Below are 60,948 nucleotides of genomic sequence, written 5' to 3'. Positions count from 1 at the left end.
GGTTCTTAAACAGTAACACACCTCCCTCCTGTCTGCAGCAACTGCTCCAGCACCAACTCCTTTCCCACCTTCTCTGAGCTATGCTCAGCACTGCCTTATAATGGGTGTGTGCACCTGGGCACACACACAACCTGCAGAACTTCTGGAAAGCCCAGACACAAGACTGACGACTTCATCCCTCCCAATGATCTTTGAAGTCTTTCCAGCCCCAATCCAGACTTACAAAATCCAGAAAAAACTTAAAGGAGTTCTCTGAGCTAAAACTTTTAACCCCCGCTGTGCCCGGGCTGTAAAACTATACAAAATAAACCTTCACTTACCTGCCTACGATCCCCCGTTGTTCCGATATCGCCGTCCCGTTCTCCGGTCCCGGTCTCTTCCACTTCCTGGGGGTCGGTGACTCACAGTGCGCTCAGCCTATCAGCGGCCGCAGCAATGTCCCGTCGCGGCCGCTGATAGGCTGAGCGCACTGTGAGTCACCGACCCCCAGGAAGTGGAAGAGACCGGGACCGGAGAACGGGACGGCGATATCGGAACAACGGGGGATCGTAGGCAGGTAAGTGAAAGTTTATTTTGTATAGTTTTACAGCCCGGGCACAGCGGGGGTTAAAAGTTTTAGCTTAGAGAACTCCTTTAAAGTAAAGTTTTCTCTGCTCATAAATCTTCTGCTGGAACTTCTCAAACTGCCTCTTTGAGAGTCCTGTGTCCATTTTACACTTATTTTTACAGAGACAGGGGCTCTCACTCTCACTATACTGTTTAGAAAGTTCAGATCGTGTTAGGAGATTTTCTCTTCCGGTTTAACACAGAGTGTGATGTCTGGGAATACAGCCAATATAGCTAAAATTGCTGATTGGAGGAAAGGCACACACCCCCTCTCATCATAGGCAGAGACTCTCAGAGGTGTTTTGTAATAGGGCCAGCTGCCTGCTAATCTATTTATAGCAACATCCTCGGACAGAAATTTCAGGCTGCTTTTATCTGATCTGTCCGAGAATTTGTCAGGAGTTATCAGGCTGATAACACTGGAACAGGTCAGGAGAGAGCTACAGGACTTAGCTCTTTGAAGAGACATAACAAAATACTGAAGATATATGTGCCCTGCTCAAATTTCATGAATTGGGTTTACATCCACTTTAAGGTAAGCATATATGAACCAGACATACCGGTAATCTACACAGTAAATAAAATGTAGATTCTTCGCACCCCACGCCATCGTCAACACAGGTGAGGAGTGGCTCCAGAGACTCAAACCAGGGTATAGTATATTTCAAGACATTGTATGAGTCATAAGAGTGCCAATGAAGGCTGCAGAGCTGAAGGTGTGCCTCTGTGTAAGCCTGGATAAATCAATGACAGGCTGTTCACATGTAAACTGAACATATAGGCCCGGATTCACAGACATCGGCGCATATTTATGCCGCCGTAGCGTATCTTCTTTACGCTACGCCGACGCAGCGCAGAGAGGCAAGCACAGAATTCACAAAGCACTTCCTCCCAAATCTTCGCTGGGTTTCTTAGGCTTAAGTCGGCGTAGGTGGAAGTGGGTGTAAGCCATGCAAATGAGGCGTGACCCCATGCAAATGATGGGCCGAGCTCCAGACAGATACGAATAACGAACGGCGCATGCGCCGTCTCATGGACGCATCCCATTGCGCATGCTCAGAATCACGTCGGAACTACTCCCTAAGATACGTCCGATCACTGCCTACGACGTGAACGTAACCTATGCCCAGCCATATTCAAGTACAACGTAAACTACGTAAAATACGACGGCTTGTGTTCCCTGGTCCATACCTTTGCATGGGTTGCGCCTCATCTATGGGGAATAACTTTACGCCGGACGTACGACTTACGCAAACCACGTATATAATGCGCCGGGCGCACGTACGTTCGTGAATCACCGTATCTCACTCATTTCCATATTTGACTAGAAAATCAATGGGAGCGCCAGATGCGACCAGCGTAAATATGCGCCCACGATACGCCGGCATAGGCAAGTTACGTCGGTGAGATGAAGCCTATTTTTATGTGTATCTCAGCTTGTTGGTCAGGCGCACAGATACGACACGCACATTTATACTTACGTCGGCGTATCTAGAGATACGTCGGCGTAAGTGCTTTGTGAATCCGGGCCATTGTGTGTGTGTGTGCACGTACATCACGAATACAGCAGCCCATTAATTTGAATGGGGTACTGCTGTACTTGCGAAAAAGTGGCTAAAAACGTGCCTGAACCTTTTATTTTAAACAACTTTAATACCACTCTATAGCTTAGAGACAGCTACAGTGCAGTCGGCTAGTTCTGGGAAGGCACCCATAGACACCCTCCCAGAACCCCCCGCCCCCTGCGCAACCCCCCTCAGGAGCACTCTGTGACCTCTGTCTTTTGGGCACAGCTGATCACAGATCGTGGTAAAGGGCCTATCACAGCAACCTTTTAACATGTGATCAGCTATGTCCAATCACATGTAAACAGACTTGCCGGTTATCAGCAGTCATTTCCTCACGCTGTGTCTGTGTGAGGAAAGGAGAGCCAATAACCAGCAAGGCTCTCAGTACAGTCTTTACACTGATAAAGTGCCCTAATTATCAGTGCTTTATTAGTGCTCATCAATGGCGCTCATCAGTGGCGCTTATCAGTGCCACTTATTGGTGCTCATCAGTGCCGCTTATTAGGCCCCTTTAACACGCTCAAATCCGCCTGTCTGTTTTTCAGGCGGACCTGAGCGAGCCATCCATTGACTCCTATGGGAAGACGGATGTTAGCGCAGATGTGTCCGCTGACACTAGTCTGCCATCTGATCCACTGAAGACAGACGTATGGCAAAACATTCGCCTTCCGTCTTTACGGATCGGATAAGATCTGACGAAAACCGACATGCTGTCCATTTTCGTTCGGTCTCTCCATAGGAATCAGTGACCAGAGACGGACCTGTCATCCGCCAGCTCAGCGGAGATCAGCAGAGCGATCTTCTGGAGAACTGGCGGATTCCGCTGAAACGGATCCGCCTCGTGTGAAAGAGGCCTTAGTGCTCATCGGTGCGGCTTATAAGTAGTGCAGCCTCATGACCGCCCATCAGTGAAAAAAAATTACTTAAAGTGGAGGTTCCATCAAAAAAAAAAAATGTTGCTTTAAACTGTAGATTACACCTAAAAAAAAAAATGCGGAACCACGAAATCTGCCTTCCTATCCACCTAGGATCTTGACGTCAGCTACCTCGGCTCCTAACAGCGCTAATGCTCCTGGGAAATGTGGAGTCATTCAGCCGTGCACCTCCCCTGTACGAGAATCTCGTTATTGCTAGGCAGGAAGTCATCTCGGCGCCATTTCCAAACCTGGCAGAGCAGGAAATGTCTATCCTATACGGTCCCTACCGGCTTGTTGTTGATCTGTTGCCATCACAACGGCATACACTTCCGCAGCCGACGCTCTTTGCGATGGCAACCCAAGTCATTGACGGCGCGGCGCTGCAGCAGTATTGCGCATGCGCGAGATCGGGCGCGTCATCGCTGCATCCCAACTAATCCAGGAAGCAACTGCTTGTGGGTTTCACATTGCCCACAAGCAAAATGGGAATTCGCAGGAAGGCTGAGGAGAAAGAAATATAAGGTATTTATTTAATATAACTCGGCGGAACGGCGGGACTTTTAGACGTAGTAAGCAGTAATGTAAAGATTGAAAGAAAGATAAATGAAAGGTCATATTTATAAAAATTCAAAAACCGAATGGAAACCCCGCTTTAATGGAAAAGTCTTGTAACAGAAACTACGAAAAACTTTTTTTCACAATGTTCAGTCTTTTTTTAATTTGTTTCGGGAAAAAAAATTATAAAAATGTCATATGGGTACAGCGTTACATGACCGCGCAATTGTCATTCAAAGTGTGACAGCGCTAAAAGCTGAAAATTGTCCTGGGCAGGAAGGGGTGAAAGTGGCCAGTATTGAGGATGTTAAACAAGCCGCACAGTGCATGATGGACACATTGCTGATGTGAACATAAATTGTACCCAACGTAGAAATACGCTGATCTGCGCAGTTTGTCAGCCATGGAAGCTGTGACTGTGTAATTCTACAGATCCTGGTCTCACACAGGATGCTGATCTCTGATCCAACCTACAGACATTTCTATAGAACAGAATTCCTTCCTGTGTAGAATGACCCTTCCCAGCACACGATGCACTTCCCATTATGCCCGCTAGTTGGCGCTGCTCGGCATCCTTTAAACCTGTCTTTCTGCGGAAGTGACGTAACTCCTAGACTTCCCGGCGCTCAGCTGATTTTCCCCTCCTAGTCGCTGAGTTTGAATGTGGTCGGGTGAGTCGGTGCTTTCTGCACACAGGGGCATGGCCGCGTTCTCGCTGGATCCGCTGGGTGAGTAGCGCCGCTGAATGGTGGGCACTGGGCAGGCAGAGTCGGGGTATGGCGGTAGCGCGCCATGTGATGGCCCTTCCCTGTCACCGACACGTGCCGCTCCGAGGATGAGGGACACAATGCGGGCCGAGAAGAGTGAGTGTGCGGGGCTCCGCCAATCACAGGCCTGGCCCGAGAGGAAAGAACAGCACTCCGCCAATCACAGGCCGGGATCGCAACACATAGTTCAGGCTCATTAAAGAGCCCCTGTCATGTCACCAAGACCATTCACTTCAACTACACACTTCCCTGAAGATTCTCTCACCTTCCCTGTATACACACACTGGGGGGCGCCACCCTGGAAGACTCAGGAGACACCCATTACTATTCTCTTTCAGCTGTATAAATAGGAGCTGGGCCAGCACACACTGTAAGAAACTCCCAGAACAGGGCTGTGCTTGGGGACTCCATATTCCTTTCACATGGTTGTTGGGTGCAGTAAAACTAGGCAGTTGAGGGCATTCTTAACTAGTTCCTGTCAGCCGTACACCTATATGCAGCCACCGGAGGGAGGGGCTTTACTGGCGAGCGGCTGTGTACATCAGGAACAGCGTTTCTGTGCGGGGCGCTCGCTGCAAGCTTTCGTAACACTAAGATGTCATGGGCAGCCCCTGCTGCATTCTTGTGATTGGCCGTCACATGGTCAGAAGCGCCCAATCACAGTGATGATAAACTTCCTGTTTAGATCCTCCTGCAGGGGCAGTAGCAGCAAGTTTTTAACACACTGCTGGCGCCGGGCCCATCTACTTTTGTCTTACACAGCGCTGTACTGCGAACATGTCTAAGGATCAGGTTGTGGCGAATTTCAATGTGAAATCCTTCTGCAAACAGGCAAAATATGGCCTCCTGATCATCTGCGAGTCGGCAATGTCACCTATGTGGAAGGGGTCCTAACACGAATGAAGATTGAATGACCGCACTTGGATATGTGTAAGATCTATAGCAGGGGTAGGCAACCCTAAAGAGCTGGAGATCCACCTGAACAACGTGGGAGAAGTCAAAGGTCGCCGGGCACAGTGTCGCCTCCTCACACCTGGTCTAAACCTCTAATTGCCGTACTACTGTGTTGCAATCATGGGTTTAAATGGGGTAATGAGGAAGCAACATATCGCCTCATCGCTACCTCTCCACGAAGGATGAGCTCCGGCATGTTCACATTGAACACGTGCGGAGCCCGCCAGGAAGTCGGCACCCGCGCTGCGCTAATCACAGCCAGGCAGACATTTTCCGATGCTCGGCTGCAGAGATCGGGAAATGTCTGCCTGGCTGTGATTAGCGCAGCGCAGGTGCCGACTTCCTGGCGTGCTCCGCACGTGTTCAATGCAAACACGCCGGAGCTCATCCTTACTGTCCACACATACTCGGATCGCTTTTCAGAGGAGCAGCAGTGCTTGTGACTAAGCCCTTGGTTGCATTCGTCATTGGCATCCTTGGGGCTCGTTCACACGTATAGTTTGGGGTTGGTAAAACAGCAGGATATAATAGAAGTCAATTGTTAAGCGCAGAGCCCGCAGGAAAGCTGTAGGCGCACTGAATCCACGGGGTGGGTAAACCGCAGGGCATCAGTGTGTAAGCAGCCCTATACTAATATGCCCAGTGTATTGCTTCACATTGGCCTGAAGATCTTTCCTGCTGCTGGCACCACTCTGGAGACCGGTAGCCAGGATAAGAAATGGAGTGCAGTTGGTATCACTCTGCATGGGACAGGAGCCTGGAGGAGGCATCGGCTTGTGTGGCTCTTGCTCCCTACTACAGATCCAACTTTACAAGTAGTAATCCTCTGCATTGTACTCAGTTTGATGCTCTGGAATGGCGTGTCAGCAAGCCCAGACCTAGATCTACCAGTCACCTGGCCGCGATCTACAGGTTGCTGACACCCCCCCGATCTAAAGGTTTATTTCAAAGTGCAAAAAACATCCGTACAAACGCAGGGTGGCAAGCTAGTGTTGGCGCATTTCACGCCATCAGACACTTAAAGCAAAGTTCCACCCAAAAATAGAACTTCCACTTTTCGGAACACTTCCCCCTCCGGTGTCGCATTTGACACCTTTCAGGGGGGAGGGGGGTGGGGGGTGCAAATACCTGTCTTGGACAGTATCTGCACCCCCCTCCCCCTGAAAGGTGCCAAATGCGACACCGGAGGGGGGGGGGGGGGAGTGTTCCGAAAAGTGGAAGTTCTATTTTTGGGTGGAACTTTGCTTTAAGTGTCCGATGACTCCTGCGACAGTCACGCCCCTACCCGCACCCCCCGCTGTCTTCTGGGAAACGCACTGTTCCCGGGAGAGAGCAGGGACCAGTGACGGCACGCCGCGCTACTCGCACATGCACAATAGGGAACAGGGCAGCAAAGCCGCAACGCTTCACTTCCCGATTCCCTCATAGAAGATGGCAGCCGAGGGACGAGCAATTGCTGGGCTTCGGCTGCCGACGTTGCGGGCGCTTGACAGGTAAGTGCCCATATTTTAAAAGTCAGCAGCTGCAGTATTTGTAGCTGCTGGCTTTTTTAAAAAAAAAATAATAATTGACGGAACCTCCACTTTAATCGTAACAGTTGTGAAAAAGAGCCTGTTGGCATGAAATAAGTCAACACTAGCTCCCCAACCCTGTTTTTGTTTGGATGTTTTTTGCACTTTGAAATCCTTTTATTTTTTTCAAATAACTTTTTTTTTTTTTTTTATAATTTTTTAAGGTTTTATCATTTTACAGCAACAAAAAGGAATAAATCTTTAGATCTTATGCATATCGGTGTGTGGTCCTCCATTCTTCCTTCTGGTTCTCTCGCGGTATGAGCCGGATCAGCACTGGACCCTTTGGAACAGAATCATTGTGGCAGACCTAACTGAATCGGTGTAAAATTTTTGAGTGGCCTAAGACCTCCTTCACATTGGCAATGACATATGTGTGTTTATAGAACATTTCTGAATGCATATACACGAAACCTGAACAGAAACCTGCACAGATGTCTCTGAAATCGCGGCCAAAATCCGGGCTGACAGGCAGGAGTGAAATCGTGCGAGTTCAGCTGAACTAACATGGCTTCATTGCCAGAGCTCAGTGTGAACCTGGGCTTAAAATAACAGAAAATCCCAAATTTTGTGTTGGACCTAAAAAAGTAATGGGAAGGAAATCTTCCAATGGGGACATTAGTTTTGGTGACTTGGGGTTCCCCAAGGAATTCCCTTATTTGCAGAGATTTCCTCTCACTTCCTGTTTGGGACAGGAAGTGAAGGAAATTCTCTGCAATGGGGCACAGATGGGGGGGTGGGGGTATCAGATGGTTTTATAACCCTCCCATGTTCTATCCAAAATGGGGGAAGGGGGGGTGCTTATAGTTCTACTTGAGGTTCTCGTGTAGCTTACTTTTGGCTGTTAAGTACTTAATTGGCTGTTAGCTGTTTTTAAATCATTTTTGGTTGTCTACTAATTATTTTTTTTTCTCCAGGTGAACCAATGGCATTAGGATCACCAACATCTCCAAAATCTGGAGTCGGTGCCCAGTTTTTACCTGGTTTCCTAATGGGAGATATACCAACACCAGTAACGCCACAGCCACGGCCATCCATGGGAGTAATGGAGCTACGTTCCCCTATGATTGGAGGTAGTAGAAAATGCTTTTCAAATTTACTAATGCTATTTGACCTCTGTAATGGGCAATGGTGCATGCTTCCATTGAGAAAAGAAGGTCTCTTGGCCATGGGCTTCCACATTCTTCACTAGCTTGGTCCTCCTTACTGGTACAAATTGTTGCTTGTGTCAAGTTGAGGACAGGGTCTGGCCAAGGAGAATTATGAACATTGTGGCCACTCGTCTTCATTTAACCATATTATTCATTGTGGCAAGGCACCATGCTTCACTCCATTATTCCACCAAATGGGGTGAAGGAGTGGTTTGCTTATGAACTCTAGACCGTCCTTTCTCGACCAGGATTCAGTGGTGCCCTAGTAGTTGTTGTTGGGTTCCCATAAGCTACTTTTTAATTTCAGATACATAACCATCAACATCAGTTGTCTTTTAAGCTGGCTGTAAGGAGAAAATTCTTTAGACCCCTTTCACACTGGGTCGTTTTTCAGGCGCTTTAGCGTTAAAGTGCCTGAAAGAAGCTGCAATCCCAATGTGAAAGCCAGAGTGCTTTCACACTGAGGCGCTGTGCTGGCAGGGCGTCATAAAGTCCTGCAAGCGGCTTCTTTGCAGCGCTTTAGGAGTGTTGAATTCACCGCTCCTAAAGCCCCCTTCCCATTCATTGAGGGAGCTTCTTAAGCGCCTGAAAAACGCCCCAGTGTGAAAGGGGTCTTAAACTGGCCACTTGTAAAGGGTGCTTTTTTTTAATGTATTTTTTCCCATTCACCACCAGTGTAATGAAGGCCCTTTTCGCACACCCCACCAGCCTAAAAAGAGCACTACACTAACCACCAATTTAAGTGGGTACTACACTGACCACCAGTGTAAGGCAACACGTTTCCAATATACAGTTGAAGGAGCAGTATAATTTTCACTGCCTTTTTGCGTTGGTTGTCCTTTTTTTTTTTTTTTTTTTTTGTTACATTTTAATTATTGAAAAACATTTTGAGAAGCGCTGTGTCAAAAAAAGTATATCTCAACTGACTGCTCATGCTAATATACCATGAGCTGTATATGTACTATATTCTCAGTGAGGTTCCCTCCGACTTAAATCTTATTTCAAGGTTTCCTCCATGTTAAAACGCTGTGCTAGGCGAAAACAGAAATATGTTGGGCAGATTTAAAAATGCAAAATCACGTTAACGAGGTAAAAACTCACTACATGCTTTTCTGCAGCTTCTCAATTGAAATATATTGAACCAAAAAAAGCACAGTTTTGCGTTTTTAAAAGAAGAAAAAAAAAAAAGTCCCAGATGTTTTCCAAAAAATGCATGTTCTATAGCAGGGATTTGCAATTGGCAGACCTCCAGCCAGATTCTGCAGAACTACAATTCCCATGAGGCAAAGCAGGACTCTGACAGCCACAAGCATGACACCCAGAAGCAAAGGCATGATGGAACTTGTAGTTTTGCAACAGATGGAGGTCCGCTAATTGCATATCCCTGTTCTATAGGAACCCATGTTAAAAAAAAAAAAAATAATTCAGCAAAAAGCATGAAAAAAATGCCTTGGTGTGACTGGAGCGTTAGGGGGCTGGGAGGCAAGCTGATCATGGAAGCGTTTTACCTTAATGCAGAGAATGCTTTTTTTTTTTTTAACTTCAAAACCAAGTTTATTGAGATGTTACAAATAAAAGGCACATACATGTTAGGCATTTGATTAACATTAAGCGATGCCTGATACAGATCTGCAGATATACAATTTACAGTGTAGGTTCATATACCGTTTCACATCAGTCCCTTTACACAAGGGTTCAACCTTATCACACATAGGAGAAGATACCCCATACGTTCCATAAACCCAGTACATGCACCAAATCAACCATGCCACCCTAATTCCACTTTCCCTCTTCCTCTGCCAGATATTCACACCGTACATGTTTCCCCATCTTCTAGCCACCTGTCCCAAACACTGGAGAACTTCTGTGGGCTCCCCCTATGAATGTAAATCATCTTCCTATAGGGAAGAGTGGTGTTCACATCCCTTTTCCATTCCTCCAACGTTGGGGCCCTATCCCTCATCCATGCCTTGGCAGAGAATGCTTTTAGGTAAAAAACAGAACTTCACAACCACTTTGAGTAAAATAATGTCAGATACATCATTAGAAATTGCATATGGTGTAAAAGATGAGAGCATAAGCTGTAGTTGTATTATCTGATAATGCTGTTCTGCCTGGAGCTGTCCTAAAGTGGTTAGACCCCTTTCACACTGTGTCATTTTGCAGGCACTATAACGCTAAACATAGCGCCTGCAAAGCGACCTGAAAAAGCCGCTGCCGTCTCTCCAGTGTGAAAACCTAGAGGGCTTTCACACTGGAACGGTGCTCTGGCAGGATAGTAAAAGTCCGCTAGCCGCATCTTTTGGAGCGTTGTGTACAATGCTCCGGTCTATTGAAATCAATAGGCACCGTGGCTATTCCGCCGGCACAGAGCCTCTGCTGAGGCGCTTTGCGGTGGTTTTAACCATTTCTCAGCTGCTAGCGGGGGTAAAAGCGCCCCGCTAGCAGACGAATAGCGCCGCGAAATTGACGGTAAAGCGTTGCTAAAAGTAGTGGCGCTTTACTGCTGACCCCGCCCCAGTGTGAAAGGGGCCTTACTGTGGGGTTGATTTTACTAAAATTGGAGAGTGCAAAATCTGGTGCAGCTGTGCAATGATAGTCAATCGGCTTCTAATCTTAGCTTGTTCAATTAAGCTTTGACAATAAATCCTGGAAGCTGATTGGTAAATCAGTTTTGGTAAATCATCCCCTGTATGTCTGTGGAGACCCATGTTTCCTGTGTGGATTACTACCCCTCTACTCACATGTGATATGTTGTGCCCTCGGCCACTAGGCATTGCAATGTGGTATTCTGACAGAGGATGTTCAAATTCTTTGCAAACAGGGAGTGCATATATTGAGGGAAGAGCTCTGGATAGCATTTCCGTATGAGATCATAGAACAAAACAACTGGTGTATTTTATATATTGTGGCAAGTGACAGCAACGTCCTCCGGCCAGTTGTACTGGGAGCAGTGTTTGCTGAAGCTGGTTCAGATGCAGCCAGTCCTCCAGCTGTTCACTGATACCATTCTTGTAGCTTAGTATGTATCCTATGCATCCTAAAATAAACATTGGCTGTGAAAGGTCACTTGTACTGATGCAGCTCTTGTTGACTTATTTAGCGATCTTGGGTGCCACTCTTTCCCTTTTTATAAACCATCTGCCTTGGACCTCTGACAATTCACTGTTTTCCTTCAGAACACGAGTTGTGTGTGATAAAGTATTTAGTACAGTGCAGACATACTGCACACATTTAGAAGGGAAATGTACTGTATGCTTTGTGGGGAAAAATGTGTAATCAGTTTAGTACTTTAGGTGTTTGTGGCAGAAAACCAACTTTTCGACAGCTGTCTTGCCCGACATCCTTCTGTATTCTATACACTTAAAGAAGACATATAGCCAAAGCTTGTTTGGCTGTACTTCTCCCAGGGATCACAGGAGGGCAATTCGTTTTGCACTTCTGTGATTTTTTTATTTATTTTTTTCTTAGCAAAGAGCGGATTGAAGTCACCGATTATCAGTCCAGGTACCGTTTCCTCCGACAATGGAAGTCTGAATCTGCCAGGTTCCTGGACTGACACCCGGCTCACCCTCTTAGCGAGTTGCTGAGTGCCTAAGACGGCCGCTCCTCCATGGCCCCTTTTCTCCACTGAGCAACTGTTGTGTCCCAGAAGATCGCTGGCATGGAGCACCTAGGAGGCCGGGAATTTTTTGTTTAAAAAGTCAGCAGCTACAAAAAAGTGTATCTTCTGACTTAATAAAAAGACACTCACCTGTCCCACAATCCAGCGACGTGGCCACCCGAACAGTCTATTCTCTCCCCTGCCTGTCTACGGCGCTGGCAATAATACTATGGGCATCCGACTGTGACAGCTTGCAGCTTCCCAGCTGGGTGCGCATGTCTCACTGCGCTGTCCTGCATAGCCGGGCAATCTTCTGGGACCTGTGATGTGTCCCTGAAGATTGCAGGGAGGAAGGGCCGCCTAGGTGGCCCAAGCGGAAGTGGGAGCGCGTCAGTAATCTTGATGAATCGCGGAATCTAATCGAATTGAATCGTTGACCAGATAATCGAATCGTGAGGCCAGTGAAGATGGGCACCCCCTAATATGTTTTTAACCTTTTTTAGGTGGCTCCCCTCATCAGCCTGTACTACCATCTCATAAAGATAAGAGCGGTGCTCCTCCAGTTAAAAGCCTTTATGACGACGTCTCAAGTCCAGGTCTTGGGTCTACACCTCTTAATTCCAGAAAACTGGTAAGTTCACCATCGTCTAGATTTTGCTTAAATGTAGCTGTAAGCTCCCTTCTTGGTCAACAGATCACGCTTTATTAGTAGTAGTATTGCAGCCATAGTGAACATGAGGACTGATAATCAGAGGCTGGCCCACCAACTGCTCTGGCTGAACTGTGACCTTTCCTTTCAGCTGTTATCACATGACCAATGCCTCTATACTAGATCATGTGCTGTTTGTGGAAGGGAGCCCAGAACTGTGGTTTCTTCATTAGCAAGTATTAAAGTAATATCAACCCCCTGGCAGATTTTAGCTTAACATATATTAAGCACACAAATATTTCCCAGTAAGCTATTTGTTAAAATACCTGCCCCAGTACTTGCAGTTCATAACTTTTTGATGCTTCTGCTCTCCCAGTGTCGCTTCTCTGGATGTCATTCTTTACAAAGAGTTAACAGGAGACCAGACAGTCTCAAGGCAGTCTGCTAGCTTGGTGTAGGCTATAGGACTGTTTTTTTTTTTCTATTGATGCACACAGTGGAGGGAGACACAAGTCCTAGTCCCTACATGCAAAGGTGGCTCCATAGGTTGCTGCAAGAGAAAGGAGCCATCTAAGAACGGAAACTTGGGGCAGTGGTCATGGCACCAGCTTCAAATAGAACATAGGCACGTATTACAGGTCCTTTTACACCATACTGCACATGAAAATGCATATGCAAAAATGTACGTTTTTGTATGCATTTTTAAAAGCATTGCCTTGTAAAATGCATTATGCTTGGTTCACGTATGTCCAGGCAGTTTCCTTGCGTGTGTTTTTATTTTAATTTTTTAATATATAAAGGAGTTTGGTGTGTTTTTTTGTTCGCCAGTTCAGGTGCAATTTTTTTACGGTGTATGACACTTAAATTTGCACCAGGAATGGACTGAAAAAAGTACGGGACTCGGTTAAAAAAAAAAAAACCCTGTGGTCAGCCTGGACATGTGTGCTCTGGCTCAATAGAAAGACCGTTGGGTTCATTTGTCAAGTCAAGTGGTTTTAAGTCCCTAAAAGAGAAGTAAAGGATTTTCTTTGACGAATCCTACTTGCCTTGATGGATGCAGCATCGGTCCAATGCTGCATCTGTCCCCTGGTGCCTCCACATTGAGAACCAAGCGATCGAACACTGACGATTGCTCGGTTTTCAGGAGCTCCGTGAGAAGAGCTATAGACTTTCTGTCGCAGCTCTCTGCTCGCTCATTGGATCTCTGGGCTGTGGAGGGGGTGAAGCTGCCATCTCAGGCTCTCGGCAGCTTGCTGAGACATGTGTCAGTCCACTTCAGACCGGTATTTACGGTTCTGTTCTTCATAACAATAGGTTGAGGAACCCTTCCCTCATTTAGTCTGTAAGGAACTCTTGTCTGCTCCTTTTTAAGTGTATTTTGTTTTTCTTCATTCTCCAGCAGCCCAGCTTTTCTTCGCTACATACTCCCCTTTCTGGTGCCATGCCGTCAACTCCAGGTGCACGTAAGTTTGAATAGTAATCATTTTAATGCAGAACTTAATAGTTTTCAGATCAATCCCAACCACATGTTTGTGTTCCCATTCACATAGCATACGTCAAAAAAATTTTTTTTAAAACTTTACCTGTCTAGTTTGGAGCAGGTTCTATACAGGACTATAAGCTATTTGGGGCACTTTCAAAGTGTCCATCGGTTAAATTTAAACAAGATTGCTTTTTTTTTTAACCTATGGATAAATAACCGATGGGGCCCACACATGATTGGTTTTGACCGATGAAAACAGTCCATCAGACCATTCTCATCGGTTTAACCGATCGTGTGTACGCGGCATAATAGGAAGGACAAACTGAATCAGTGTATTTACGTACAATGTAACACCCAAGCTGTGAGATCTCTAACCCAGTGTTTCTCAAGGCGTCCTAAAAGGTCAGGCTTTCCATTGTTTTTGCACAGGATTTTTTGATCAGTTTCACTGCCTTAGTAATTTCCACACCTGTTTCATCTGAGGGAAGTATTGAAAACATGACCTGTTGGGGCTTCTTGTGGACTGGAGTTGAGAAACGCTCTTCTAACCCTCTGAGATCTGCCATCACAGTACAGACAGGGTTAATTACAGTAAACATAACTCTATAGTACCCTACTTAACATTGCATAGAAGGGTAAAGCTAGGTATGATTTTTTTTTTAAGCACGTAAAAATGTAGGTGGTCAAAATAACAAAGATCTATATCACTCCATCTTCCTTTTAAAGGGGAAGTTCCACTTTATGCCCTTCTCCCAATTCCTTCCTTCCCTCCTCCGACACCTTTTTGGGTGTCATGGGATTATCAGTTAGAAAAACCTGAAAGATTGCTTTTCCTGAAGTTGGGTTTTAAAGGCAAGGGGTGAAGACCACAAATATTGATTTGATATAGGTTTTTATCCATTTATGCACTTCATAGGTTAAATAATGAATAGAAACATTAGATTCCTGTATGTAAAGGGGTTAGCGTTATTTTTGTGTGACCGATTCATAAAAATGTGGCCTGATGCTCATCTAACTTCTTATGAGTATTTACAAATCATGTGCACAATTGTTGTAAATAAAGTGACTGTATTTAGGACCAAGTGAAGCAAACCCTTATGATGCAAGAGTTCAGTGGGGAAAAACAGGATTCTGCAATTGCAGAGCTTGTGCTTATTCATTACACAACTATTTGATCAGAATTGTTCTGCAATCACATTTAAACAAAACCTGGGCATGCATAGTTGTCGGTGTTCTGAGAAAGCTTTGGTTTTACTGGATTTGCAAACTAGTTACGTTTTGGGTGGCAGTCAGTTAATGGCTGGCTCTCAAAAAATTACCTAAAAGTATCCTCTTATTGCAAAGCTTTGTCAAGCTGATTAAAGCTAGCCTCTTAGTAGCTTGCGTCAATATAGCCCTGACTTAATCAGAAGTATGATTTATGAATCAGGTTTGCGCTTTAATGAAAATATCAAGGGCTCATTCACACAAGCACTGTGGCCTGTACAGCATGAATGAGCGCATTGTTTATGCAGCTGCATGAAGGTAGTCCATATTTCTGAGGAATCCATGACTGTACAGACACCACTGCTTGTCCTAATATGACAGGCTTGCAGTGGCATGCGAGTGGCCCCAAATGCACACACTGAGATAATGTTGTGATTATGGTCTTTGAAAGCGAGTTAGAAAATGTTGCCTGTGTGTAAAATGTTTCATTGCTTGTAAACAGATTCAAGCGTCTTTAGCCCAGCAACCATCAATCAGGGTAGAAAAGCGACCCTGTCACCTGCTCAGCTAGATCCATTTTATACACAAGGCGATGCATTGACATCCGAAGACCAGCTGGATGATACATGGGTGACTGTCTATGGGTGAGATGATTTTTTTTTTTTTTTTCCCCTGTCTCCATAAATGTTTTTTCCCTCCCTCAGGGAATATCGGATAATGTCTGTCTTTGTGTGTCATATCTTTTAAATATGCTTTATCGATTTGCAACAGTGATGTGTCGCTGGTTGACTGTTATGAGTGACGAGGGATGAATACAGGAGGGATTTTTAAACCGAATATTTTGTATACGTTAATGTTCTGCAATGCACTGTAGATTTTCCAGATACAAAATTATATTCTGCACAACACTGGTCTCTGGGTCTTTACCAGTTGTGGGCACTGTGCATTCTACACATGTCCAAAAATAGTACACAGGGCATGTGTACATGCTTTCCTTCTGCCTCACTGCATCTCTGTTCAATCAAGAAAAGTGTGGCTGCTTTTTTTTTTCTATTTTGCTTCTTTAAAATTTCCTGTAACTGGTTGAAAGCCAACATCAATTTGACCCCACTAATTAGAAAATCAAATGAATCTTCTTAAAACTAAAATTCTCAAATGAAAATCCTATACGTGTATGGCCAAGTGACAGCAGGCACAGGGAGCTTTTAGCAAGCCACCTGCCTATTACAAGGGGGCATGTCATGCATAATTATATATTATGTCTGAAAATCTGCGATATGTACCAGATTCACCCTCTAATAGTGTATATAGATCTATTTTGTTTGTTCTCAGAGAGGATTAGATATTTTGTTCCCTAACCATATAGCTGGTTATTTAAATTTACCACTGCGTATAGATATCAAGAATAAATTGTCCTTTAGTAAATTTTATATATCAACTAAATTGGACGTAGCACTTTTTTTGAGGTTTTTATTTGATTTAATCGAAACAATCGCCCAACTCTTTGATTATGAAAAGTGTTCGTTGCAGCCCTAATATTTTTAACCTTTTGCCAAGAGTACACTTGTCACTAGAGAGAAATGAGGGCTGCCATTGCTCGCTACCTTTTTGGAAAATGCTATTTTTGTCTGGCTTTAGTTCTTTCAAGTAAGACCTGAAACAAAACCTGCTGCAAATGTATGTTTAGGAAGAGCCAGAACTCCCCATCTGTTACTTTTTGTAAGTCATTGATTAACTTTGCACAGTGTATTTTATGTCCTCACATAGCTTCAGTTTTTACCAGTAGTCATTTTTGATGACTTTCACTTTTTTTTTTTTTTTTTTTTTTTTTTTAATGCTATTCTGCACATCTCAAATACACATTAGCCACTGGAATGAGCGAACACTCAATTTGCAGATCACTCTTCCTCCCTTTTCAGCAACTGGTGAAAAGAAATCGGTCGCTCTCAGTGCATTGTTTGCAGGGAGTAGGCCTTCTTAGACTTACATTGTGTAAAGAAGCAGAAAAGCTCAACCCTTATGTAGCACTGCCAAGAAGGAAACCGATCTTGCATATGTAATAAAAACATTGTTGCCCTGATACACATATAATTACAAAATGGTCATTCTTTAGGTCTGAGTTATACTCGTATGGCTTAGTGCATAGGGGTGACAAATACCGTAAAAGGATTTGTGATATCAGTGCACATTTTGTGACTGAGCCATCACTAATGCCTACTGTAGGTTTAGTGGGCTGATATGGAGATCGGTCCTGTTGATGTTGGCATTTATTTTAAATATTTGAAACCTTTTTTAATTTGAAAATGTTTGCACTTTTTAGGTTTCCACAGGCCTCGGCATCGTATATTCTGTTACAGTTTGCACAGTATGGGAATATAATAAAACATGTGGTAAGTGTGTGTGTTAGGTCCTTGGACCACCTTCCTTAATGCTAGTTAATGTATGTGGATGGTAATTTTCCCCTTCTTTTACAGATGTCCAATACTGGCAATTGGATGCATGTGCAATATCAGTCCAAATTACAAGCCAGGAAGGCTTTAAGTAAGGATGGCAAGGTATTTGGTGACTGCATCATGATTGGTGTGAAGCCTTGCATAGATAAGGTAAGCTTGTTTGCTTGCAAGGTTGTGTGTGTTTAAATTTAAAAAAAAATTTGTTCAACGTTCTATCAGACTTTTATAATGAGTGTAAATAGATTTCCACGCTTGGTACATAAAATAGCCAGCAGCTGAGCAATATAACCCATATATTGGGTGCAAAGAAATATGTTTCAAAGTGCAATTCATGCGAATCGCACAACACGTGATCGGCATACATCCAAATATGGTATAATAAAGTGCAATAATTGGTACAGTTTAAAATTAAATCGTAATGTATGTGCAATATAATATCACAAGTGCAAACAAAACAGGAAAGTTCATATCCAGCTGTTTTTCATCAGAAGTCATTACATTAAGGGTGGGTGTATTGGAAAAGATCCCATGCTTGGCAGCAGGCTACCCATTAGAGCTGCACGATTCTGGTCAAAATGAGAATCACGATTCTTTTGCTTAGACTAAAGATCACGATTCTCAAAAACGGAATGCCAGACCCCCCCCCCCCCCCCCCCAAATAAACCTGTGATTTATCTGAAAATATGAATATATAAAAAAGAGACCAGTGATATGTCTATAATGTTAACCACTTAAGCCCCGGACCAATATGCAGCCTAAAGACCCAAGGTGTTTTTACAGTTCGGGACTGCGTCGCTTTAACAGACAATTGCGCGGTCGTGCGACGTGGCTCCCAAACAAAATTGGCGTCCTTTTTTCCCCACAAATAGAGCTTTCTTTTGGTGGTATTTGATCACATCTGCGGTTTTTAGTTTTTGCGCTATAAACAAAAATAGAGCGACAATTTTGAAAAAAAAGCAATATTTTTTACTTTTTGCTGTAATAAATATCCCCCAAAAACATATATAAAAACATTTTTTTTCCTCAGTTTAGGCCGATACGTATTCTTCTACCTATTTTTAGTAAAAAAAATCGCAATAAGCGTTTATCGATTGGTTTGCGCAAAATTTATAGTGTTTACAAAATAGGGGATAGTTTTATTGCATTTTTATTTTTTATTTTTTTTTTACTACTAATGGCGGCGATCAGCAATTTTTTTCGTGACTGCGACATTATGGCGGACACTTCGGACAATTTTGACACATTTTTGGGACCATTGTCATTTTCACAGCAAAAAATGCATTTAAATTGCATTCTTTATTGTGAAAATGACAGTTGCAGTTTGGGAGTTAACCACAGGTGGCGCTGTAGGAGTTAGGGTGCACCTAGTATGTGTTTACAACTGTTTGGGGGTGTGGCTGTAGGAATGACGTCATCGATCGTGTCTTCCCTATAAAGGGAATGACGCGATCGATGCGCCGCCATAGTGAAGGACGGGGAAGCCGTGTTTACACACGGCTCTCCTCGTTCTTCAGCTCCGGGGAGCGATCGCGACGGAGCGGCTATAAACAAATAGCCGCGCCGTGGTCCCGGATCGCTCCCCGAGCGGACCCGACCGCCGCATGTAGCGGGGGGGGTCCCGATCGGACCCCCCACCCGCTAATAGGCGAGGACGTACCCATACGCCCATGTGCCTGTACGTGCCATATTGTGGACGTATATGTACATGGGCTGGTCCTTAAGTGGTTAAAGACCATATAACTCCTATGAAAAAAGCAGAATCAAACTTTGATTCTGCTTTTTTCATAGGAGTTATATGGTCTTTAACATTATAGACATATCACTTTTTTTTTTTTTTTTTTTTTTTTTATACATCAGAAGCAGTACCGCCGGCAACCACTGGGTAGCGCATGGATACACACTACAGTTGTACAGAACTGTGAGAAGTCCAGGCATCCATCCAGCGGTGCAGGCTGCTGACGTCGGTTCCGATTTTGGCGCCATTTGCGTTCCACACTGGTTACGTGGAACCAGCGGTGACACAGAAGAATCGCGGGTCATCCCACGAGGAGACCGTGGGCAGGGAGAATCGCGATTCTCTCCGCGATTACTCGTGCAGCTCTACTACCCATCCAACAAAGCGCTTTGTGCTCCCTGAATAGGGGGGGTCGCTGGATTTCTGGTAAGCCTTCATTTTATTTGTGGTGATGGGTATTGCGCTGCCAAGCATGTGATCATTATTTTCTAATACAGCCCCTCTTCATGGGAGGACGTCTGATGAAAATCGGCTGCATATTAACTTTTTGTTTGCACTTGTGCAATTATATTGCACTTATGTTATGATTTATTTCCTTTTAAACTGTAACAATTATTGCACAGATGCTGCATTTTTAATCTGACGTTTTTAGAATGTGTACAAGTCATGAAGTTAAATTCCAAGTTTGCTATGGCCAGTTCTTGTTTGTGTACCCGACTTGTACATGAGAATGCATGACAGTAAAGCCTGAGCCATCGTTCCTTGTGCTTTCACATAGAAATGTGAAAAGAACACTGACGCTCCATACAGTACATGCAAAGGCAATGTCACCTTGTTGGAGGAAGTTGCAGCAAGGCATTTACTAACAAGACGAAAAGTAGAAAAGCTGTAGCGGATTAGGGAAAAGGCATGTCCTATTTTGAGACAAAGCCTAGGTTTACATAAATGCAATTTTTGGCATCTCAAATCGGAGGCTATTGCCGGCAATGGTGCCGTCTGAATTGGTGCAACGCCAATTTTGCGGAGCCAAACAGATTCCCAAAAGTAGTTTCTTTACTACTTTTGGCAATTTTTCAATAGACATCTGTGCAGGAACCCACACAGATGTCTCTGAAATGGCCCCTGAATTCGGACTGACGTGGGTATAAAATCGTGAGTTCAGCTCGACTCGCACAATTTCAATTTCGCTGTCAGTGTGAACTAAGGCTTAAGGTATGAACTACCCTTAGTATGCAACCTTGTATGATACGCCTAAGAAATCAATTTGCCACAACCAAGAACTATATTTATTAAAAATGTATTTCCAGCAGTAATTCATCTTCGGTGGCTAACTTAACTAGTGCAGTTTAATGTATTCTGGCTGTATAAATTGGGAAAGCTTTATAATGGCAATCGCTGGGATTCTCCAATATGTAAAACTAAATATGAGAGGAAAAAGATGCAGATAATTTGCAAGAGAATGTGTGTGGTGCGTTTTATTTATTTATTTATTTATATATAATTTTTTGTTCTTCATTCTGTAATAGTTATTTAGAGTAAAATGCACTTTGCCATTGACCACGTGTGATATGTATATTTTTCTCATTTTTAGAGCATAATGGAAAGCGGTGAAAAGACCTCATTGTCTTCAGTCAACTCTTTCTTCACACCACCAATTAAGACGTTGGGTACCCCTACCCAAGCAGTGTCTACTCCAAGATCAACAATGAGACCTCTTGCTGCTGCTTATAAAGCTTCAACTAGTGAATACCAGGTAAGTCTGTTTGGGATGGTGGTGGATATTTGGTGATAACTCTATAGTAACCTAAGCATGCAGCTGTTTTAAACGGTAATGATGAATCTATGTATATTCTGATTAGTGTGTAGCATACTTCTACGTAACTATGTTGGTTTGGCTTTTTTTAAATTAGGTTTAAGACCTACATTAGGGACTTCTGAAAATGCCATTTGTCTGGCTGTTGAACATCTGGAGTCAGTGGCTCAAAATATTGGGTCAAGAGGGGTCTGCATTACAGCCAGACAATTGGCATTTGCTTTGAGAATTTGCCAAATATCGGCCTCCACTGACATTCTCGGGTAGGGCTTTCTTGTGAGGAACCAATAGAGGGTAAAATATGACAATGGACTTGAAACAAGCATATGAATACAGCGTGTACAATAGGAATAATAGCTACGGATTCTTTTTTAACAAAAAGCAATGGAAAATCTCGTAGTATTCATGTTCCTTTTTTACTTTTGTTCTGGAACTTTCATAACATTTCTTATCTTTATATACAATATACCTTATATTTGTGACCCAAAATTGTGTATGTACTTTAACTGCTTTTGTTAAACGCAAGTCTTTCACCTTCAGGCTATATTCCTGCCTATAGGATGACTAAACACTGGCAACAAAAAAAACTGTAGGCCAGCCCTGGATAACCCCGCCTACTACCATCATGCCTCATTTTTTTTCTACTAGTGTCCTAGGATGATGAGTATCTTCTCTTCAGCTCTGCTATATTTAGTACTAGCCTATTTTTGCTAGCACAATGTTTTTTTGTCCTACTTTTTTTTTCCAGTTCGTTCTTCTTTTTTTTTTTTTTTTTTTAAATAAAGCCTTACCTTTTTATTATTGCTTTAGATTCTCCTACATTGCAGATATCCAGTGCGGCCTGACTGGACATTGTGGGGGTAGCCTGGAAATGGACTTTGGGCACTGGATACCACCTAAAGTGCTTTCCAGACTACATTCTGGTAAAGGTTAGCTGGGGAGCCTTTTGCAGGTCCAGAACTGCTAGTATTGCATAAGCGCTTGCCCTGTCTCTGAAGACTCACTCAAAGCAGGAAGTCTAAAGTAAAACAAGGAACTGCTTGTTTTTCTTTTTGAAACCAGTAGGGTTTCTTAAACCTTGAGTAGACGATTGATAGTTGGGCTAGTCTGGCAGCCTGGTAGTATTTGTAGAGATGGGGTAGGCCCAGACCCCCCTTCCTTCTATGCAGGTATAAAGCCCGTTGAGGAATTCTATAGCCCACCTTTCCCCAAGTGAACTTTAGCAGTTTGCTTTTGAAGGATTTACCATGGTCCCCCCTGATGGGGATGGGTAGAGAGCAGAAGAGATATAACCGTCTTGGGAGCAGCGTCATTTTTAATCGAGTTCACCCTTCCCAACCATGACATGTTATTTTTAGACCAGGTGTTAAGGTCTGCTTCTAGCTTATGGGACATGGGCGGATAGTTATATGCATATAAGGTTTCAGTCTTGGATGTTAAATTTAATTCCCAAATATCTAATGGAATTCTCACTCCACTCAAATTTGAAGGACTTTCGTAAAAGAGCCACTGGTGCTTGGGATTTGGTGTAGTTCACTTGTAGGTCTGATATCCTAGCAAATGCGTCTAAGATTTGGCATAAATTAAGAAGAGGTTATAGGGGAGGTGATAAAAAGCAGTATGTCCTCTGCAAAGAAGCTGCATTTGTGGGTTTGGGGGCCACATGAAACACCCTTAATTTTCGGGTTTTGGTGAATCGATATGGCAGGCGTTTCAATTGCTATTGCAAAAATTAGTGGACAATAGGCAACCTTGTCTCGTCCCCTTCTTCTTTATAGATATTGTATTGGAGTAGTAACCTTGAAACCGTATACGGTCTGTAGGGTTAGAGTATAGCGCTTACATCAGGCCCATGAAACCAGGGCTGTGGAGTCGGAGTCGAGGAGTCAGAGTCGGGGGAAATTTTGGGTACCTGGAGTCGGAGTCTGCAAACAATGCACCGACTCCTACTAAATTTAGATTGGAATAAAAAAAAAAAAGCAAGTCTAAATGTCCCAATTCACAAAAAGTTATAATTAATGACTTCTCCACTGTGATGCCGAGTACACACCATCACTTTATGTGATGAAAAAAAACGACACTTTCTGTGAAGTAAAAAATGACGTTTTTGAAACTTCAATTTTCAAAGACGAAGTTGCCTACACACCATCGTTTTCTCACAATGTTCTTGCAAAGCGAGGTTACGTTCCACCACGTTTTACCATTGAAGCTCGCTTCATAAGTAGCTTCTGGGCATGCGTGGATGAAAAAACGTCTTAGAAAACGACGTTTTTTGCTACACACGGTCAATTTCTGTGAAGTAAAAAGTGCACTTTTGAAAAACGACACATAAAATTGAAGCATGCTTCAATTTTTTTTGGTCGTTTTTTACAAGACATAAAACGACGTTTTCCCCCACACACAGTCAATTAAAGTGACGTTTTTAAAAACGTCATTTTTTTTCATCACATAAAGTGATGGTGTGTACGCGGCATAAGAATAAAGACCAATGCATGCAGTGCCTCACGTAACCGCAAAACGAACACGTTAAGTGACCGTGAAGAAGCATGCTTTTCATGTGCTTCACTATATGGCACGCAACGCACAATTAGGAGCTGCAATACTTATACTTTCCATAGTGTTGTGTTCTGCTTTTACAGAGAACGCATGTTAGAGAACCAGTAAGTGTCCAAATAAAAAAATTCCAACAGGAGTTTTATAAAGCACTAAAAGAAGTTGAAAAGTATGATCGCTCATCAAAACTTACTGTTGAAGAAGCCATCCTTGTTTATCCAGAGATCGTTAGTGATGTGGCCAGAATAGTTACTGCAACGCCACCCACCCAAGTCAGTGTCGAAAGATTATTTTCAGCCCTAAAAATAATAAAGTCTGACTTAAGAGCCTCTATGAAAGAGGATCTGGCAGAGGCAATTCTCTTCCTTAGAACTCTACATTGAATTGATTTGCATTTGCTAAGCCTATAACTACATTTCAAGATTAATATAAACCATTTCTAGGTTTTACAGATTTTGTTTTTGGTTCATTATAGATAAGCTTTGTTTTTGTTCTAAAACAACCAAATAATGTGGTTTGTATTTTTGAACTGGTAAAGATCCTGTTCCTGATGTTTATGCCTGCTGCTACTATCCAGCCACTTGATTGATTAATAAAAAAATAATAATAAAGCTTTGCTTTCATTGTGATTGTCTTTTGCTTAAACTGTGCAATACAGTAGACTGTTGGCTTCCCAGCCAGTAGTCCTGTGGTAGGTTGCGTTTCTTTCCCTCAAGGAATGTATAAAATACATTTGCATATTAATACAGAGGAGTCGGAGTCGGAAGTACATAAAACTGAGGAGTCGGAACATTTATCTACCGACTCCACAGCCCTGCATGAAACGCTGGCCAAAGTCCCAACATTCCAGAATGGCGAATAATGTAGGGCCTGGAGACCGAGTTGAATGCTTTTTGCAGGTCCAATGATAGGAGCATTCCTGATTGTTTAGCGCACCCTTCCCAATTTGGAGAATGGATACATCTATTGGCTGCCTAATCTGATCTGGGCCTTGTCTGCCCGGGATGAAGCCCACTTGATCCTTATGTATATATGTGCTAATAAAGGTAACCAAGCGGTTAGCCAAGATTTTAGTTAGGATCTTTAAGTCGCTGTTAATAAGTGAGATGGGGCGATAATTGCCTACCTCTTCCGGATTCTTGTCTGGCTTGGGTATTACTGCAATGAATGCAGTATTGAGTTGGGGATCAAGTGGGTCTCCCTTCGTCTTTGTGTTAATGAATTTCATCAAATGCAGGACTAGGGTGTTGGAGAAAGTTTTGTTGTAGGGACTGTCTGGGCCAGTCTTAAAAGTCATTCACTCCTAGCACCTCCCCATCAGTAACTGGGGCTTCCAGGCTGTCCTTGTGCTCCGAGGTGAGCGACGGTATGTGGAGGCCATCAAGGAATATTATTTTGTTTTTAGTTTTTGTGTATCAAAATTCTGTTGCCATTTTTGTTTTTCTAGTAATCCTAAATCTGCATGTGTTTTTTTTTTTTTTTTTAAGTTTCTGCATGCCCTTTATTGGCGTTCTTATCTCTCTAAGCTGTTTTTATAAGTTTGTATAAAACATAGGGCTGTCTAATTACTGTAGCTATTTTAAGATATTGTGTATTTATTTTTTGCAGGTGTTATCTGACAAGCAGACGCCTAAAAAAGATGAAGGTCTAGTATCTAAAGCTATGGAATACGTGTTTGGATGGTAGCTGGTTCGCAGCCAATAAAATACACTGAATTCACTGCCATGGCTCTTGGTTAGTTCTATAACCACATTTGGCAGTTCAAAAATACACCAGACTTGCCTTTTCTTTGTATAGATAGGGGGGAAATGAATTTCTGACCATTTTTGCCACCTTGCCATCAACCCATTTTGCATTATCGAGACTAACATCAAGGATACGTTTATATATCAATTCTGATGGACAATTTCAAATTTTTACATAAATCTAGTCTTCTCTGCCTGTCCTTTGAATAATGCAATGCAATGCAAACAAATGCACTACTAATTTAAAGTAGAACTCCAGCTAAATACTTGGTTTTGGATAAAGTTGGGAAGGGTTAGGACCCCTCTCAATTGGGAGGCATACAGCAACAAAAACTTTCTCTTGCGCTCTGTGTCCCCAACTGGAGAAATTGTCTATTTCTGTCCTGGTGATGGAAGTTCTAACCTTCATCCATTCTTTTTCAAAATAAGGTTTTCTTGGTGTTCGATTTAATTGTGTCCATGTCTTTCCGTTGTACTGTTTTATACCATAAATGATTTTAAGAGTGCTTACTCCTCCCCCTCCCCCTCCATTTTTTGAATGTATACTGCTTTAATATATGGAACTGTTTTACCCTTTTCTAATAAATCTGTGAACGGCAAGTTTTTTTTATCACGCAATACTCTCTCTGTGTTCTTTTAAATATATTGTATGCTGAAGCAATACTGTTAATGGCCACTCTATTTTGGATGAAAATATGATATAATTAAAAATATTCTGCCTGCCACAAAGCAAAAACACCTGTTTGAGAACATCTCTTGGTTTGAAACCCTGAACTGGATGAAGTGTTCACATGACATTGCCATTTAACCAGTTTAGCCCTGGAAGGATTTACCCCCCTCCTTTAACCACTTGAGACCCGCGCTATTGACAAAAGACGTCAACAGCGCGGCTCTCAAGTGCCAAGTGGACGTCTTTGGACGTCATTTAAAGTGCATTACCCGCGCGCGCCTCTGGGGGGCGTGCAGCGGGTAAACACTGTCCCGGCGCATCGCTGAAGAGCCGATGCGTGTACCTGGCGACCGCAATGTCCGCCGGGTACACGCAATCGTCGGTAACACAGCAGGGACGTGGAGCTCTGTGTGTAAATACAGAGCTCCACGTGCTGTCAGAGGAGAGGAGACCGATCTGTGTCCCTTGTACATAGGGACACAGCATCGGTCACCTCCCCCAGTCACCCCCCTCCCCCCACACAGAACACACCCAGGATACACATTTAACCCCTTCCTCACCCCCTAGTGTTAACCCCTTCACTGCCAGTCACATTTATACAGTAATTAGTGCATTTTTATAGCACTGATCACTGTATAAATGTGAATGGTCCCAAATTTTTGTCAAAAGTGTCCGATACGTCTGCCGCAATATCGCAGTCCCAATAAAAATCGCAGATCGCCGCCATTACTAGTAAAAAAAAAAAAAATCATAATTCTGTTACCCATTTTGTAGGTGCTATAACTTTTGCGCAAACCAGTCGCTTATTGCGATCTTTTTTCTTTTTTTTTACAAAAATACGTCAAAATACGTATCGGCCTTAACTGAGAAAAAAAAATAGTGTTTTTTTTTTTGTTTTTTTTTAAATTGGGATATTTATTATAGCAACAAGTAGAAAAAAAAAATAGAAAAAATACATTATTTTCAGCAAAATGGCATGTTTTTGAGTTTGCGAAAAGGCAAGTGGGAGACTCCCAACATGTATGGAGGAAGGTGCTCTGGTCTGATGAGACAAAAATGTTACTTTTTGCCCATCAAAGAAAATGCTATGTCTGGCGTAAACCCAACACATCACCCAAAGAACATCGTCCCCACAGTGAAATGTGGTGGCAGCATCTTGCTGTGGGGATGTTTTTCAGCAGTCAGGACTGGAAAACTGGTCAGAGTTGAGGCAAAGACGGATGGTGCTAAATACAGAGATATTCTTGAGCAATACCTGTACCTCTCTGTGTGATTTGAGGCTAGGAAGGAGGACTCCAAATACACTGATAAAGCAATACTTGAGTGGTTTAGGGGAAACATGTAAATGTGTTGGTGGAATGGCCTAGTCAAATCCCAGACCTCAATCCAATAGAAAAACTGTGGTCAGACTTAAAGATTGCTGTTAAGCGCAAACCATTGAACTTGAAGGAGCTGGAGCAGTTTTGCAAGGAGGAATGGGCAAAAATCTCAGTGGTAAAATGTGACCAGCTCATAGAGACCTACGATAGCCGCAAAAAGTGGCTCTACAAAGTATTGACTTTAGGGGGGTGAATAGTTCTGCATATTGACCTTTTCTGTTTTTTTGTCCTAATTGTTTGCTTCACAATAAAAAAAAAAATGAAATGTTCAAAGTTGTGGGCATGTTCTGTAAATTAAATTATGCAAATCCTCAAACAGTGTTAATTCTAGGTTGTGAGGCAACAAGACATGAAAAATGCCAAGGGGGGTGAATACTGGCACTGTATGCATTAACATGTCCATTCCTATAGTTTGCTAGTCTGGCAAATCTCTGATAAACGATAATACAATAAAAAGGTTGGTTATTAAAATAAACACACTGCTTAATAAAACAAGGGTCTTATTTCCCAAGAAAATAGGGATGCTAACATAAAATATTAAAATAAAATGTTACAAAGCATATAAAACAAAAGAGCTTATAAGATGCGTTACGTGAGGTCCTCCTCTGTATTAAGTAGCTTTCAGCTGGGCTCAAAATGGATTTTCCATTCAGTAAGCACTTTTAAACTGAGTTCAGACCCCACCCATCTAGCCTCCTATCCATTAGAAAAGGAAGGAGATGCAGTCTTTCTAAATATCTGTCTATCCTCCAGAAAGGCTGCTGTAGTGTCCACTAGGGGCAGTGTTTTTCCATGAATCGCCACTATCCGATCCGGTTCAAATCTTCATGGACAGCTGGTCTTTGATCTTCTGTAACTCAACCCACCAATCATCTTGGCAGCAGTGGCTTTCTTCGAAGCTTTGTTTAAATCAAGTACTTCCATCTTTATTACACCAGGAGGTCTGGAGCCAAGCTTTTGTTCCCTGATGGGTAACCTGTTAAATGGCATTCCAGGCAGCCCCCAAGAGTGATGAGGCTTTGTGTATCCAGATTTCATATTCAAACACATTTTGTATTTTGAAATAAAACATGCTGCCTTCCAACATTCAGGTTCAAAAAAGACCACACATCCATCCAATTCAACCGAAAAAATAATCCCATATACGCAAACCTACACCCACAGTTGATCCAGAGGAAGGCGAAAAAACCCCAGCTGCGCATGCTCCGATTTGCTACAGCAGGGGAAAAATTCATTCCTGATTCCCCAAGAGTCAATCGGATTTTTCCTGGATCAATGTTGGCTATAAATGTTAGTACCCAGTTATATTATGTATTTTTTTTTTATGAAAAGAATATACATAATATTGGACAATTGTCAGATTTTCCGTCAAACAAATGTTGGATAGCATGCTTTAAAATTTTGCCACAACAAATGTGGTTTGTCAGATTATTCGATCATGGTTACACAAGTCCATCGGACAAAACCCCAAAGTACAAACACGCATGCGCAGAAGCAATGCTAACCATAACACATTAGCAAGAGTTGCCCAAAGGGTGGCGCTAAAGAACCACCAAGTTTCGTGTTTGGCCGACAATTCTTTGCCGTTTTGTATGCAATACAAGTTCTTGGCCACCCTTTGGACAGAAGTATGTACCATCCGATCGTATGTACCAGGCTTTAGAGTCATTAACCACTACTCTCTAATACTTTCTTTTAGATGGTTTTCTATCTATTTAAAAAAAAAAATGATCTTTCCAATCCTGTAGACTTTACCTTGCACATGAGCCGTGTGTGGGGAACTGTGTCAAACGCTTTTGAAAAATCCAGCTATACCTCGTCCACAGCCACCCCTCTGTCCAAGGTTTTACTTGCCACCTTCTGAAAAGAAATCAGGTTTGTTTGACAACTTCTGTCTTTCATGAATCCATGCTGTATGTTGCTTAAGAATTTTTTTTTTTTTTTTTTTTTTTCAGCAAGAACTGTTTTTTTTTTTTTTTTTTGTTATTAAACTCTCCAGTATATTCCTCACTATAGAGTTTAAACTAAACAGATCTATAGTTACTTGGTAAAGACTTTGTCCCTGTGCTAATCCAGTGATATTCCATTCCAGTCATTAACAAGTCCCTATGTGAATGCAGCGCAGCACCAGATTTTGCACGCTCCAGTTTTAGTAAATAACCCCTTGTGTGCTCTGGAATCAGATAAGTACACACTATAGAAGGAATATGCGTTGTTCATATTTCATGGCTGATGGTTATAACGATTTAATAATAGGGCGTGTACAATTGCTACACAAGACTGTAGCCCATATAGTAAAGGGATGATAGATATATCTCGCACATTCTTTTCTCTGTACCAACACGTGTTTTTGCACAGAGAAAACGCACACAAAATGTTATTAAAATTTACTTTTGCTTTTCAAACTGCAGCCATTGTAAAAGTCCATGCCCCCAGAATTATACTATACTAGCGATTGTCTTGATATAAGAGTACCGTCATGTCGCAACTGAGTATAAAAGAGAAGAGAGGCGCCTCTAAGTGTAGCAATATGGTTACATTTAATGAAGGTACAACATTTAGAAACTCACATGGTTGATGATTAAAAGAGGCACATCTAAGTATGCAGGCATCCGGGGTAAAGCTGTCCACAAACTATCCTCTGCACCACCATTGATGTCTTTTCCACGAGCGGCTCAGGCCTCGCTTTCAGATTGTTCTACTGCAGGGTAGTCTTCCCGGTCACAATTGCAGACTGATAGCGGTGAGGACGACGGCCTATGTGGATCGATTTAACCCGGATCCATGCATACTTAGATGTGCTTCGAGTGACAGGTTATTTACATATCTCGTGCACTAGCTTGCAGACATGCACAGCCTGTGTAAAAAAAAAAGATCACAATTCACATCCCTCTCCTCTTCCCTCCCCTCCAGCTCTCCCAGGATTGGCTGCCTGTCCTGGATGTTTATCATAATATGGGGTGTGATCCACCGTTCAGTGTGATGAGGAAAGGTATGGTGCAGTGAACAGCCATCAGAATATACATAGACAAGTGATTAGGGGAGATGTATTTAGTCCGAGCTTGAGTGATCTTATTATTGTTATATTGCAGTGTGTGTGTGATGTGGGGAAGGGGTGGATTTCTCACTTTTTATACTTACACCCAGTAAGGCTGAATTAACTTGGGGCTGGTTCACATTAGTGCGCTGTGCGAGATCGCAAGTGATTTGCAATGCACTGCTGTTAAGATCACATGCGATTTCAGCCATATAAACTGTATGGCTGAAATCGCATCTCATTTAGACCAAACACGCACAGGGCCCTTTTTTTGGTGCACACCAGAATCGCATAGGTGTTCACACCCATGCGATCCGATTCATGTCCTGTCAGTTCGCAGTGCGATATGCGAGCTGAAATGGGGGTGTCATTACCATTGTATTGATGTGGGAACCCGCAGTGGATTTGCAGGGTTCTCGAATCGCACCAGTGCGAACCAAGCCTCAAAGCATACAGCCTACAAATGTCACCTGACTGCTCCCACCAAGGCTCGGTCCACACTGGTACTGATTCAAGGTGGATTTTAGGTACTCTGCTACCAGAATGTCCTTTTTGGTGAGATACCCCTAAGGTTTATTCACATTTTAATGGGATACAGACACTGCAGCTTTTATTATCGGAGCACTCCAAGTGCACCAGCTGATAAAAAAAAGAATTGGACACTCCCATTCAGAATCGATGGAACGTACAGCTTTTTCTTCAAATTAGAAGCCTGTGTAAGAAAAAAAAAATGTAAAAATCCTTGCAATGTACTTTGATCAAATTTTTTTGCTTTGTTTCACAAAATTGGAGTTACTCTTTAATAATCATAGAAAGGCAGATATAATTGAACAGGAGATGTGAATGTTTTGGCACTACCCCCCATCTTTGGTGTCCAAAAACCTTTATAGGTGTTAATCCTTCAAGTGATTGGAGGTGTGAAAGCCCAGGGTAGAGATGTTAAAACTATCATATGTGGAAAACAGATGGGGCCAGATCCACAAAGAACTTACGGCGGCGTATCTATTGATACGCCGCGCCGTCGTATCTTTGTTTTGTATCGACACAAAATGTGAATGTGGGCTAGATCCGACTGACGTACGTCTTAGTACGCCGTCGGATCTTAGGTGTATATTTCCGCTGGCCGCTAGGTGGCACTTCCGTTAATTTCCGCGTAGAGTATGCAAATTAGCTAGATACGCCGATTCTCAAACGTACGTCCGCCCGGCGCATTTTTTTACGTAAGGCTTTTTTCGGCGTAACGTTACCCCTGCCTCTGAGGTGTACGCAATGTTGGACGTCGGGACAGCGTCAAATTTTCTGTCGTTTGCGTAAAACGATCACGAATAGGGCTTTGCTTAAATTACGTTCACGTCGAAAGCATTGACTATTTGCGACGTGATTTCGAGCATGCGCACTGGGATACCCCCATGGACGGCGCATGTGCCGTTAAAAAAAAAAAAAAACTTAATTTATGTGGGGTCATACCAGATTACCATACAACACGCCCACTCCAAGCCTGCTTTGAATTACGCGTGTTTACGCCGGCAGATTTACGTTACGCCGACCCGCATATGGGAGCAAGTTCTTTGTGGATACCCTAGGATCCACTCTTATTTACGGCGGCATAGCGCATAGCGCATATGAGATGCGCTACGCCTGCCTAAATATACGCCCGTTTTTGTGGATCTGGCCCAAGGTGTTGAAGGCCTCCACTCCCGTTCAAAAATGGTTGTTCCAATTTTAACGTAATGACCTGTTTCACACCTCGCTGCTCTCATGTCTTTGCCCTTAGGAACATATCTATCTAATAATATTAGTAAGGAGCTTGCCCACAGTAAAGCAAGTTGTAAACACCAGGTTGGCAAGCGCTGTATAGCCTGAAAGGAGGCTTCTTTTCAGCACATATAACTCATCATATTAGAAACAAATGTTTCCAATTTCTTGCCATTTGTCTATTGTGCTGTGTTGGCTGATTATGTGAAGGGCAGCGTGGAATTATTCTTTATACCATTCTTTAAACCCATCATATTAGCATTTATTTTCATACGCTGTGGAGACACATTGAAATGTATAATTCAAAGTGAAAGTGCGGCTATAATTTAAACCACCATTTTATTCGTTAATTGTTATGTTTATAGAAAAGCGCACACTAGGGAATGTTCAATGTTAAACATTTACTTTGACATCAGAATGTGTCCATTTAGATGTCATTAGAAAGACTCCAAACATTTTTTAGAAGAAACGGTTCATGTCCATTTTCTAACATCCTAGTATTCCATGCGTTTTGTCTTTTCTGTATTCTATTAAAAAATATATAATATACGCAGATAGATGGTTTCGCTTGATCTATGAATGTGTGTTTTAATACATCTTTATGTAAATGTGTGTATATATAAAGGACATTATGACTAACTGATTATTCTTTCTTTGACAACTACTTTGTATTGCCCTTTCTTCAAATATAGTACTGAATTTTACCTGCAGATGGCACTGCTCTCCATAAAAAAAATCTGGTCCCCATTCTCAGCAATTGAAATACTGAATATATAAAACTTAAGCCTACTCAAATTCTTTCCAGTAATATCAAATGGCAGATTTTCTAAGGGGCTGTATTTATGCAAATTAGCAGATGATCTAACTAGCTAATACAGAATAATTTGCTTTCTGTGCCCATGCGTCATTGATAAATATACAGTATCTTAATTAACATAGTTTATATAAAATAGAGCCTTCTCTTGGTTTGTACTATCAGTCTGCTCATCACCTGGCAATATTTGGAGCTGAAAATCCACGCACTACTGCGCATGAGCAAGCCCACTCATTAAGATAAATGGACTACTTCCGTAACACACCATGACCGGGTGAGAGTTTTCTGCCCCAGGGGCAAGCAAAAGGTTCTCTGTAGTGCATACAGTATGTAAGCTGTGCTGGGCACATTGATGTCCCATTCATCCTTATTTCGCAAAGCTAGAGGTACAGAAGCAGTGGAGCTTCTCATTTTTCAGGTAAGAAGCCACGGACTCCAATGATATCTACATCTGGGTGTCCACTGATTACCAATGCAAAATGTCTCTTCTCTACTAACCACCAATGTAATGGGTGCAGTTCTTCTACTATTTAGGTACAAGAGGCATTTCTCTCCTGACCACCAGTGTAAAGGGAGCTCTTTTCTAACTCTAACAATGTAAGAGGGTACTTCTCCACTGATCACCAGTGTAAAAAAAATAGTTTTTTAATTTTAAATAGAATGCCATCTTGTGTCCCATTGCGAAGATTTTTCTTCACTTCCTGCCCCACTGCCAAACAGGAAGTGAGAGGAAATCTGCGATTTAAGGGAATACCTTGGGGGCCCCTAGGTCACCACAACCAGTATCCCCATTGGAAGATTTCCCTTCAATTACTTTTCTGGGGACACCCCAAAATTTGAGATTTTCTTTTACTTTCAGTGATAATGGTAAACAGGACAAATAGAGAGGGTAAATCTCCATAAGTACAGCAGTTCTATTCTATCTCCACTCTATCCAAAACGTTTAATAAAGTTTTACCTTTTATTTGTACTTTAACCACTTGTAGTAACGGTAACGTCGGTACTTTGACGTTAAATACCAGGGTTATGGCAGCAGATGTCTGCCATAGCCCTGGTATCTTTTTAAACAGTGGACATCCGCTTTTCAGATAAACGTGGTCTCTGAGACGGATTTGCCTCTAGATCACTTTTATTGGGGGGCGGGAGAGGGCCCCTCCCCATGGGACTCTGACGCTTACAGATGCCGTTGTTAGCGGCAGAGACGATCAGGTCTTTTCCTCTGAGAGACATGGAGTAGAGTGAGAGAAAGATGGCCCCCACTTGGCTCCATACCATTGGATGAATTTTTTTTCTGTGTTTAAACCACACCTGTGAGGTATAGCTATGATCACTAGAGCGAGAACAATAATTCTAGCAAAAGGGCTCCTCTGTTTCTCAAAACTGGTAACCTGTAGAAAATTTTAAACGTCGCCTATGGAGATTTTTAAGGGTCAAAGTTTGTCGTCATTCCACGAGCAGGCGCAATGTTGAAGCATGACATGTTTGGTATCTTTACTTGGCTTAACATTATCTTTCACAATATAAAAAAAATAGGCTAACTTTACTGTTGTCTTATTTTTTATTTTTTTTAAGTGTATTTTTTCCCAGAAAATTGTGCTTGTAAGATTACTGCGCAAATTCAGTGTAACAAAGTATTGCAATGACCGCCATATTATTCTCTAGAGGAAAAAAAAAATATATATATATAAATAATTTTTGGGGGCTCTAAGTTATTTTTGAGCAAAAAAAAAAAACAGATCTGAAAAAGAGGCTTGGTCCTCAAGTTTCTCTTCTCCAACTGACCACCAATGTAATAGGGGCTCTACTAGCAATGATCATCAGTGTAAGGGGCGCTTCTACTGACAACAAATATAAGCCGGGGGCATATCTCCAACTGAACACAAAAATAAGTGGGCACTTTTCCACTGATTACTGTAAGCACAAGCCAGCACTCCAGTAGAGATCAGTTGACCAAGGATCTCTGCTGGAGTGCCAGCTTGTGTTGAATAATCATAACTGAAGTGGCTTGCAGACACAGAGGCCAATGCTTCAACTAGCCTTGATAATTTGACCTTCTGTAATCTGCCCCAAATCCAAAGGTCATACTGAGCTTGCTGCCTGAAACATTTTTATTATTTATTTGCAATATTTCTGTTCTGGTATCTTGTAACTGTATTATAAAATTGGATAAGGTCTTAAAGCTTCCATGCATCTATTGGGGTATATAACAAGTGGAGATGAATGGACAGCCACACTCCAGGGAAACTTAAAAAAGTAGTCTTTTATTCATAAAAACGGAACATGCAAATTCAAAAAATACAGTCACAAGAAAGGAAAACTAACAGTGTGCGAAACGCGTCGGCTATCCCTTCTTGTGACTGTATTTTTTGGATTTGCATGTTCCGTTTTTATGAATAAAAGACTACTTTTTTAAGTTTCACTGGAGTGCGGCTGTCCATTCATCTCCACTTTTTGTATCCTGCCTTGTGCATTGCCAGCACCTTGGACTCCTGAGAGGCTCCTCTAATTGTCTGCAGAGTTCCACCTGGAGCGGTGATCCCTCTTTCCCTTATTGGGGTATATGGTTAAGTTGAACTGCACTGGTTATGACTGGCAGTTAAAAGTAGGTTAGGATAATTCCAGCTTGCTTTTTTTTTTTTCGTAGTCGGGTACATACATTGTTAAATTATCACCTTAAACCAGGGGTAGGCAACCTGGGACCCTCCAACTGTTGTGGAACTACATTTCCCATGAGGCATTGCAAGGCTGGCAGTGACAATTACTCCCAGAGGCATGATGGGGCTTGTAGTTCTGCAAACCTGGAGGGCCCCAGGTTGACTACCACTGCCTTAAACTGATGGCATGAATTTAAATCAAGTGCCTTGAGGTGTATTTATGTACCTGTAGATATCCATATGTGCACCATAAAACCTTATGCTTAATTATGCACAAATGGAGTGAAGTTCCTGGATCAAGATCAGGCTCAGTCTTAAGCCTCATACACACAATCTGATTTTCTGACGGGAATTGTGTGACAGGCTGTTGTCTAAAAATCAGACCTATCGGACAATTGTCGGTTTTTCCGTGGACAAATGTTGGATAGCATGCTTTAAAATTTTCCACCAACAAATATGTGTTGTCGGATTATCCAAACGTGTGTACACAAGTTCTTCAGACAAAACTCCAAAGTACAAACACGCATGCTCAGAAGCAATGCTCACCATAACGCAACATTAGCAGAAGTTGCCCAAAGGGTGGCCTAAAGAGCTGAAAAACCACATATTTTCACATAGTTTTGTGTTTGACTGACAATTCTTTGCCGTTTGTATGCAAGACAAGTTCACGGCCAGCGCCCTTTGGACAAAAGTCCTACGCTTTGTCCGCAGATAATTTGATTGTGTGTATGAGGCTTTAGTCTGAGGTGTAGGGGTTGGATATACCGTGTCAAATTCAACTTCAGAAGCTGAATTTGACTTCTTTATAACTGAGTTCATAGGCTTCAAGAACACAATAAAATGTTTTATATCCATTTGTAGATGACCCTTTACAACCAAGCTATTTGTTTTTTTCAAGTTCAAAAGGATTGATGTGTACTTTTAAATTAGGTTAAAGGGGTTGTAAAGGTAGATTTGTTTTCCCTAAATAGCTTCCTTTACCTTAGTGCAGTCCTCCTTCACTTACCTCATCCTTCCATTTTGCTTTTAAATGTCCTTATTTCTTCTGAGAAATACTCACTTCCTGTTCTTCTGTCTGTAACTACACGCAGTAATATGAGGCTTTCTCCCTGGTGTGGAGAAAGTCTCTTGAGGGGGCGAGCAGGAGTGTCAGGACACTCTCTACTTTGCAGATAGGATGCTCACTAACACACAGCTCCTTTCTCTATCTGCAAAGTAGAGAGTGTCCTGACACTCCTGCTCGCCCCCTCAAGAGACTTTCTCCACACCAGGGAGAGAGCCTTGCATTACTGCGTGTAGTTACAGACAGAAGAACAGGAAGTGAGGACATTTAAAAGCAAAATCGAAAGAATGAGGTAAGCGAAGGAGGACTGCACTAAGGTAAAGGAAGCTATTTAGGGAAACATTTGTTTTCCTTTACAACCCCTTTAACCACTTTACAACCGCACGCCGTCAAATGACGGTGGGCGGAAAACTCCATTGTTCTGACAGGGCGTCATGACGTCCTGTCATTTAAATCTAGTGCGTGCATCCCTGTACTGTTGGTGGCGGCGTGTCACCGAGATACCGCTCGTCACCGTCAGGGGTGAACAGCGGCGCGGATGCGCTCTTTTTTTTTTTTCTTTTTTTACCACCTCAGCTTTTACCAAATTCTAGAGACCAGCTCATGATTTGATGCTTCTTACGGATGCGCTCTTTACCACGTGATCGGCTGTGATGAAGTCAAGGCTGATCACGAATGGTAACACCCCCTTGAGCACGGCGCATGCGCGCAAGCCCATCGGTGGCAGCGTGTTCCCGGGAACACTGCTCGTCACAGACAATGGTACACAGCCATTGGTCAGGGCTGTGTACCACGTGATCGGCTGTGATCCATTCACAGCCTAATCACAAAAAGTAAAGAAAGAGCTGTAACTAACTGTTGCCAGCTCTTCTCTCCTCACACATCGTTCGTTTCCAGTGTGAGAAGAGCTACAATCAGTTAGTTACAGATCTGTGTGGTGTCTGCACCAACACCACACCTGTCCCATCGCCCCCCCCCCAATTGTCATCTGTCACCCATATAAAGTGCACCTGTCACATAAAGAGACTGCCATCAGCGGTGCAACCGTCACCCATCAGTGACCTGCCCTGTCACCATCATGGACTTCATACATATATCTTTTTTGTTTGCTTTGAAAGCCTTCACACGGACTTTATATATATTTAGTTTAGAGGTCTTTATACGGACTTTATTCATATTTTGTTCATTTTTCGTGCTTTTTTAATCATTGTGCACATTATTTAGCGCTGCATTATTGTTCTACTATTTCCTTTACTTTGTTTGTTTGAGTGCCAGCTGCTTTGTTTCATATTTATGTTTGGTTTAGCGCAGTGTTTTCCCTTTTTTTTTTTTTTACTGTTTTTTGACTATGCCTCTGCCTACCGTTTGGACTGCTTCCACGTAAATTGACCCTGGCCTGTTTTATGGACTATGCTTTTGCCTACCGCTTGGACTGCTTCCATGTAAACTGACCCTGGCCTGTTTTTTGCCTATGCCTCTGCCCACCGTTTGGACTGCTTCCACGTGAACTGACCCTGGCCTGTTTTACGGACTATGCTTTTGCCTACCGCTTGGACTGATCTGTTGCCCTGCTATTGTAGTACACAGGGGTCTCACATATGTGAGGGAATGTATTTTGGGGTGTAATTTGTTGTATGCATATGCTCTGTGAGAGAAATAACCAGTTAATATGACAATTTTGTAAAAAAAAAAAAAAAAAAGAAATCTTCATTTTGCAAAGAATTGTGGGAAAAAATGATAACTTAAAAAAACTCGCTATGCTACTTATTTAATACCTTGGAATGTCTACTTTCTAAAAAAAGGGGTCATTTGGGGGGTATTTGTACTTTTCTGACTTGATAGTATCTCAAGAAATTAGATAGGCCGTCAGTACTTCAAGTGTAATCAGATTGATACATTTTCAGGGATTGGCACCATAGTTTGTAGACTCTATAACTTTGACAAAGACCAAATAATATACACCAATTTGGGTTTTTACCAAAGATATGTAGCAGTATAAATTTTGGCCAAAATTTATGAAGAAAAATTACTAATTTGCTAAATTTTATGACAAAAACAAAGAAAAAGGCAATTTTTCACGAAATTTACGGTCTTTTTTTATTTATAGCGCAAAAAATAAAAAACCCACAAGTGATTAAATACCACCAAAAGAAAGCTCTATTTGTGTGAAAAAAAAGGGCACAAATTTTATTTGGGTACAGTGCTGCATGACTGAGTAATTGTCATTCAAAGTGTGAGAGCACCGAAAGCTGAAAATTGGTCTGGGTAAGAAGGGGGCTTAAGTGCCCTGTATTGAAGTGGTTAAAGCGGATGTGCCATGGGGAAAAAATATTAAAAGCCAGCAGCTACAAATACTGCAGCTGCTGACTTTTAATATTAGGACACTTACCTGTCCTGGAGTCCAGCGCTGATCGCAGCAGAGCACGAGCGATCGCTCGTCTCTCTGCTGCTCCCCCCGCCATCCACGCTGAGGGAACCAGGAAGTGAAGCGCTGCGGCTTCACTGCCCGGTTCCCTACGGCGCATGCGCGAGTCGCGCTGCGCCCGCCGATTGGCTCACACGCTGTGTGCTGGGAGCCGAGTGTTCCCAGCACACAACGGGCGACAGACGGGAAGTCAGAAAAACCCGTCTTTTGCCCGTAGCGTGTGGCCGGAAGTGGGTGCAAATACCTGTCTTTAGACAGGTATCTGCACCCCCCTCCCCCCTGAAAGGTGTCAAATGTGACACCGGAGGGGGGGAGGGTTCCGATCAGCGGGACTCCACTTTAGGGTGGAGAACCGCTTTAAGGATATTCACCCAGTAAATATGGTACAGATTGAACAATTAAAAAGTTTTCATTCGTGCTGTTATTTGTCACGTATGTAAAGTACTGCTGTTAGTGTGCTGGTATTGTGGTCCTTCTTGAGATGGAAGACTACATGTGCTTTATGGATTTATGTCACGGTAGAATTTATGTGTTCTTGAGTGGCTAAAATAGAAAGTTGTGATGACATTTTTGCCATTTTTATGTATTTGTAGCTCTGGTAATAGCCCACATAGTGTGATATGAAAGTCGGAGGTAACATAAAATAAATAAAACAAAGTCCTGTAAAAGCCAATTAAGCTGTACATTTAAGGAGAAATGCTTTCGGTCATTTCATGAAAAGAACTGGCAGACAAATGTTTTCACAGATGTTTTATGACTGATGACTGAGGTGCATGAAGGAAGGAATTGATAGTGGGAAAGAAAAGGGAGAAGACAAATACAATACAAAGATAAATAACTGAAGCTGTAGCAATTTAGTATGAACTAAGACAGGACAATACTTGCGGGTAGGGTTTGATGCAGTACCAAACTGGAACATTTTAGTGCTTAATATTCAAGGACCTCTCCCGTTTTCTTTCTGACAGATCACATTACAAGGAAGGGTGGCAAAAAATAAATTAATTTTGTTAATATAATATTGTGCCTAATTTGTTCTATGACTGGGTTGCCCCCATCTAAGAGATCTAATTAAAAAAACTATTTGCAGTGCAAACGCCTCAAGCATTTGCAAAAATGCCATGAATAATAGCTGTAAGGTGTATATCATGTTTGTTTGTTTTTTTAATTTTTTATAAAATGGTAATCAGCTCCATCTATTGGCCATAATGTGGTATTTTCTTGATTGAGGTATTTGATTGTGGTATGGCCACAATCAAACATTTTCAACGATGAAATGAATAAATGCTGTTATGTGTGTACTATGTTTCTTTCCTATAAAATGCTCACTCGCTCATTCTAGTGGCCATAATGCTGTATTTTGCTGATTGAGGTATGGCCACTAGATGGAGCTGATGATCATAAGAAATAAACATAAACACATTTTTGCAATTATTCATGATGAGTGTGTGAATATAAGGGAAAATGTATTATCAATACTTACCGTAATTTTCCTTTCCTGATGGACTCCATGGCAGCCTACGTGTGGGTTAATCCCGCCTCCTCTCCAATGCTATAGGACCCCATACCCATAAAAGTCAGCTCACCTATCAGTACTGTGTTCCGTAACTAGCCGACTCTTGGACCCCTTATTAACCTTTAGGGTGGGAACTCCGTCTGCCATGGAGTCCATCAGGAAAGGAAAATTACAGTAAGTTTTGATAATAAATTTTTCCTGACTAACTCCATGGCAGCCTACGTGTGGGAAATAACTAGCCAAACCACACGGGTGGGTATGATGAACAGAAGAAAAAAAAAATTCAATTCGACCCGTCAACCAACAGGATTTACAAATACAAAATCACAGAAGATAGCGAAGCAGGCTCACTACAAAAGTGACATAAGGTCTTAATGGAGGCCATAGGGCCGTTTCACAGATAACATCTGGAGCAATGTGCTGGACTGCTGCCCATTAAACCACCATACTCCTGGTGGAAAGTGCCTTCACTGGCTCCGGAGGAGCCAAGCCCTCGACTCTACAAGCTTGTTGGATGGACTGAACGATTCAGGCCGCAATCATTCTTGACAGAGGCTCAGCCTCCCTAAATACCTAATTCATGCCCATTTCCTTAGAGCTCATGAGAATGAAAAACAGACTTAAAGCGCACCCAAACCGGACAGGGGTGCAGAACTGACCCTCGAGGAAAAAAGAATACAGCCTGAGAGGATGAGGCACCTGATCCCAAAAGCTGAGCTAGCTCAGGAGGGAAAATAAAATCAAAGCTTGTGCGGCCAATAAGGAGCTACTACCATCACTTAGATCGCTTCCGCATGAGGTCTTTTTAGGAACGTGAGGATGAATGCGAGTGGTCAGAAGGCGTATGCCCTCTTGGAACCTAATCGATTTGTCAGGACATCCATACTGGAGGCCTTAACTGTACGGCCCTGAGTGAAATCCCTCTTAAGCTTGAAGTTGCCAGTGAAGAGAATAGATCCACTTCGGAATTGACTTCCCAGGAACAGGATCCACTTGAATGTCTGCACATGAATAGACCACTTGTTGGTGTTTAACCGAATACGCATCAGGAAGTCCGCTTGGACAATCTGGGCTCCGGGGATGCAAGCCGCTGAAATGCTGGACAGGTTCTTCTGGTCCCAAGACAGAATGGGCTTGACCTCCCTCCGAGTGCTCCCTCAAACTCTTCATATAGGAGATCGCCGTGGTGTCGACCATTCTTAATGAAACTGACTCCCCCTTATGGAGACGGGAGAAGGACTGAAGGGCACCCTAAGCTGCCTCAGGCTCCAGAACGATCTAGCCCGGGATGAGAAGAAGCATAGCCAATTTGTCTTGGAGCAGGATCCAATCTGCAGAGGGCTCTCAAACCGGAACTGCTGGCATAAGTCGTGACCATGATCCATGAGATGGGGCAATTACGCCGGTTTAGAACTGAAGCCACCAGAAGAGGTTGCCCCTCATCCTCGATACGTGAAATAGGTTGACTGTTGCCCCTTGGTTTCCGTTGCTGTCGACAACCTTGCTGGAAAGAAGGGCGTACGTCTGCAGGGACCACTTGACCATAGGGATCGTGGAGCCCATTGGGCCGATGATCTTTGATACCATGAGGTCTTCAGCCATGAAGAGAAATTAAATTCTCCTCTGGAAAAAACGAGATCTTCCCCACTGGGAGTGGGATGGTGCCTTCCACTATAGAAAAAACAAAGCTGGGCTCCAAAGTACAGCGGGCGCTGGACTAGTTCTGGGTGGCTCTTTCACTGATCTAGGAGCCATCCACAGCTGGCCAAGGTGGAGACTACCTTCTCCCTGTGAACCAGCAGCTACCCTTTGTCTTGGGACAGCAACAGGAGGTTGAAGTAGTGAAAGGACGTACGTTCTGATGAGAGCCACTATGGCCAGACGAATTCTAGAGAAGACTTGGGTGGGGTTGACAGCCCAAAAGGAAGGAAGATGAAATGTAGATGTTATCGTAGGTAAGTATTTTAAGTTGATTAAGAATAGCCAGACGGAGTCTACATTTGACCCTTCATACTACATATACTTGTTTAGGTAAGCTAAGACACTGGTCACCATAAACCTTTTCTCTTGTGCTACGAGAGAGGGGGGGGTATACCCCCTGGGAATTTCCGTCCCTTGGGACATGTACCGCTGCTCCCTGCGACTTCAACGATTTAGGTCCACACAGATGTGCCAGAAGTTCCAGCCAGGCTTTAAGGGTGAGCTTCTCCCGAGCGTTCAGAACCTTCCATACTAGAAACTCTTCCGATCAAACAGACGCCTAACCTTGGGGAAGACGCAAGTATAAGGCCCACTAGCCGTGACCGAGGCTTGAGTATGGAGACATATGTTCTCTGTCCAGGTTTCCAAAGCCTTAGCCATAGCTGTTAGCGCCAGGTCAGGTCAACAGCCATCCCATAGATTTTCTTGGGTCTTGGCTTATTCTTCTCTCCAGCCCGTCCTGAAGGACGCAGGATCTTCTAAAAGAATGGTAACCCATTTAGCCAACCGTATTAATGCTGCAACTATGGGGGGAGTGTTCCCAGAGACTTCACTTCTTCTGTCATGAAGGGGTATACTCTGGAAATAATTTTTTTTTTTTTTTTGATGAAGCAGTTTTCATGTCCACCATAGTCCACTCCGATGATATCCTTTAACTCCGTAAGGAGCAAAAGAAGAGAGAAAAAGCGTTCTTCCCCCAGAATCTTAACCTGCCTGGCGGTGTTCCCGAGACTGACTCGGGGTTAGATTTTCCTGCTACGATCGGTAACCCAGAGTCAGACTCGGGCTTGCCTCGCTAGATCCACAGGCACTTTTTACTTACCTTGTCCCTGGATCCAGCGATGCCACCGCGCTGTGTGAGCGAGCGGGACCTCGCTCGATTCACATAGTGTCTCCGTGTGACGCCAATCTCCGTTCCCTGCGACGTTACGACGCACGGGGACGGAGAACGGCGCCACATTCAAAAACGTAAACAAACACCTTACATACAGTATACTGTAATCTTATAGATTACAGTACTGTATGTAAAAAAAACACACCCCCCCCTGTCCCTAGTGGTCTGTCCTGTGTCATGCATGTCATTTTATATAATAAAAATGTTTCTTTCTCCCTGCAAACTGTAGATTGTCCATAGCAACCAAAAGTGTCCCTTTATGTCAAAAATAGTTTTAGATCAGCTAAAAAACAGCGATAATAAATTATAATCACTTGCAGAATTGTGCGATAGCGATTTGTGGGGAAATTCGTCATAAAAAAAAAAAAATAATGACAGCAACAATTCTGCAACTGAGCAAATTTCAGTGATTTTAATTTGATTACATTATTGAATAATTTTTATTATAAGTATATTATTATTTGTTATAATTATTTATAATTATTTATTATATTATAATTTATAATTTTGTTTTTAAAAAAATGTCATACCCGGGATGCCTATTAGAATCTTGTTTGGTCAGATTTAAGTGAGTTATTTCTAAAAATTACAGACCTACAATATAAAACGCCAAATTTCCTTGCAAATAATGGTACCGCTTTCAGCATGTTTTTTCTGAAAGAATCATACCGCCAGGGAGGTTAAAGAACCTCTTCGCTTAGCCGGGGGTGGAAGGGTCCACCCACCTAAGGGTCTCATTAACCATCCTGACTAGTGGGGGAGCCAAAGAGCCATCAAAGCCGCTGACACTTTACATCACCTTCCAGCTCGCTGACCGAAGAATCCGGAGAAGCAGCGTAGGGCTGTAAGGATCCAAATCCTTTGGGCCGCATCAGCCAAGGAGCCATGTAGAATGGTGGACTGGCTCCGTGTGTGGGATGTATCCCATTTCTTTAGGGATTGATCTACCACATATTTCACCAGAGACTTTTCATACTTCATAGTTTCCAGTCTCTATTTCCCTCAACCGCCTGGGCATCACATTGGTCACATAAGGACTTGCCCTCCGGGACTCGTGTCCCATATCCCCAGCAGGCTCTGCGTTCAGAGCGACTGTCACGGCAGTGGGTAAGGTGAATGGAGGAGGAATGGAGCGTCTCCTCTATTTGGAGGAGGAATGCAACGTCTCCTCTAGTTGGAGGAGGAATGCAACGTCTCCTCTAGTTGGAGGAGGAATGCAACGTCTCCTCTAGTTGGAGGAGGAATGCAACGTCTCCTCTAGTTGGAGGAGGAATGCAACGTCTCCTCTAGTTGGAGGAGGAATGCAACGTCTCCTCTAGTTGGAGGAGGAATGCAACGTCTCCTCTAGTTGGAGGAGGAATGCCACGTCTCCTCTAGTTGGAGGAGGAATGCCACGTCTCCTCTAGTTGGAGGAGGAATGCCACGTCTCCTCTAGTTGGAGGAGGAATGCCACGTCTCCTCTAGTTGGAGGAGGAATGCCACGTCTCCTCTAGTTGGAGGAGGAATGCCACGTCTCCTTCCAGTTGCAGGAGGAATGCCACGTCTCCTTCCAGTTGCAGGAGGAATGCCACGTCTCCTTCCAGTTGCAGGAGGAATGCTACGTCTCCTTCCAGTTGCAGGAGGAATGCTACGTCTCCTTCCAGTTGCAAGAGGAATGCTGCGTCTCTTTCCAGTTGCAGGAGGAATGCTGCGTCTCTTTCCAGTTGCAGGAGGAATGCTGCGTCTCCTAGATGTAGGAGGAATGCTGCGTCTCCTAGATGCAGGAGGAATGCGACCTCTCCTAGTTGCAGGAGGAATGCGACCTCTCCTAGTTGCAGGAGGAATGCGACCTCTCCTAGTTGCAGGAGGAATGCGACTTCTCCTCTCGGAGGAGGAGGAATGCGACTTCTCCTCTCGGAGGAGGAGGAATGCGACTTCTCCTCTCGTCGGAGGAGGAATGCGACGTCTTCTCTCGTTGCAGGAGGAATAAAATGTCTCCTCTAGTTGCAGGAGGAATGAAACGTCTCCTAGTTGCAGGAGGGATGAAACGTCTCCTAGTTGCAGGAGGAATGCGACTTCTCCTAGTTGCAGGAGGAATGCGACTTCTCCAGTTGCAGGAGGAATGCGACTTCTCCAGCTGCAGGAGGAATGCGACTTCTCCAGCTGCAGGAGGAATGCGACTTCTCCAGCTGCAGGAGGAATGCGACTTCACCTCCAGTTGCAGGAGGAATGCGACTTCTCTTCTGTCTAGACGGCGAATCTCGTCTAGATCTAGACAATAAATGGAGAAAGTTGTGGTCTGGCAAGGTCTCGGACATCCTGGACCACAAATTGCTGGTCCGATCTTTTGAAAGAGCTGCAAAAGAAAGATTGGGGGGTGGGGACACCAAACGCAATCTCAAACCCTTGAGAATGCAACCTCAGCCCCCTCCCCTTGCCTGCACCTACCCAGTGCTCAAGGGCTGGCTGCAAAAAGGCAGTGACCTGTCCATAACCTCTGGACTGGACGTCAGCAAAAAATACATACAGTCTGCGGATGACCCATAAATGCTACCCAGACCAGGGAAGCCAACCAGAAGAAAAAACATTTATTATTATTTTTTGTTTTTATATTATCAAAAATATACATATACTTTTTTTTTTTAACATATAGTGCATCCTGGTGCAGACTCAGCTTGGGGGAAGCCACCGCTCACTGTCTGAGGAAAATTCCCGCACTGACAGGAGGCAGACCTTCGAATCCCCGGCCTGGTGACGTCACCGCCCCCTCCACCTCGCGCCTGCGCCGTGAAGACAGCCTAACGGCGCCTGCGCGGTCGCCGGACCACCTGCCACTGCGTGAACGCGAGAGCCAGGCCTCACTATCACAGAGGCCCACACATGCGCAGAGCGGCGGCAGCGCCCGCGACCCGGAAGTACCGTGGCACCCTGGAACGCAAATGCATTCCATGCGCCGTGAGGGGACACAGAGGTACCGGAGAGTACCAGAAAATAAAGGGAAACAAACAAACAAATAGACACAGAGGCGACTGCCATGGAGGAAGTGAAAAAGGTTCAGACCTTGCCAGCCGTTGATGCGTCCACCTTCAGGCATACCGTGGCAACCTCCATTCCATCACTGGGGTATATATTTTTGGAAGTGCGGTTGTTCACCTTTTTCCTTTCAAGCTTTGTTTCCATGCATTGCCTGCACCCAGGCTTCTGAGAGGACACTGATTGCTTAGTGCACTCAGCTGGAGCGGCAGATCCCTTCTTCTCTATGGAGTGTATACTGCCAAAGAAATGTACAGGCCAACTCGTAGCTCAAACGTGATGTAGGTCCATGAGGAGGACAAAAAAGGAACACAGTACTGATAGGTGAGCTGACTTTTATGGGTATGGGGTCCTATAGCATTGGAGAGGAGGTGGGATTAACCCACATGTAGGCTGCCATGGAGTCAGTCAGGAAATTAGGCTTTTTGCACAGTGTTGTTGTTTTTTTCCTTTTTATTATATGAATAGACACCTTCGTGTCAGTTTCTAGTACATAACCTGAAAGTTTTTCTAAAGGTGCCTTTTTTCTTACCTAGTGTTTGATGGATCAGAAAAGGCCTCATGTATCAATGGGTTCTTACTAGGAAATTTTGCGTTTTTTTTTTCTTTCACTGTACCGTTTGCTAAGGAAGCAGCGGCCGGCTTCCTGGCACGCTTCTTAACAACCAATGAGTAATCACCTGTCAGCTTAATGTAAAATAAAAGAAAAAAAATTGCAGGCAAATAAAATTCATGAAAAAAAATGTGTGGGGTCTGGTATGGATATGGAGGGGTCACCCCCCACGCCAAAATTAAAAAAAAAAAGTGGTGTGGAGTTCCCCCCCAAAATCCATACTAGACCCTTATTCAAATGCAGCCTGGTGGGTCAGGAAAGGGAGGGGATGACCGAGCGCCCATCCCTCCTGAACCATACCGGCTGCATACCCTCAATATCGGGGGAGCGGTGCCCCAAAGCACCTTGTCCCCAGGATGCAACGTCAGAGGAGGGTCATTTTTTTGTGTATTTTGTTTCTTTTGTTTTTTGTTTGTTTTTTGTGTTTTTTGTTTGTTTGTTTTTGGTGGAGGAAGGAGGACACTGGAGAAAGAAGAAGAAGAAGAAGATAGGAGGAAGAAGTGGGAGAAAAATACATTTTTAATAAAGGACCTGTCAAAAACTTTTTGTCTTTTTTTTAAAAAATTGGATTTTGGATTTCTTGTATTGTAGGAAAGGTGTATATCTCCCAAAGCACAGATTTACATATTTCCATAAATACAATAATATTTTATATTTCAGTATAAACATTCTGACGGTATATGTAGGCTCTATGCCGAGATACGTCAATGGTTCTGCCAATCTGCACACGCCCGTTAGTGCCGTTGCGCATCTGCGTATGCCCATTAACATTGTTGCTCATCTGAGTACGCTTGTTTGCGCAGCCGCGCATCTGCGTACACTAATATGCATGGTAGCATGCCTGATGCGGCCATGATGGGTATTGGTAAGATTGACAGTTCTTTGGCCATTTCCCTGACAAAGGTTTAATATTTCTGTTAAAATGATTGTAAAGGTTTGAGGTTTTTTTTTAATAATATACATATACTGTGCAGTTAGTTTTGCACAGAGTGGCCCCAAACATCATCTTCTGGGGTCCCTCTGTGGCTCTCACGGCTCCTCCCTGCATCAGATAACCCCCTAAGAGAAGCGCACTCTCAGGGGGTTACCTTGTGGGCACGCTCCCAAGTCCAGCATTTGCATCCATAGACATGAATGCCAGCCTCGGCCACGCCCCCCACATCATTTGATTTGATTGACATTAGCGGGAGCGAATGGCTGCGTTGCTATCAATCTATCCAATCAAGAGCCAAGGATCCCGGACAGAGGGCCGTGGGAAATGCCAGGGCTCAGGTAAGTAAAATGGGGGGGGGGGGGCTGGGGGGGCCAGTCACTGCCAGGTGTTTTTTCACCTCAATGCATAAGATGCTTTAGGGTGAAAAAACACGAGGGTTTACAACCCTTTTAAGTTTTCCTCCTTAGCACATATTGGACCCAGACTCTGCCCAGGCTTGTATGCTCAGAGGCAGTTGCTTCCCTTGGTCATCCCTTTCCAACATTTATGATCAAATAATTTTGTCAGTTATAATTACCTTGGCACTACTTTTCTCATCCAAATATTTTTCAATCTTTTTTGGCTTGCAAGCTATATCAGCTTGTTCTGTGTGTCTATGGAGTATACATATCCTTAATTAATAATGTGTCAACTCTCTGAAATTAAGATGTATTTTCTTTATTGAGTTGGTGTTAAAAGTAAAGTTACCTGGCTGCCTTTCAAATTGTTATAGGCACGCAAAATGGGAACTTTCATTTTTTTAATACTATGTATAAAACAATGGTTTGTCGGGGCTGATCTTATTAGATGATGCTCCCACGCGACCGATCAAACACTAAGTAAATCAGTAACTATAAAAACAAACTCTTCAGATGAAATGGTGATGTACAGCATTTTATATTTTATCTAAAATAATTTTGGCAGGCCAACAAATTCAATCACATATTTCAGAGAATGAACCTAAATTGAAATTACCCTGCACATTGCTAGTGTAATAGTCTATTGATCTAGGCTGCATATTGTCTTCCTTGGTAATTGAATTGTGACTGGAAACATAGGACGATTTTTATTTATGGGGGTAAGAGATGTATGAAAGTTACTAACAGCAATTTTGAAAGATTCTAACACTTTCAAAGTCCAGAAGAAAGTGGAATATCCAGTTATGCTGAGCTTGTAAACAGCCTGTAATGATAATCTCAATTTTCTCCTGATTTGCTACAGACATAAAGAAAGTTTTTAATCCTAGCTCTTCTACATTCTTCTCATGATGCTAGGCATATAGGCCCGGAATCACAGACATCGGTGCATATTTATGCCGCCGTAGCGGCAAGCACCAAATTCACAAAACACTTGCTCCGAAATCTGCGCTGGGTTTCTAAGGCGTAAGCCGGCGTAGGTGGAAGTGGGCGTGAGACATGCAAATGAGGCGTGACCCCATGCAAATGATGGGCCGAGTGCCAGACAGATACATATAACGAACGGCGCATGCGCAGACCCGTGGCCGCATCCCAGTGTGCATGCTCAGAATCACGTCAAAACAACTGCCTAAGATATGTCGAATCACTGCCTACGGCGTGAACGTAACCTACGCCCAGCCATATTCACGTCCAACGTAAAATACGACGTCTTGTGTTCCCTGGTCCATACCTTTGCATTGGTTGCGCCTCATATATGGGGAATAACTTTACGCCAGACGTACAACTTAAGCAAACCGCGTATGTTATGCGCCGGGCGCAAGTTCGTTCGTGAATCGATGTATTTCCCTCATTTGCATATTTGAATCGAAAATCAATGGAAGCGCCACATGCGTCCAGCGTAAATATGCGCCCACAATACGCTGGCGTAGGCAAGTTACGTTGGTCGGAGGAAGCCTATTTTTATACGTATCTTGGTTTCTGGTTCGACGCATAGATACGACGGCGCACATTTGTACTTACGACGGCGTATCTGGAGATACGTCGGCATAAGTGCTTTGTGAATTCGGGCCATATTATTTATCAATCCGTGTTCAGGTTTTATTTCAGTGTACTTTTGAGCTTTAAGTATTCAAGGTGAAGTGTACAATTTAAAAAAATAAAATAAAAATCATATTCACCTCCATGCTTCAGCATCGGTGTTATGCTACAGCTATTCTAAGTTGGCCCCAACTCCAAGAAGTGGGTGATCACATGACCGCTGATCATTCAGTTCTCTGTCTGATCGGAGTGGAGAACGGTGACTGTGAGTCACTACTCTCCGCTCTGCTTTTTAGTACAAAGTCCTGTGTGCAGATGCATACTACAAAAGTTTTTTTTTTTTTTTTTTCAAAATGCTGGATGTTTTTTGTTCAGGAAACTTTTCTATACAGATGAAGGATGCTGCTCTAAATTCTACCTCTGTAATTTTGCCTGATCGATTAAGGGTAAAATGAGTTTGCATGAGCCAGCCTGTGTTCAAATGCTCAACTCTGAACTTTCAGTACTCTGATGACATTAAGATTGGCATTAGGATTTTACATTTTCACATTACATACTACAGTCAATTAATGCTTGAATATACATGTAATTCACACAAATGATATAAACGTAAATTTGTTTTAATACACTCCCTATTTGAGCTTTATTAAAAAACAAATGTTTTCCTGAATCCCTGATTTAACTTTAGCTTCATTAAAGGAACTGACAGCCAACTTAAATATGTCTTGCTATGGCTAACAATTAAGGTTTGTATATGCTATGGAAAATGAAACTAGATCAGACTTTTGTTATTTCACCACTTTGCGCCTGGATTTTATTACTCTTTTAGGCAAAATTAGGAAGCTTTTAAAGTTTACTTAAAAAACAAAGAATGCTCGGTTTATGACCATATCCTGGGTAGAGCAGTAGTGTATTGCATTAAAATGGGGCATGAACAATATATATATATATATAATTTTAATTTTTTTATTTTTTTTAGGAGCACGGTATAATAGTGACAGATCCTTTTATGGTGTTAACTTGTTGCGTTATGGTCCTCAAAACATTTTGGCACTATACAGACAACATATTGATCTTGTGTATGTTGCTTTGAGAAGATCATCCTTCTAGTTCCCACCTCTAGTCATTTGTCCCTAGTCATCTGTCCCTGACAGCACAGGAGAGAGCATGAATTCACCCCTAGAGGCAGGTAACACAATGGGAAAGACTTTAAAGGGCTGCCCTCCATCCTAATCCATCAATGTTTATTTTCCTCCACCAGAGGGAAACATCTTTACAATGGAGCTCTCGTTGGAGGGGGGAGCATCGTTTTGCCTCTGCTCTAACCTCCTTATGGTAGGAGGTTTAGCCGCATATGTCAAGCTTTAGGTCTGGGGCCCCTCCTTCAAGATTCATGGGGATGCAGGATGTTTCAGGGCCCAGCTCCCCTGGGAAAAGTGAGGTTGCTTCCTTCAGTCCAGTGAATGTCAGTGTTGGGTGTAATTTCCAGTAGGGGTGGGGCCTGAGAATGGCATTAGACCTTGGAATTCCGATCACAGGAGGAGAGGATGGGCCACTTCTGGTTCTAAATTCTGCATGGAGTGAGGATGCCAGAGAGATTATTTAAAAAGGATACTAGCTCTTTCTTTAAAATATTAGACTTATGGATCCAGGTGCATCTTGCTAAGCCCTCTGCAGAATTAATCCAGAGGTGGTAGAAGCAGGCACCAATGGCAACAGCCCAGTACAGGTAAGCATGATTTCCGAGTTACCTGTCTTAGAGAGAAGGATTGTTAGTTTTTCTCACCCCCGAGCCCCCCCCCCCCCCCATCCTGTTGGACTCTAGGACTTTGAATTGTTCCATGTTGGCATTTGTGCACCTGGGTGTTACTAGCAGTAGTGGCCGAAATGTTCTTATATCTGTCACGTACCTCGTAGCAGAGCCTGACATGTAGAGGAGGACCTCTCGTACAGCCCCGACTCAAGGGCCACTGGAGTTGTGACAGTGGCGGCGAGAGCGCAGTAAAGTAAGAGTGCCTGCAGGATCTTGGTTTCAGAAGTGTGTGGCAGGTGTGTCCCCTGAGCTGGGCTGGAAGGCTGAGGCAGCCAATGGCAACAGGAGCAGCAGATGCAGGCACACAGCAGATGTAGGACCAGGCACTATGCAGAGCAAGAAAAATGGATAACTGGATGCAGAGTCAGAAAAAAACAGGTTAGCAGCAGAGGATCAGGTATCAACATAAACAGAAGGCAGAGACTAGTCAAGGTGCAGGCAGAGATTGGCAACAGGATATCAGGCAGATGGAAGATATAATAAAGTCTTTAAGGCAAGCCAAGGTCAGGATAGGAGGAGAGCAAGCCTGGTCAGTATAAGCCGGGTCAAACACAGATATCAAGCAGAGATCACAGGAAAAGGTATAGATCAGCCAGCAATGCACTAGTGCAGCTGTTGCCATTATTTAAGCCATTTAGCGCTAGCATTAATGGCTAACAAGCGCGTGTTAATATTTGCGGTCATGCACATAGGCGTTAGCCTATGCCCAGCAAGACCTGCAGATGCACATCTGCGCATGCGTATCTGCCTCTGCCTAGAAGCTTTGGCTGCACTATGGCCAGCATGTCCCTGATAATCTCCTATGTTTCTCAGGCTAAGGCCCCACCTCAGTCTGCTGCTAAAACAAAATGTCCCTTGTGTATGGTTAAGTTAAAGAATATGCTGAATGGTGGCAGTGAAATAGTCCATACATAAATCAATCGATCAGCACCTAATTTTCATTGGTGCAATTTCTGACTTCTTGTAATGGTGCTAATCAGAGTGCTAAACATGCAGGGCCAAGTGCAGGAAAACTCCACTTGAAGGGACATTTTCACAATATACACATGGATCACCCAGTCCACTTACCAGAATAAAATTACCCTCTAGGAATGAGTGGTCATTAGCGCTGATGGGTATGTACCTAATAGCCCAGGAAAAGACTCATCCCTCTCTTCAAAGACACTTGAGAAAGGAGCGTGCAGTCTTGCTATAGACTAGCACTGGCTCTGAAACGCGTTGTGTAGTTTCTTGACCCGTGTCAGCCACCGTCCCTCTGACGTCACCATTCATCAGACGAGCGGCTTGCCTCTACAGCGCTCACACACAGCCACAAGACTCGGCTCTCCCAGCTGCAGAATCGAGCTTTCTTCACAGAATGCAGGCACAACCTGGCTCCATTTGAAACTTTCACCCCTGTTCCTGCAATTTTAAATGTAAGTGTTGGATACCTGCACCTGTTATTTTAATTAGGGTTGTCCCGATACCGATACTAGTATCGGTATCGGGACCGATTCCGAGTATTTGCGGGAGTACTCGTACTCCCGCAAATACCCCCGATACCGAAATAGAATACTTCCCGCCCGCCGCCGTCCCCGCCGACCACCGCAGACGCCACCACCGCCGCAGCCGCATCCCCGCTTGGTTATTACGTGCGGGGAACATTACAGCTTTCATTTGAATAGCTGTAGTCTTTCCCGCGCGCCGCGTATAGACACTCCCCCTTGCTCGGGTGAACTGTCCAATCCCGAGCAAGGGGGAGTGTCTATACGCGGCGCGCGGGAAAGACTACAGCTATTCAAATGAAAGCTGTGATATTCCCCGCACGCTGTAAACCATTCCATGCCGCACATGTGACAGCAGAATGTGGCTGCGTCGCACGGGTTAATCCGCAGTGCTCACCAATAGAAGACAGGGCGGTTTTGCCAGGTGCGCATTATTCTAGATGTTGCTTCCTGAAATCCTCCAATCCCAGCACCCCCCGCTCTGCTGACACCCAGGCAGGTAATATTGCGCCGTGTCCTACACCCGGAGTCACCCCATTGCCGCTCACAGACCGGATCTGCTGGTGCCGTAGCTTGCAGTGTCGCTCAGGAGGCCGGGGGTCCCCGCCAACATAGCTCCTCTGTAATGATCTGTTCGCTGCTTGTCTGTCTGTGACCTGTAATACTAGTACTGCAGGGTGACTGAAACATGTGAGACAGGTCTCCTCCTGTGTGTGTGTGTCAGCAGGCTGGGATCGCTACTATCGGGACAGATTGTATAGGAATGCATGGGAAGATCTTCACCTGTGATCAGTTTGTTTTTTCTACTTCTGTGTCACAATAGATGACATCTATTGTGACACAGAAGTAGAAAAAACAAACTGATCACAGGTGAAGATCTCCCCATGCATTCCTATACAATCTGTCCCCATAGTAGCGATCCCAGCCTGCTGACACACACACACACACAGGAGGAGACCTGTCTCACATGTTTCAGTCACCCTGCAGTACTAGATGTGATTTCCAATGTTGTCCAATGGTATGGGACTGTGATCCCCTTTGATTTTCTGCTGTTGGAATTTCTGAGGCATATGAGGAACAGGAAATGTTTTATTTAATGAAATTATAACCTGTGTTCAAATGATTTTTGCTTTCAATCTGTTCACAATGGGCCAAATTCTCAAAAGAGATACGCAGACTTAACTGCTGTTCAGCCTGCGTATCTCTGTGCCTAACTTTGGAAACGATTCTCAAAAGGCTTTTTCCAAAGTTAGGCAGAAAATCTGACATGTGTAAAACACTTACACGGTCAGATTTTAGGATGCAGTACCGCATCCGCCACTGGGGGCATTTCTCATTGAAATCCAGCTTTGCGTATGCAAATGAGGACTTAAGTAGATTTTCAAAGCATTTCAGCACTTTGATTTCTGCCTAAGTTCCGAATTTGCCGGCGCAAAATTAGGGCTGGTTTTACAATGTGGAAAGTTAGCCAAACCTTGTAAAGGCCCATTCCAGCGACGGCATTTGGTATACATTCCTGAGGGAGAACTCCACGGCAATTTTGAACTTCAAAACCGGCATGGGTTCCCCCCCAGGAGCATACCAGGCCCTTAGGTCTGGTATGGGTTGTAAGGAGACCCCCCCACGCCGAAAAATTGACGTAGGGGGTCCCCCTACAATCCATACCAGACCCGTATTCAAAGCACGCTACCCGGCCGGCCAGGAAGGGAGTGGGGATGAGCGAGCGTCCCCCCCCCCTCCTGAGCCGTGCCAGGCCGCATGCCCTCAACATGGGGGGGTTGGGTGCTCTGGGGCAGGGGGGCGCACTGCGGGCCCCCCCACCCCAGAGCACCCTGTCCCCATGTTGATGAGGACAGGACCTCTTCCCGACAACCCTTGCCATTGGTTGTCGGGGTCTGCGGGCGGAGGCTTATCGGAATCTGGGAGTCCCCTTTAATAAGGGGGCCCCCAGATACCGGCCCCCCACCCTAAGTGAATGGATATGGGGTACATCGTACCCCTATCCATTCACCTGGAGGCAAAAAGTAAAATGTAGTAAACACACAACACAAGGGTTTTTAAAATATTTTATTATTCTGCTCCGGAGGCCCCCCCTGTCTTCGTTATTAGCTCAATTACCAGGGGGGGCTTCTTCTTCCGCTCTCCGGGGGTCTTCCACTCTCCGGGGGTCTTCCGCTCTCCGGGGGGGGCTTCTCCGGACTCCGGGGGGGCTTCTCCGGACTCCGGGGGGCTTCTTCCATCTTCTCCCCTCTTCCGCTCTTGACTCGGCGAACCCCGGTTCTTCTGCAGCTCTCCGGTGCCTTCTTCTTCAGCGCTGGCTGCCTGCTATGTTTGTGTGTTAGCTCGATTTCAAACAGGCAGCCGGCGCGGTCTTCTGTGACGCCAGGGTCTTCTGGTCTTCTGTTCTTCCGATGTTGCCTCGTCGCCTGTTGTCGCTGCAATGATGGAAGCGCGCCTTGCATCACATTTATATAGGCATCACCGTCCCATCATGCTCCGGCAGGTACCCACGTGGTGGGTGCACGTGGGTAGGCACCCACCACGTGGGTACCTGCCGGAGCATGATGTGTCCCGTCGAAATTCTCAAAGCCGACCGGCGTTAATTACGTTCGCGCGCTGCACGTCGGGAAAATGACGTCACACGCATGCGCAGTACGGCCGGCGCGGGAGCGCGCCTCATTTAAATTTTAAACGCCCCCAGGAGAGGAGGACCGCCTTACGACGGCGGCACTTAAGTTACACAGCGTGTAATTTCTACCTAAGTGCTTTGACGATCAGGTACTTAGGTAGAAATTTTAAGTCAGTGTAACTTAACTGCTGAAATTTAAGTTACGCACAGTTTTTGAGAATTTGGCCCAATGTGTCTATTGGCTTAATTTAGGCTACCCAGGCATGTGTGAGTGATTTAAAAGGTTAAATTGCCTTTCGGGGAAAATAATAATAAATGCACGTATATTTTGTTGTATAGTGCAACTTTTTATTTTTTTTCTACAGGAGATTGCAAAGAGCATTACACCTGCTGCATATGTTGGGGGACATGGCTGCATATGTTGGGGGACATGGCTGGATATGGGGGGGACATGGCTGGATTTATGGGGGACATGGCTGCATATGTGGGGGGACATGGCTGCATATGTGGGGGGACATGGCTGCATATGTGGGGGGGACATGGCTGCATATGTGGGGGGGACATGGCTGCATTTGGGGACACATTTAAAAAAAAGTATCGGTATTCGGTATCGGCGAGTACTTGAAAAAAAGTATCGGTACTTGTACTCAGTCCTAAAAAAAGTGGTATCGGGACAACCCTAATTTTAATTAAACCAGATGACTCAGAGGCGCTTTTTCTTGTCTTTCTTTTTCTCTTCAATAAGAAAACATACTCACAAACACACAGGAAAAAAAAGCATTGCCCATAGTATAGTAGTTAAGAACAAAATCTGCTTTATTAAAATAAAAGCGTGTACTCACATGTAAATAGAAGCAGTACTGCATATAAGAGTAATCATCCAAAAAGCATAATAAATCAGAGAAACAGATTTTCAGTCAGTGTGCGCGATGACATCACATCTGGCCTGGTCATATGTGCTTCATCATAGATGATGTGCTCAGGGGGTTTCCGCAGTCTCTCTGGACATGGGTACCCCCAGAAAACAAATCCAGAAGTCTTTTCCTATTTTATTTAAAGCAGGAGGGTTTATGACGGACAAATCTGGTGGATCAGTTAAGCTTTCAGCAAAAGTGGTGGCACTGATTAATTTCTCCTGCAGGGCTTTATGGTTAAAGTCCTGGCCAGGAGATCCGGCAACTAAGGCCCCTTTCACACAGTCGGACTGTTCAGGTCCGCCTGTCAGTTTTGTTGGCGGACCTGAATGGCCGCTCCATGCAAGCCTATGGAGCGTTGGATGTCAGCGTTGACATGCCCGTTGACATCCGACCCGATCCACTAAAATTAGACGTATGGCGATACGTCGCCATCCGTCCATATCGGATCAGATGAGATCTGATGAAAACGGACATGCTGTCTTCTCTTCCTGTTGTAAAGACAAGTAAGTCTTGACAGTTTTCCCTCCATGTTCGATTTTCTATAGGATAGAGCAGATCAGAATCTTGCCATTAACACTCTAAAAGTACAAGTGCTATAAGCTCGTCACAGATCCTCTTATAGCAAGATTCTTTAACCACTTCCATAGTGGGCCTATTCTGGCACTCCTCTCCTACATGTAAAAATCATATTTATTTTTGCTAGAAAATTATATATGTTTTTTTAGCAGACACCCTACAGAATAAAATGGCGGCCATTGCAACTTTTTATGTCGCACGGTATTTGTGCAACAATTTTTCAAACACATTTTTTGGTGGAAAAAAAAATGTTTCATGAATTAAAAAATAACAAAGTAAAGTTATCCCTATTTTTTGTACAATGTGAAAGATGATGTTATGCCAAGTAAATAGATACCCAACATGTCAAGCTTTAAAATTGTGCACACTCATGGAATGGCGCCAAACTTCTAGAATTATTGCTCTCGCTCTAACATATGCGGTGATACCTCACATGTGTGGTTTGAGCGGCGTTTACGGACTTGCGTGTGCATTCGCTTCTGTGTGCAAGCACACGGGGACGGGGCGCTTTAAAAAATTGTTAATTATTTATTTTACTTTATTTTATATAAGACCCCCTATCTATCCTCCAGGCTGGAAAGCATCAGATAAAAAAATGAATGATCCCATGCTTTCCAGCTGCGATCGTGTTTTTCTTTACAGCCGGATGTGATGTCATAACTTTGCGCCCGGGCATCCGACGGTCATAAAGATGACTGGTAAACAACTGGTCACCCGAAATCTCTATGCTTGTCATCCGGCGGTGGCAGATTCTTTCCTAGGGTCCCTGATGGCATGGGAGAGCCCCAAAAAGCATCGGAGGGCAGCGGGAGGGGGATTTTGGTCACTTTGGACATTGCATTCTATTATTAAAGTGATTGAAAATGCTCCATTCATTTTTTTTTTAAATAACAAACATGTTATACTTACCTGTGCTGTGCAATGGTTTTTCACAGAGCAGCCTTGATCCTCCTCTTCTTGGGTCCCTCTCTGGTGCTCTGGTTCCTCCCACCAGCCAAGTGCCCCAATAGCAAGCTGCTCTTGGTCACTCCTGAACCCCCCCTCTGTGTGTCCGTTGACACACTGAGCAGGGCTTTGCCACACCTCCCCCTTCACTGGCTTTGATTGACAGCAGTGGAAGCCAACCCTCTGAGCCAATGAGGAAGCAGAGAGCCAAGAGAACTTTCGTTCTCGTGCACATTGTGATCAGATCAGGCTCTGGTAAGTATGGGGGGGCATAGGGGGGGAGCTACTTGCAAAATGTTTTTCTTAAGGTACAAAACCTTCTGCCTTTACAACTACTTTAAGCCTATGATCTACCAGGACACCCAGATCCTTCTCCACCATTGATTTCCCTAGTTTTACTCCTCCTAGTATGTATGATGCATGCATAGTTTTAGCCCCCAAGTGCATAACTTCACATTTATCAGCATTAAACCTCATTTACAAATAGTTCCCCAACAACGCAGAGAAGTCGGTTTGTAAGTTAGAGACATCCTGTAAGAATGTAGGGCCAGATCCACAAAAACCTGACGTAACTTAAAAAATCCAATTTAAGTTACACTGCCTTAAAGTTTCTACCTAAGTGCCTGATCCACAAAGCACTTATCTAGAAATTTCAGGCTGTGTAACTAAAATTCCGCCGGCGCAAGGCGTTCCTATTCAAATGGGGCGAGTCCCATTTAAATGAGGCGCGCTCCCGCGCCGGCCGTACTGCGCATGCGCGAAGTTACGTTACGCCGAGTTTTGAGGATCGCGACGGCTTAAAGTTGCGTCGGGGAAAAAAAAAATGACAGCGGCATGCATTCCTGAGGGAGAACTCCATGCCAATTTTCAAAGAAAAAACCGGCATGGGTTCCCCCCCCAGGAGCATACCAGGCCCTTAGGTCTGGCATGGGTTGTAAGGAGACCCCCCCACGCCGAAAAATTGACGTAGGGGGTCCCCCTACAATCCATACCAGACCCGTATCCAAAGCACGCTACCCGGCCGGCCAGGAAGGGAGTGGGGACGAGCGAGCGCCCCCCCCCTCCTGAGCCGTGCCAGGCCGCGTGCCCTCAACATGGGGGGGTTGGGTGCTCTGGGGCAGGGGGGCGCACTGCGGGCCCCCCCACCCCAGAGCACCCTGTCCCCATGTTGATGAGGACAGGACCTCTTCCCGACAACCCTTGCCATTGGTTGTCGGGGTCTGCGGGCGGAGGCTTATTGGAATCTGGGAGTCCCCTTTAATAAGGGGGCCCCCAGATACCGGCCCCCCACCCTAAGTGAATGGATATGGGGTACATCGTACCCCTACCCATTCACCTGGAGGCAAAAAGTAAAAGTTAATAAACACACAACACAAGGCTTTTTAAAATATTTTATTATTCTGCTCCGGACGCCCCCCCTGTCTTCGTTATTAGCTCTTTTACCAGGGGGGGCTTCTTCTTCCACTCTCCGGGGGTCTTCCACTCTCCGGGGGTCTTCCACTCTCCGGGGGTCTTCTCCGCTCTCCGGGGGGGGCTTCTCCGGACTCCGGGGGGCTTCTTCCATCTTCTCCCCTCTTCCGCTCTTGACTCGGCGAACCCCGGTTCTTCTGCAGCTCTCCGGTGCCTTCTTCTTCAGCGCTGGCTGCCTGCTATGTTTGTGTGTTAGCTCGATTTCAAACAGGCAGCTAGCGCGGTCTTCTGTGGCGTCAGGGTCTTCTGGTCTTCTGTTCTTCCGATGTTGCCTCGTCGCCTGTTGTCGCTGTAATGATGGAAGCGCGCCTTGCATCACATTTATATAGGCATCACCGTCCCATCATGCTCCGGTAGGTACCCACGTGGTGGGTGCACGTGGGTAGGCACCCACCACGTGGGTACCTGCCGGAGCATGATGGGACGGTGATGCCTATATAAATGTGATGCAAGGCGCGCTTCCATCATTACAGCGACAACAGGCGACGAGGCAACATCGGAAGAAAGGAAGAGAAGACCCTGGCGTCACAGAAGACCGCGCCGGCTGCCTGTTTGAAATCGAGCTAACACACAAACATAGCAGGCAGCCAGCGCTGAAGAAGAAGGCACCGGAGAGCTGCAGAAGAACCGGGGTTCGCCGAGTCAAGAGCGGAAGAGGGGAGAAGATGGAAGAAGCCCCCCGGAGTCCGGAGAAGCCCCCCCCGGAGAGCGGAAGAAGAAACCCCCCCCGGAGAGCGGAGAAGACCCCCGGAGAGCGGAAGAAGAAGCCCCCCTGGTAATTGAGCTAATAACGAAGACAGGGGGGGCCTCCGGAGCAGAAAAATAAAATATTTTAAAAAGCCTTGTGTTGTGTGTTTATTAACTTTTACTTTTTGCCTCCAGGTGAATGGGTAGGGGTACGATGTACCCCATATCCATTCACTTAGGGTGGGGGGCCGGTATCTGGGGGCCCCCTTATTAAAGGGGACTCCCAGATTCCAATAAGCCTCCGCCCGCAGACCCCGACAACCAATGGCAAGGGTTGTCGGGAAGAGGTCCTGTCCTCA

General features: G+C 44.1%; 1 protein-coding gene across 1 annotated transcript; it reads left to right on the top strand.

The window, feature by feature from the left end:
• Positions 1 to 4,241: 4,241 nt before the first annotated feature.
• On the top strand, positions 4,242 to 25,948 carry NUP35 (nucleoporin 35). The gene is made up of 9 exons (XM_040357627.1): positions 4,242 to 4,374; positions 7,856 to 8,011; positions 12,197 to 12,324; positions 13,742 to 13,805; positions 15,534 to 15,675; positions 17,352 to 17,421; positions 17,506 to 17,634; positions 20,811 to 20,972; positions 25,194 to 25,948. The coding sequence occupies exons 1-9, from the start codon at positions 4,308 to 4,310 to the stop codon at positions 25,269 to 25,271; spliced, it is 996 nt and encodes a 331-aa protein (XP_040213561.1). The 5' UTR covers positions 4,242 to 4,307; the 3' UTR covers positions 25,272 to 25,948.
• The last annotated feature ends 35,000 nt before the right edge of the window (positions 25,949 to 60,948 follow it).

This window comes from Rana temporaria, chromosome 6 (genome assembly GCF_905171775.1).
Source record: "Rana temporaria chromosome 6, aRanTem1.1, whole genome shotgun sequence".
NCBI lineage: Eukaryota > Metazoa > Chordata > Amphibia > Anura > Ranidae > Rana > Rana temporaria.
Note: the sequence above shows the minus strand (reverse complement) of the source record. Positions and strands in the feature narration are given on the sequence as shown.

Coding starts and splice junctions, on each gene's coding strand:
- NUP35 (XM_040357627.1), top strand. CDS start 4,308: ATGTGGTCGGGTGAGTCGGTGCTTTCTGCACACAGGGGCATGGCCGCG. Junction 8,012..12,196: donor ACGTTCCCCTATGATTGGAG/GTAGTAGAAAAT, acceptor AACCTTTTTTAG/GTGGCTCCCCTCATCAGCCT. Junction 13,806..15,533: donor GCCGTCAACTCCAGGTGCAC/GTAAGTTTGAAT, acceptor GCTTGTAAACAG/ATTCAAGCGTCTTTAGCCCA.